This window comes from Phacochoerus africanus, chromosome 9, assembly GCF_016906955.1.
Source record: "Phacochoerus africanus isolate WHEZ1 chromosome 9, ROS_Pafr_v1, whole genome shotgun sequence".
In the NCBI taxonomy this organism is placed as follows: Eukaryota; Metazoa; Chordata; class Mammalia; order Artiodactyla; family Suidae; genus Phacochoerus; species Phacochoerus africanus.
The window spans coordinates 112,203,359-112,275,447 of NC_062552.1; the positions used below are offsets into that span (position 1 = coordinate 112,203,359).

The 72,089-nt window shown below is 41.7% G+C and overlaps 1 long non-coding RNA gene across 1 annotated transcript; it reads right to left on the reverse strand.

Annotated features, from left to right (window-relative positions):
* Nucleotides 1–9,411: 9,411 nt before the first annotated feature.
* On the reverse strand, nt 9,412–46,473 carry LOC125136017 (uncharacterized). Its single transcript, XR_007137091.1, has 6 exons — nt 46,179–46,473; nt 36,317–36,402; nt 21,054–21,141; nt 19,609–19,719; nt 11,449–11,864; nt 9,412–9,908 (listed from the first exon to the last, which is right to left on the reverse strand). It is a non-coding gene; the product is annotated as an uncharacterized LOC125136017 (long non-coding RNA).
* Nucleotides 46,474–72,089: the final 25,616 nt, after the last annotated feature.

A 72,089-nucleotide genomic window follows, 5' to 3' on the forward strand; every position in this document is an offset into this window, starting at 1 on the left:
TCATAAAATTGCTGACTGGGATCCATCCTTAATTGCAAAGGAATTTGCAGCATGCCTGTAACATGGTCAGGTCCCTGTGATTGTTGGCTGGAGTCAGAGCCAAGACATAGCGATGTTCAAGGGAGTCTCTGACGTTGACTCCACTCCTGGAAAGAATCTTGATTTTCCCCTTTGCTGGCCATATGATGTTGAAAGTAACAAAATCTGCCCCAGTCTCAGTTTTCTCAAGTGTAAAATGCAATGATAACACATTTCTCATAGGGTTCTGGTGAGGATTAATTAAACCCATGCTTCTCCATCATTCTAGCACAAGGCTGACACACACAGAGCCATCAGGCATGGGCTAGCCTCATTATCCCAAAGCAAACATCCTTTACGTCTACAAAGAGATTTTAAGCTCCTCTTTATTTAACTTCAACATAAATCAGGAAGGCAGATATTTTTATTATCACAATTTCTTAGAAACGAAAACTGAGAGTGGGAGCAACTAAGAGCCTTCGGGCATCATTCAGTGACGACAATTCCTCTGAGACCTTGTTCAACTGCTCTCTTAGTTCCCCAGCATGTTGATTTCTTCCCAGGATGATGAGAAATATTCAGAACAACTGAAGCACATCATTTTGGAAAATCTAGGTATTTATTCAGGATGATAGGCTGAGAAATAATACGCTCTAAAACACTAGATTAGGGGCAATGTGGCAAAGATGGTGTGGATCATAAGAGTCTTTTCAACCCTTACGTTTCTCACACACACACACACCCCACCTGGCAAAGGTAGCTCTTTATCGTTGTATGTCATTTAGCACTGACTACATGACGACGTCTGATAATCTACTGAGCCTTTTACATGTACCATCTTGTTTAGTCCTTATAGCATACTGTGATCTAGGAACTGTTTTTAGTCCCTCCTTCAAAACGAAGATGTGAGGCTTAGGAGCTTTGTCTGAGGTCACAAGTGGGAATCCAGAAACAGCACCTAGTCGTGCTCTCCCCAGAATGCTCTTCCCACACAGCCGATTAATTTATTCAGTTCATCCAACACAAGTTTATTGAGCATTTACTATGTTGTAGCATCATACCTGCCATTGCGGGTGCAGAGGGGAATGGAAGAAGCAGTGCCCTGACTGCCATAGAGGCTATCCTGTCATGCATGCATTCTCTACAGGGCAAATATCACCCCCTATGGGTTGAAATTTAGTTCTTGAGGCAAAAAAAAAAAAAAAAACCTCACTCTTTTTATGTACACAGTAGAGATATACATAGAGTACATAAAGAGATAGATAGCATACTTGTGGTGGCAGGTGATTAGGCAAAAAAAATGTCCACAAAGGCTCCTTAGAGGGTGTTGATAAAAACCAGGTTGAGAAATACTGTGCTAATGTCAGCTATATCTATTAAACAAATAATTACACAAATATGACTTTGAACTGTCACATATATTATGAAAGAAAAGGAAAGGATGTTATAAAAGTGAATTTTTTAAAAATGGAGATCTCATTGAATTCAGAAGGTCAGGGAAAACATTTCTGGATAAAGGATGTCTAAGCTGAAACCTGAAAGATAAGGAATTTCCCAGGGTCAGAGAAACACATGTGAAGGTGTTGGGGTGTGTATTCCTCAGAGTTCCCTGGAGAAACAGAACCAGATTAACCAGATATACATAAACACACACACACACACACACACACACACGCACACACACACGCACACGCACACACACACACACAGAGGGAGGGAATTTAAGGAATTGTTTAAACAATTCCATGTGATAGTGGAGGCTTGGTGAATCCAAACTCTGCAGTGCATGCCAGCAGGCTACATACCCAGGGAAGAGTTAATGTTGCAGCTCAAGTCTGAAGTCAGCCTGATGGCAGAATTTCTCTTGCTCAGGGGAGATCAGACTTTGTTCTCGCTAAGGCCTTCAGCTGATTAGTCAAGGCCCACCCACATCATGAAAGGTAATCTCCTTTACTCACTCAATTACTAATATGATTTAAATGTTAATCTCAATGGAAAAAAAAATATCCAAACAGGAACATCCAGAATAATATTTGACCAAATATCTAGGCTCCATGCCACAGTCGAGTTGACACAAAAAATTAACCACTACTGGAGTTCCCGTCGTGGCTCAGTGGTTAATTAATCCAACTAGGAACCATGAGGTTGCGGGTTCGATCCCTGGCCTTGCTCAGTGGGTTAAGGATCTGGCATTGCCCTGAGCTCTGATGTAGGTTGCAGACGCCTCTCGGATCCTGCGTGGCTGTGGCTCTGGCGTAGGCCGGCGGCTACAGCTCCAGCTCCGATTCGATCCCTAACCTGGGAACCTCCATATGCCACGGGGCAAAAAGACCAAAAAAAAAAAAAAAAAATTAACCACTACATTCAGTCTCGGTATGTTGAAAAATAGAGGGAAAATAATTTGGTCGAAGGAGAAGCTAGACGGAACATGGTACAGCAAAATGATGTAAAGGCAGTAGAGGAAGATTGAGTAGGGCCCTGAAGGCATAATGAGAGGTAGAACCATATCCTAAGAATGATGGAAAACCACTGCCGGATTGCCAGGGGGGTGAAGTGAGCTGCTTCGCTTTGTTGTCACTACACCTGTTGTTAAGAACCATTCATGTTGGATGACAAGTGTAGATGTGAGAGAGTAGGCAGCATCTGTGATGCTCTGGACTAGAGTAAAGGGGAGAGAAATACTTGGATTCCATGTATATTTGGGGAAAGCTTTGTTAAGATTTGTTGATCGAATAGCAACAACAACAACAACAACAAAACAACAACAACAAAAAAAAAGGAGTTCCCGTCGTGGCGCAGTGGTTAACGAATCCGACTAGGAACCATGAGGTTGCGGGTTCGGTCCCTGCCCTTGCTCAGTGGGTTAACGATCCGGCGTCGCCGTGAGCTGTGGTGTAGGTTGCAGACGCGGCTCGGATCCCGCGTTGCTGTGGCTCTGGCGTAGGCAGGTGGCTACAGCTCTGATTCAACCCCTAGCCTGGGAACCTCCATATGCCGCCGGAGCGGCCCAAGAAATAACAACAACAACAACAACAACAAAAAGATTTGTTGATCGATTGGATGTGTGAATGAGGAAGGAAGAATCAAAGTTTATCCTCATATTCCTGGAGTTCTTCAATAATTCCTGGAATATCCCTCTCTCAGCAAAGCTTTCCCTGACTCCACCAACACCTGGTTTATGCATCTATTGCAATATGTGTTTATGTTTTTATATATCTTTCTCAGGTCTGTCTTCCCAACTGGTCTATTGCTGCCTCAGCTTATTTACCTGTGTATAATTGATTAGCAGAGGTACAGATTCTCATTAACTGCCAAATGAATATGTGACAGTGGAAAGCAGATAGAATTAGGGATCCTAATTTCTTCTTTAACCTTTACCAGGGACCTAGCAATCATATGACTTTTAAAGCTTGCCATCACAGAGTTGCAGTTTCTTCTTTTGTTGGAAAATTAATTATTGTTCTGTGTCCCTTTTGTGGCTGCTGCATCACATAAAATAATGCACGTGAAATGTACAAAATAAGTACCACTCTGTAGAAAAAAATCAACATTTCATCATTTTAAAATTAAAGTGACAACTTGATGGATACACCACAATCTTTAACTGCCACATATTACGTGGATAAGCCATCAATTTCACACTTTACAAAGAGTATCCTTTACTGTGTTTAAAAGTCATTGAGGAAAATGAGCATCAGAGGCACTGGGATTTTCAAAGAAATGAAATGCACATAAAGATAAAAAGGAAGAAAAACCAACAAATACGGTATAACATTGCTGTTCACTAGGATCCATTCTGTTTCTGTCCAAATCAGGAAAGACAATCTAAGAACACTAAAATGCAGACACTTTTGTTCCTCCCAATATTATGTCCTCAAGGTTTTTTGTCTTGTTTGATTTAGATTACATATCATCAAATGGTCAAAAATATACGTATTTCTACTTTGAATTTTGAAAGTAGAAAGATCAAATAATCTTCAGAAAGAAAGAGACCAATGGAGTTCCCATCATGGTGAAGCAGAAAGGAATCTGACTAGGAACCATGAGGTTGCAGGTTTGATCCCTGCCCTCACTCAGTGGGTTAAGGATTCGGGTTGCAGTGAGCTGTGGTGTAGGTCACAGCATGACTTGGATCTGGCGTTGCTGTGGCTGTGGCATAGGCTGGCAGCAATAGCTCTGGGAACCTCACCCCTGCTGAGGGTGGGGCCCTAACGAGAAAAAAGACAAAAAAAAAAAGAGAAAGAAGAGACCAATAGCAGAGTCATAATTAACATTTCTAATTTTCTATCTTAGAATTTGACCATGAACATTATGTTGACCATTAAAAAACTAAAAAAAAAAACTAAAAAAAAAAAATACAATTGCCTCTAAGGCGCCCTATTTGAAAGTTAGATCACAAAAATGATTTATAAGAATTGAACATTGGGGATGAAATATAATATCATTTTATTTCTTCACATCTCTGCTCTTATTGATTAATAAGAATCATCTAAAGTGAATATTTCTACACATTTCCATTCTAACCAGGGCATGTATTCTGGATAACAATTTTATACCTATATCCTCTATATGGTTGTGTAACCCCTATGATTTAACATTTACTTAAAAGTAAGCAATAAAGTACTTTATACCATCATAGGCTAAAGAAAATCAATAGGTAATCCCCAAAGGAGAATATCTATTCTACTCCCTGAAAGCAATATATTGCCTATAAAATGTATTTATGTTAGAAATCTAAAACTTGAGATGATTCTGTTTCTTCAAAGCTTTATGTAAACTAAATGTTATCAAATTCTTATATTTCCCAACACACAATCCTGCACACATACAGATGCACATACAAACATCCTGTACATAAAGGGAAAAATCACCTAAACTATCACATAAGAAAAGTAATTTGTTTTTTCAGGGCTGTTCCCACGGCATATGGAGGTCCCCAGGCTAGGGGTCAAATCAGAAACGTAGCCACAGGCCTACCGCACAGCCACAGCAATGCTGGATCCGAGCTGCCTCTGCGACCTACACCACAGCTCACAGCAACACCGGATCTTTAACCCACTGAGCAAGGCCAGGGATGGAACCTGCATCCTCTGGGATGCTAGTCAGATTCGTTCCACTGAGCCACGACAGGAACTCCGAGAAAGATCACTTTTCAGCCCTCAGGATGTGTATTATTACCACAACATAGGCTTAGGATTTGTTAAAATAGTTCTGAATTCACCACGTAAGCAAGTTGCATTCATGATCAGTCTTCAGAATGGTTCTCAGAATTTAAAACTTTCCTAGAAATAAAATGATTTACAGATTTCTTTGTTGCCCAAATCACTCTGTTTTTGCACAATTCAATCATACAATCAATTGGGTCATTCCATCAGTGGATGACTCCAACAGTATTTTTATACCTGCCAACCAGCGAATTGAAGAAAGCAGCTGCAAGTACAGATATAAGATAAAGACTATCAGGAGTTCCTGCCTTGGTGAGGTGGAAACGAACCAGACTAGGAACCATGAGGTTGAGGGTTCAACCCCTGGCCTCACTCAGAAGGTTAAGGATCTAGTGTTGCCCTGAGCTGTGGTATAGGTCGAAGATGTGGCTCGGATCCTGTGTTGCTATGCCTGTAGCATAGCCCAGCAGCTATAGCTCCAAATGGACCCCTAGCCTAGGAACCTCCATATGCGGCCCTAAAAAGCACACACACACACAAAAGATAAAGACTAACAAATTTCCCTATCCTTGTTGTTCCTCTAAGATATAGCCCATATTTTTTCTGACATTGCTTTTTTTTTTTTTTTTTTTTTTTTTTTGCGCTTCACCAGAGGCATATGGTAGTTCTCCAACCAGGGATCAGATCTGAGCCACAGCTGCAAACTAAGCCGCAGTCATGGAAGCACTGGATACTTAACCCACTGCACCACAGTGGGAACTCCTAGCATGGCTATTTTTATACATTTAACAAAGAGAAGTCCAAATTATTATTATTATTAGCTTTTTAGGGCTGCACCTGTGGCATATGGAAGTTCCCAGGCTAGGGGTCGAATCGGATCTACAGATGCTAGCCTACACCACAGCCATAGCAGTGCAGGATCCGAGCCATGTCTGTAACCTACACCACATCTCACGGCAATGCCAGGTCCTTAACCCTCTGATCAAGGCCAGGGATCGAACCTGCATCCTCGTGGATACTAGTCCGATTCGTTTCCACTGATTCACGAAAGAAGCTTCCCCAAATAATTTTTGATCTCTTCAGATGTGGCACTCAGAATCCCTCAAGAACCTAGGGGGAAAATGTTTGACATCCGGTTGAAATGAACAATAATCCAGCTATCATTTGCTGACAAAACCTAGAGGCTCACAACAGCCAATTTTTCAAAGGCCAAGGACATATTCTCCTCAAATTCCATTTCCTTGACAAACTGTATTGCTATTAAAAATATGCGTGTGAGCAAAGAGCTAGTGATTTACTAACTGTGGCCTTTATAGCTAATCTTAAAAGCAAAGCTCTGTAGCTTTCTACACACCCAGCAGAAATTCTACCTTGTACCAAACAAGAGTCATACCCCAAATGATGACCAAAATGCAGCACACAAAAATATGTATTACACATATATGTATATATTATATATTTTTTAAAAAAATACTCTAAGCACTCTTGAAGGAAGTTTTAAAAACTCAAAGTGTTTTAGAAACAAGATGCTTGATCAGCTCCTTATCAACTATCACTTCATTTCACTTCTGGAATCACCGTGTTTGAGTAGGTCTGGAGACAGTAATTGATTTAAAAAACTTGAATGCCATTATCAACTCACGGTTTTACTTCCAATTTTAGCTTACGAAGAGAGAATCAACTTCCACTGAGCAGTAAAATTAATTAATCTTTCTATAGTCTCCTTAAGTACAATTACAGCACTAATACGGAAGAAAAATTTTTCTGATCATTTCCTACAGCAGAGTTTTAAAACTGCCTATAATAGGTTTTTTTTTTTTTTTAAGTCCTAGTACTACCTAGGAAATTTTGAAATTTATGGGGATTTTTGGTGAGGAGAGGGGAGTCAATATTACTGTTTCCTGGGGAGTTCCCGTCGTGGCGCAGTGGTTAATGAATCCGACTAGGAACCATGAGGTGGCGGGTTCGGTCCCTGCCCTTGCTCAGTGGGTTAACGATCCGGCGTTGCCGTGAGCTGTGGTGTAGGTTGCAGACGCGGCTTGGATCCCGAGTTGCTGTGGCTCTGGCGTAGGCCGGTGGCTACAGCTCCGATTCGACCCCTAGCCTGGGAACCTCCATATGCCGCGGGAGCGGCCCAAGAAATAGCAACAACAACAAAGACAAAAGACAAAAAAAAAAAAAATTACTGTTTCCTTATTTGCAAAACTTTATTTATTTTCCTTAGTAACTTGGAAAGCCAGTCAACAATACCAAAAAATACAAATATTAATAACAGGCATATGTCATTTAACTGTGCTTTGTGGATATTGGTTTCTTTATGGATCAAAAGTTTGTGGCAACTGTGTGTGAAGCAAGTCCAATGGCACGGTTTTTTCAACAGCATTTGCTTATCTCATGTTTCTGCATCACATTGTAATTTTTGCAATACTCCAAACTTTTTCATTATTGTTATATTATGTTATGTTATAATATGATATATTCTATTATTATATGTTATAATGATCTAGGACCAGTAATCCTAATGTTACTATTACAAAGAGATAAGAAGACTCAGGTGAAGGTGAGCCTGTTTTAGCAACGCAGAATTTTGAAGTATGTCCATTGTTATTTTAGCCATCATGCATCGTATACTTAATAGACTACACTAAGGTAAACATACAATTTTATACGTACTGGGAAACTGAAAAAATTGTATGACTTACTTTGCTGTGATATTTGCTTTATTGTGCCAGTCTAGAGCCACACCTACACATCTCTAAGATCTGTATATGGTTATCGAAGTCATATTCGGTAGGTCAACAAAACTAGAGAGCCCTGTGGCCTGGTAGATTGGCCTCTCATTCTGCATGAACTTTGTAACCAGCTGTTTAATACCAAACCACAATGCAAAAGGGAAATGTGAAAACTAAAATAGGTCGTTGTCTAACTCTGTAAACAGGTGAAAATATACATTGTGTATTGTGTTTCATATGTTTTACTTCTAGCTCTCTCTATATATATTTGTGTTCACGTGCACAGACACACCGAAATATTCTGGATATAGTTTTATTCATGCATTCATTTCATGCATATCTTTTGAATGTGTGTTAAATGTTAACACACGTGTCAATAAGTTATTGCCAAGAATGTGAAAAATACACAAAATGTTGTGATTTAAAACAACAATCATTGACTACTGTATCTTGTGAGTCTACAGATCACTGCGGGGGAAGGGTCTACTGAACTAGGCTGGGTCAACCCCCTTGCTCCTGCATCTGTGGCCCGGTTGCCTCACTTGAGCTTCCGAGGATAAACCGGAGGCTTGTGGCAACCACAGAGGTACAGGAAGGAGACCAGAATGATACAAAGGCCCTTTGAGGTCTATGCTCAGAACTGGCAGAGGCACTCCATTGGCCAAAGCAAGTCACATGGCATTGGGAAACTGCGTCTACCTCTTTACTGCAAAAGCACAGGACAAAGGTGTGGATACAGAGACCAATCAAGAATTAAGGCCATCAAACACAACACCCGATAGTCTTTTAGATGTAAATGTCTTCAATAGTGACCTAACAAAGCATAATGATAGCCTGGAGGGAACAAAACCTTAAAATTTTTCATTAACTGGGATCTGGCGTTGCTATGGCTGTGGTGTAGACCGGCAGCTGTAGTTTCAATTAGATCCCTAGCCTGGGAACCTCCATATGCCGTGGGTGCAGCCCTAAAAAGCAAAAAAAAAAAAAAAAAAAATTGTTTTTCATTAAAAGTATAATTATCAAAAGACAGTTCCTGGGAGTTCCTATTGTGGCTCAGCAGTAATGAACCCAACTAGCATCCATGAGGACAAACGTTTGATCCTTGGCCTCACTCAGTGGGTTAAGGATTCGGCAATGCCGTGATCTATGGTGTAGGTCACAGACGCGGCTCAGATCCCATGTTGCTGTGGCTGTGGTGTAGGCTGGCAGCTGCAGCTCTGATTCAACCACTAAGCTGGGAACATCCATATGCCGCAGGTAAGGCCTTAAAAAGGAAAAATAAAAAAAATTTTAAAAAGACACAATTTCTGATCTAACATAAAGTTAATGAAGTCAGCCTGATGGCAAATTCTTTCTTGCTTAGGGAAGGTCAGACTTTGTTTTTTTAAGGCCTTCAACAGATTAGACGAGGCCCACCCACATTATGAAAGGTAATCACCTGTGCTTACAAGTAGTGAGTGAGTTTCTCTTGGGGTAAAACATAAGGAGAGAAAGAAATTGTTCCCCTTTCTTGCCCTAGCCAAAGCACTTCCCTCACCTCTTACTAATTGTTTAATCCACTTAGGGTGATAGAAATATTTGCTAAACTTCTATCACTGCTGTTTTCTCTAGATTTGCAAATAATAATAATAATAATCTGATCCCACACAGAGAATTCTCATAGAGTGACTGCAAAGATATTTATGCATTTTAGGAATTTGACAGCAGAAATAACAGAATGTAAATCCAAATTTTTCTAGCGCAAACCCCACAACCCTCTGAGTTCACATTCCTTTCCTTCTGCTTAGGCTGAGCTCCTGGGGGAAAGCCCCTGGGGCCCTCCAGTCCCTGACGTCTTTGCTGTGGCTCTCAAACTACCAGATGCCACCCGGGACACCACATTTGGCTCCTGCCATAGAGCTTTGCTTTGTGCCAACTCGATTTCAAATGAGCCATGAACTATTATTACATCCTCTAGAAGCAGAAGAACTTTGGTGGTGCAGCAGCTGAAGTCCTAGAAGAAACAGCAGAAGAGGGAATTCCCATGGTGGCTCAGCTGAAACGAATCTGACTAGCATCCATGAGGACACAGGTTCGATCCCTGGCCCTGCTCAGTCGGTTAAGGATCTGGCATTGCTTTGCGCTGTGGCGTAGGTCACAGACGAGACTCGGATACCTCGTATGCCATGTGGTGTAGACCAGCAGCTACAGCTTTGATTCAACCCCTCGCCTGCGAACCTCCATATGCCTTGGGTTAAAAAAAAAAAAAAAAAAAAAAAGAAGAGAAAGAAAGAAAGAAAAGAAACAGCAGAAAAGGTTGTAATGGATTCAGGGCTGTGTTTATACCTCGGAAAAAAACTGTCATTTTGTGTTTGGGGAATGGTTCCAGAATGCTCCAGATTACAAAGGCTGAGTATTAAGGTGTTGCAGAGTGAGAGGACGTCATCAGAATGAGCAGGATCATTTCTGACCAGAGTGAAAAGAAGACGTGATCAATGGATTCAACCCTCTGGGTCAAAATGTTTAGTGACAATTGACTGTTCAATTGTGAGTCTGCCAAGAGTGGGTTTTCTGTCTGGTATTTCTTCGCATTTTTCCAGCCTTGTGTGTTTGGTGTGTGTTTTACTATCTGATTATAAAGATGCATGTGACAGTTCATTCACAGTGGAAAAGATTTACCAGCTGGCCCTAGCTATCAAATGCAAATATGAAAATTCAGCACAGCACATTTCTGATATTATAATTGGCATGTGTGGAAAGTAAATTCTCACCAAAGTTATCATCTGCGGTGCCAACAGAAGCTGATATAATACTTAGAAGACTTTTAATAGAGTTTCTGAGACCCAGATCACGAAAAAGCAAGCATGCCATGCAATCCACTCCATGAATTTCCCTTGGCAGTGCCAGGCTTCTAAAGAAAAAGATTCTGGGCTGTTTTTCAGTGGAGTTCATTCAGAATTTGAAGGAGAAGCTCTTATAGGCAACAGCATGGGCTAATAGTTCCTCAGTTGAAAGGCAGAACTCACTAGGTAGAAAGAAGTAATGGGACTCTTATAAATGCAGGCAAGGCACTAAGCAGTGGCGCAGCAGAGAAAGCTCTCTAAGGCACAAACATGGGTTGAATGACTCCTTCTGCGTTTGGCTGGAGAAAAGGGTGCAAGACAAATCTTCATGATAATGTAGGCCTCAGAATAAGGAAATGAGAAAATACAAAGAAAAAAAAGAAAGGGTCTCTACTCAATGACTGTTCAGATGGCAATAATTTCCCTCTCAGAATGGTGAAATCAATGTTATTTCTAAAGAAAAAAATCTCAGTTGGTTGGTCTATGAATTCATATAATCTCAAGACTAAATGTCATTATTCTTCTGGCATAATGTCCCTCCACCCCCAAAGAGGGCCATTGTACTAATTCCCAGGCCCCCGTGACTATACTGCCTCGTGGTAAAGGGACTTTGTAGTAGATGGGGTTGGGGTTCAGTACCTTGAAATGGAAAGCTCATCCTGGATTATCCAGGAGGGCCTAATCTCATCACGCTCATATCAGAGGACTCACCTTTACAGCAGAAAACTTTTGTGCCTGAGAGAGACTGGGATGAGGAGAAAATGGTCTGACAGATGCCATGTTGCTGGCCTTGAGGATCGCTTCTGTGCATTCGGGCAGCCGTAACAAACTACCCCAGACTGCATGGTTTAAACACCAGAATTTTTTTTCTCAGCTTCTGGAGGCTGGACCACCAAGATCAAGGACTTGGGCAGGTCTGATTTCTCACAAGGTCTCTCTTCTTGAGTTGGTGCCAGCTGCTTCCTGTCTGTGTCCTCACATAGCCTTTCTCTGTGCACACCAACCCTGATGTCTTATAAAGGACACCCCTTCTCATAAGGACATCCGTCATGTGGGACTTCTTGAGATTCTTCCGGGCATTTAGTGAAGATGTATTGTGCATTGAACCTTCCCTTTGGTTTTCACACCTGCGTATTGATTTTGGGAAAAAAAAGTCTTTTTGATTCTTCTTGATATTTGTAGCTAGACGGACCTCCCAAATGAAACATTTAACAAAATCTTCCGAGCTTTTGAAGAGTGCTAAAGTTAGGCTGTTCTCTTCTTCCCCACAGGCATTCACCTCCTGTTTACCTTTTTCTGGCTGGATTTCATTTGTTAAACAATTCCAAACCTATCGAATGATTCTGCAGCTATTCCCTTCTGCAGCAATTCTAACTCCTAGTTCAACTTGTTACCTGAAGAACAAGCAGAAAGACTGGAAGGGGGCCAATTCAGTTTAGGTAATTTCTCTGAGCTTTGTTTCAGCACATCACTAGCCATGCCATTTGAATCTCATTAACTTTACACCAATATGCTAATGACTCTGCTGCTGTATTTTTTTAAGCCACAAAAGTAATTCACACATGCTGCTACTGGCCAGTGAGAGAAACGTGATAGGCAATGGGGGAAAATGAAAGCTTCTCAAGAGCAAAATCTTATCTGCATATGTTGTCAGAATGCAGCCGATGGACTCTGTCCCCCACTCCAGATGTTTTGAAAATAACTTTTTTTCCCCAAATGTGTTCTCCATGCACTCTTCTTCCTGATTTGGTTGGAACGATGGGCTGCAGATTATAAAAATGAAGGATGCCTCCCTTTTTCCATTCTCTCACCAGATGAACTGGCCAAACACGACAGTTTTGAGAAATTCATATATTTATTGTTCAGATAAAAAAGGTGATCTTCTTGTCAAAATTATTATTTTTTGCAAAAGGAATCCCTTCCAAGATGAGATCATTGTCTGTATTTATCTTAATCAGTCCTCTACCTTAGTAGGTAAATCTGATAGTATATTACACATAATGACAGGATTCCCTACCCATAAGGTGTCCTTATACTCCAGAAGGCCTGGGAAAGTAAATATGTGGGATGTATAGTACCTCAGGGATCCTAGAGGCCAAGTGTGACAGCGGACTCCAAGGGCATCATTCATTTTATTAAAAAGTCTCACTGCCCTCAGCACACAATGAACTCTATCCTCCTGCCTGGACATAGGATTAAGGTGTCTCTTTCTCCCCAAATTAATCTTTCTAACCCTCAAATGCCTTCAAATAGTCTATTCCTCACCTTTTCCGTTCATGGTTTTGCACGAGAGAAAGGAAGAAAGAAGAAAGGAAGAAAGGGAGAGAGGGAAGGAAGGAAGGAAAGCAAGCAAGCAATTAAGAAAAGAAAGAGAGAGGGAGAAAGAGAAAGAGGGAGGAAGGGAAGGGTCAGGTAGGGAGGGACGCAAGGGAGGAAGACAGGAAGAAAACACTCTTTTTAAAATTCTACCCCAAACCTCCCGATGTATGCTTCCATGATTCTAATAAACTTTATTCTCAAGTATTATCAATAGCAAATACAACAGTTTTTGTGTAGCAAATGCTTCTCCCTTCATAGAGATAGCAGTCAAATGCCCACAGGACCAGCTAGGGTACCCGCATGAGGGCAGCAGATCTTAAGAAAACCCCAGGTCCCATCTAAAGCCACTGAGGTCCTCAGTCCCACCCTCTGCTGCTAGATGAGCCCCGGAACCAAGTATACAAAAGTAAATATTGACTTTTATAGGAAAATCCTTCTTTCCTCTGGACCTCTGTTTTAAAATTTCCTGTAAGCCACGTACTTACCACAAAACACCTATGGTCTAAACGCAGTGCTCATGTGAGTCTTTTGCTATTAAGTATGATTTCTTATTATCTCTCCTCACCCAAGTGAATGGTATTCCCTCCTTCTCCTGAATTCTCATAGCCCTTTGTAGCTCTCTTTCTGTGTTTCTCATATTTCTCTTGCAGTAAAAGTATCCTCTGCCACTTCACCCCCCATATCATTAGGGAAGCACTCAGCCAGTTGCAGCATAAGCATCAAGGATATTGATGATACATCAAAATGGACAATCTATTGTAGGTATCCAGTTTGGGTTATTTGAACAACTGAAAGATAGCCTCAGGAACCCAGTTTCTTCCTATCCTGGGGACTTCTCTGAGGGCGAGGTCATCTCTGGGGAGCAAGTAAATGTAGTCTTTCCAGTCATCAAATCTAAAAATGAAAATATATTTCATTCCTGTGCCTCTTGATATCAATGAAAAAAAATCTTCCCCGGAAGCCTCTGCTGCCAACTTCCTTTTATGTCTCTTTCGTCAGCATTGAATCACGTGACTCCCCACAAAACAAAGACTGGTTGCCACAATGGATTTAGACTAAATGGGATTTCACCCGAACCATGTGATAGAGGATGAACCATCAGAATCAAAAATGAGGTCTCTTCCAATAAAGACAAGTAGTATCTTCTTGGTCTTTAACCCACAGCATTGGTGATAATCCTCCCAGACTGTAAATTTCTTGGGAATGAGGATTACATTCCTGAGAGCACCAGCCCAAGACAGAGTAGGTAAGGCTGGACGTAAAGCTGTAGGAATAGACTATGAATTAAGGCACTGCTAATGCACTTTAGTACAGAACTTGACATCTCATAAGGACTGAATAAATATTTGATTGACTGAACAGATTTGAGAAATCCCTTAACAGAGGTATATCCAAGGCACTATGAGAAAAGAAAGGAGTAACTTTGCCTGGGAGGATCAGATACGTCTTTAGCACAGAGGTAATAGATCAAGAGCAACTGTTATGCTTTCACTAAGTGCAAACTATTTGTCTTTATTGAGTGAGTCTATTATTCTTCCACCACCACTGCCAGGTGGAATGACTAAGCTACACACCAAGCCTACTGCGGGTCACGGACGGAATTTACTATTCTTCCTCAGCTCTTCATTAGGCTGAAACAATTGGAACAGATCTCTTTGTATAAAAATAACTTGATTGTGACTAACAAGAAAGCAAAGCCACTTCCCATCTCTGTTCCAAATATTAAGGTCTTGAGGCCCTTGCACTGTTACAAAAGGGTAAACCAGTAAGTCAGTGATATTCTTAACATTTCCTAAATACCTGTCCTGCACATCTCTGAGCAGTAACATCTTTGCAGTGAGAGCAGAGATTTCTCATTCCTCGCCTCAAGTTTCCCTACACTCGCCATTTCTCTCACTGATTGATACGAATAAAGATTGCCATTCCACCTCAGCCTTGCATTTTTTTCTTCTGAATGATACCAGGATTGGGTAATCAGATCAATTTATTGTTAATCTGGAAGAATTTTCTTTCCAATGGGACTTGTCAGCCACATGCACGTCCTTTGAAATCACTGTAATTGGCCCAGCAGAGGTAAAATATAGAACAGCACCTGCCTGCTCAGACAATCAATGACAAACCAGAAGAAGCACTCAGACTGTGACGGATAGAAGGAGAGTGCTGAAGACTTCCTAGGAAAGTGCTAACTAATGAAAACATCCTGTGAAACAACATATGGATAACCATTAAGGATGAAAGCAGTATCATGTAAAGTAAAACCAAAGGCCTGACCATTGGACCTTACTGGGCACCTAGCTGGCAGCCCGTACTGATTGCCATCCCTGTGAGGGAGGACATTTTGGACCTTCCAGCTATCCCAGGGCACCAGTTGGTGGTACTTGCCCCAAGGAAGTGCCTGGTCAACCCACAGAACCATGAGAAATAAGATAGTCTTGTTTTAAGCCAATATGTTTTGGGGTCATTTGTTACACAGTAGTAGGTGGCTAAAACATAGAGATCCTATGAGAGGAACCCTGAGGGCCATGAGAAGCTGATATCAAGACAGAAACTGGTCCTGAGAGTTGCCTTGGTTTCCAAAGACCTTCCTTTTCGGCTTCCAAAATTTGTTTATCCTCACAATAAACCCCCTTTTTGCTCATGATGGCTTCTGTTTCTTATGACAACTAATTAACCAACATCAGGGAGAGACAGGGAGAAACAGGGCTCAGGCCAAAAAGTCCAGCTCTGAGTACTGGTTCTAATCCCTAGGACTGTGAGAATGAAGCAGATTTTAGACTGGAAGGACCCTGCATCCTGGGTAAAAGCTGGAAGGAAAGCTCAGGGATAGGAAAGAAGCCCAGGAGGCAGAAGGCAAGGCAAGACAGATGATGCCAAACCCAGTAAGTAGGCAGGTGCCCACACAATCCCCCCCAAAGTGATGAGACCTGGAAAGCAGGCTTGAGGCTGTATATGGAGATGAAGTGAGCCAGTATTAGTGAGGAAGGCAGACAGGTAGCTCCCAAGGCAGACAAGGATGGACACTGCCTCTGCTCACCACAAGGAATATAGCTGGAGAGAGGATAGTGGCTCCAGAGGGGCAATGCAACCTTCTGTCTGTCAGCACCAAGACCCACACCCCACCTTGCCCAGCCCCAGCCTCTCTATAGGGAATTATGTGTGCATGACAAGTTTGAGTAGTGAGCGCAGACTGGGAGGCAGAAAATGAAAGGAACGTGGAAGAACTGACACTTCCCAGAGTCACCCTTTGCAGCCTTGGCTTTCTTTATGACTGTGTGTTACAATTTTATGTGACAGGATAGAGCAGGTTTTAGCAGGTTAGTGGTCAAGTACAATAAGGAGGAGGAGGAGGTAGCCTAAGCAGGCATGGATTTGACAGAAGCATCAACTGCTGGCCTTCCTTCGCCCATCTGATGGTTATTGGTGTTTTTTTCTTTGCTTGTTTTATAATGATTTTTATTTTTTCAGTTATAGCTGGTTATCATATTTGCAGAGCAACTTGACAGGAAGCAAAGATCCACGTAGGATGATGGGGCTGTTGGCAGCTAAAGACAACTCTAACTCAGGGCGAGAATTTAAGGATAGGGCTTATAGTGATAATGATGAGCCAGGTTATACTGCAGTAACAAATTTTAAAAGTCCTCGACTTACAATAAAAAGGTTTACTTCTCTCTCTCTCTCTCTCTTTTTGTTTTCTATGTGTGGGTATGGGTGTGGGTGTTGGGGGGGGGGGTGTTTTAGGGCTGCACTCTAAAGTTCCCAGGCGAGGGGTCAGATCAGAGCTACAGCCACCAGCCAACACCACAGACACAGCCACATGTGATCCAAGCTGTGTCTGCAATCCGCACCAGAGCTCACGGCAACACTGGATCCGCAACCCACTGAGTGAGGCCAAGAATCAAACCTGCATCTTCACGATACCAGTCGGATTCGTTTCTGCTGTTCCACAACAGGAACTCCTGGAAAGGATTACTTCTTACACCAACTCTGTCCTGGTCATCAATGGATCTCTGCTCATCACAGTCACTCAAGGACTTAAGCCCTGGGAAGATCCATGCTGCTGTGGGCTCCATGATCACAGAGAGAGGAAAATGGCATCTGCATGTTAGGAGCTCTGCCTAGCAGTGAGGTGCCGCTTTTGCTTACACTGTGCTGGCCAAAGTAAATCACACAGCCACACATATACTCAGTAAGATAGACTGAGAGCATTCACCTAACGTGGGTGAAGAATAAAAGCCTGCACTGGGGTCTAAGCTATAAGCAAGGACCAAGGCAAAGTCCAGACATCTGGAAGCTAAGGTGCTGAGCATCTTGCCAAGTGAAGGATTTGAGCACAAGGAGGAGTCAGACGCACATGGCTGAGACTATGGGACCAGGGTCACAGGGAACAGGTGAAAACAAGTTCACGAAGCAAGTAATAAAGATAAATAATAGTGATAACGGTAATAGCAACTGTCATCCACTGAATCCCCCTTTTCTAGAGCCAGACCCTTCGCATCCTTTGCATAGATTATTTTATCCTCATCATACATCATTCTATCCTCATAAGAATTAAATGGGCCTAGTCTGTCTGCTGCTATATTTCAGAGGAGAGACTGTACGGAAAGATTATATCCCTTGAGCTGGGTCATAATTGTAGAAAATGCAGAGCCAGGATTTGAACCTAGCTCTGGTTCCCTCCAAAGCCCGTGGTATTTCTTCGCTTTCCATAGCACAACCCTCCCTCTCTCGGTAAAACTACAAAGTAAGCCCAACAAGAATAAACTTGTAACCTGACCTACAAGTCAGTGGTATTAAGTCTACAGAGGGAGCTCCCTTTGTGGCTCAGCGGGATAAGAATTCCACTAGTATCCATGAGGATGCAGGCTCGATCCCTGAGCTTGCTTGGTGGGTTAAAGGATCCGCTGTTGCCGTGAGCTGCAGTATAGGTAGCAGACAGGGCTCAGATCTGATGTGGCTGTGGCTGTGGTGTAGACTGGTAGCTGCAGCTCTGATTCAAGTCCTAGCCTGGGAACTTCCATAGGCTGTGGGTGCAGCCTTAAAAAAAAGATTTAAAAAATTATTCAATCTACAGAGATATTAAAATCAGCAGCTTGAGTGTATTGTGAATCTATGATATGGTGGAGGGAGGGGGGCGGGAGGGCACAGAGGAGCAGGTAATAATCAGATTTCATCTTCCACATGAAACCTGACCACCCAGTCTTTACACACATATTGAGACCCTAATGCAGCAGAAATCAGCACCTAAAGAGTTACTTGTTGCAAGTCAGGGTCAAACTCTTCTCTTTCACGCCTTATGGAGAGTCCAGTGAGCCTTATAAGGAAAACAAATCCCCAAGTCAAATTGCACTGCTGAGGAGCAGCTGTGAAGGCTTCTGTCACACACAGATTACCACACTCACTGACTCCACAGATGAGCTGAAGGGATTTCACTTTGCTCGTCTATTTAAGATTCTCTCCAAGCATCACGTCTGCTGAACTGAGCACCCATAATAAAGGCAGTCACTGTTCTTCATCTCCATGGCTGCTTCTATTTGTTCACTTAATATAAGCCACTTGCCGGGTAGAGTTTAAATTAAAATGGTATTTATCATTAGGCATTAAAAATGCTCCCAACTACGAGACATAGTTGTTAAACCTGGAAGACCAGCTAAAGAAATAAGGCATCTCGGAGCACACACACATCCCCTGGGCACACGCCCCAGACTTCCTCAGAGCACATCTAAATTGCATCGCTTTTTATGGTATAATACAGATCACATCGTGGGAAGAAGACTTTGGTCAGCTCTTGAGAGAGAGCTCTCTGGAAAATCAAGGGGCTCTCACAAAATGGATCATCTCACTGAATGATCCAGAAACATTCAGGAACGTTAAACAAGCAATTATAGAGTTTCAGATATTCGTCTCAGCAGTAGGAAAATAAGGTCATTGAGACATCATGCCTGATTTCAGGGACTCTACCTTGGGGGTTGTAGATACACAAATACTGTCCCTGGCACGGGAACAATACAAGGAGCCAGATAAATGCTATAGAAACACCCATGTGTGTGTGTTGGGGGTGGGGGAAGTTACTTTTTCTCTGTAAAACTCCTAAGCCAAATTAACATGACTGCTTTCAAATAAAATAGGGCGGGTTTTTGATGACCTATATGATTCCAAATAACCACATGGCTACTTTCAATGAATGAAGAAATATCCTGATTGTCATGCAGATTGTGTGGCTATGTTGGATGTGCTCTTTATTTTTTTTTTAACTTTTAAATTTTTTTTTTTTGCTTTTTAGGGCCTCACCCACAGCATATGGAGATTCTCAGGCTAGGGCTTGAGCTGGAGCCACAGCTGCCAGCCTACACCACAGCCACAGCAATACCAGATCCAAGGCGCATCTGCAACCTACACAGGAGGTGCTTACAGCAACACCAAATCTTTAACCCACTGAGTGAGGCCAGGGATCGAATCGGAATCCTCATGGTTCCTAGTCGGGTGCGTTAACCACTGAGCCACGAAAGGAACTCCTGGATGTGCTCTTTATTTTTATTTTTTTAATTTTTTTACCTTAGGACTCTGGTGGAAGGAGGAATCCAAAAAAGCTCTACCCCTGGTAGGTGAGGCAGGAATGCTTGCTGGTCCACACACTGCAGCCAGAGAACATGCAAGGCCATAGACCTGAGAGCCAGGAATGGAGCATTTAATAGTGAGGTTTCCTAAGAGTATCAGAGAACCAACCCTCACCCCACAATCCATTCTCAACTCTACAATGTCAAGTCAAAGTCATAGGAGAATATAGCTGAGAGAGGTATAAGAGCGTTCTCTTCAAGACAGAGCACAAAGGAAACCCAAAACCAAAGGAATGTGGAAATTGAGAAAATGACCTCTACCGAACCCTATGCCCTTCACACAAATTTCAGTAGAAGAATATGGTGCCTGTGGTGAACTCAAGGTAACTATAGTAACAACAAACATCAAACACAACTCAATTCCTAACTAGATTAATTCACCTTCTCTCCAGCTTTTAAGACCTAAAAGGAGAACAGGCATGTTGGTTTCTAAACATTAAAAAAATACATCTTCCTCACTAACTACTCTGCTACATAAGATATCTGCCTTCCAACCACAACAAAAAATTATGACACATACTAAAAGCAAAGACAAAACACTATGAAGAGACAAAGCAATCATTGGAACCAGATTTCAATGTAATAAACATACTGGAACTATTGGACAGGGCATTTGAATAACTGTTATTAGGATACTAAAGACTGGAGTCCTGTTGTGGTACAGTGGTTAACGAATCTGACTAGGAACCATGAGGTTGCAGGTTCAATCCCTGGCCTTGCTCAGTGGGTTAGGGATCCGGCGTTGCCATGAGCTGTGGTGTAGGTTGCAGACACAGCTCAGATACCGAGTTGCCGTGGCTCTGGCGTAGGCCAGTGGCTACAGCTGCAATTAGACTCCTAGCTTGGGAACCTCCACATGCTGCAGGAGCGGCCCTAGAAAAGGCAAAAAGACAAAAAAAAAAAAAAAGATACTAAAGACCTTAAGGCAAAAAGTGGACATAAGTTCAGAGAGGTAACTTTGGCAGAAAGGTGGTATTTATAATGAATCAAAAGTAAATGCTAGAATTGAAAAACACTATAAATGGAGAATGCCTTCAATGGGTTCCTCAGTAGACTGAACATGGTCAGGGAAAGAAACACTAAACTTGGAGCTGGAGATTATCCAAAATGAAATACAAAAGGTAGGAAGAGTGAAGAAAATAAAGAAGGGTTCTTACGAACTATAGGAAAATATCAAATGGTCTAAGATATATATGACTTAAAGAAGAAATGAGATTTTGATGGGGAAAAAATATTTTGCCATGGTTTTTTATCAAAATGAATGACAGATACCAAATCCAAGAAGCTCAGAGAATATGAAGCAGGAAAAAAATCAAGGCATCTCATATTCAAATTGTTATAAACCAAAAATATAAGGGCCTCCAAATGAAAGAGATATATTACCTATAGAAGAAGATGAACAAAAGTCACAGGAATCTTCTCATCAGAAATCATGCAGGCAGAAGGACAATGGACTGACATCTTTGAAGTTCTAAAAGGAAAAAAAAATCAACATAGAATTCTTGGTAAATCAGGGACTATCCCAGACATGAAATTATTTTTCAGTAACTCCATTTACATACTTACCTAAGTGAAAAAGAAATTAAATGAAATTTTGCCTTTTTCTTAGGTACAAAATTGTGGCTACCTTGGCTTTTCAAAAAAGACAGAAAATCACCATAGTGAACAACAACAATAAAAACACAAGAAGGGGACCATTTTGAAACTTCAGGGCAAATATATTCTTGTAAGAAAAATTTCCTCTGAGGAAAAAAGAAAAATTCTCAGAGAGAAAAATTCAGATTCATTTTCCGAATGAATTTCAAGAGAAAGTTGCTTGGTTGAACTTAGTTGAAACGGGGACAAGATCTGGCTCTTGAAAGACACAGCTAGCAAAATTCAAAATGCTTTGGGAGCCGTGAATAGTAGATTTATGGTGTAGCAAACCGAATGTATAATTTACAATATCAACTCAAGAAATCCTCCAAGAACATAAACACAAAGAAAAAAGACAATGAGGAAAAAAATGAAGAGAATGATAAAGGATAAATCCATGAGATTAAAAAATGTCAAATTGGAATTCCAGAAAAAAGAAAACTAAAGATATACAATAAACAAATAATGTTATAGTATTTACTTTATAAAAGAAGATATTTTCAGATTTAAAGATCCCACTGGGATCAAGCGAAATAAAAATAAATAAATAAATAATGTGCATATGCATCAGTACACAGTTCATATTTTTTTTTAATTTCTAAGGAAAAAATATTTATAAACAGCCAGGGACACAGGTAAAAAGGAGAAAAGAAACAAAAACAAAGGGACAAAAACATTACGGATAAAGGGACAAAAACATTCTCTGACGTCAAAATTGTAGTGAAACTGAATATCCTTACACTGGAGTTTAAAAACTGGTGATCCCCGGTTACATTCAGGCAGAAAATCTATTTTGTGCAAAAATACCAAGATTTTTGAGAATTTAAAAGTTTTATCACAATAAACCTAAACTCCCCATTACAACCCTGGCAAAATGCGGACTGAAAAATTTTAAAGAGTCATCTATAAATTACATTTAATTTTCTTCTTCATCACTGTGTCAGTGATCAATCATGTTTTCAGGCATCCAAAGAGAATGCAGCCATCCACAGAAGAAACTGTGGGGATGGTTTACTAAATCCTGGATTTGGAGCCTAACACTGATTTCCGTCCAAACCTGCCTGCTCCATGCCTACCAGTTACGCGATTTCAGGCAAACCACTTGTATGTTTGGGGACTTTGGTTTCTTCTAGTACAATATGAGCATAAGAATTTGTTCTGTGGCCCATGTCATCCCCCCCTCCATTCTTATTAGGATGCCTTAAGAAAACTGACAACATTTGCAAAAAAGTGACAAGAGATTAGAAGGACAATTTCTAATGAAATATAAGGGTTAATAATAACAAAAAACAAATATTAAAAGGAGTCACAAGATAGTCTACCTAACACTAATACATGGAGACACACTGGATTATCTCAGGTTCTCATAAACTTGATCAATAAATGTTAATATACTCATCACATGCATAAAAATAATCTTGGCTCTGCAGAGATTTTATTTATTTATATGTATTTATTTTTCTTTTTTTGGGGGGGGGGCTTTTTAGGACCACACCCATGACATGTGGATGTTCCCAGGCTAGAGTATGAATCAGAGCTGCAGCTGCCATCCTATGCCACACCCAGAGCAACACAGGATTCGAGCTGCTTCTGTGACCTACACCACAGCTTACAGCAATGCCGGATCCTTTAACCCACTAAGGGATTGAACCCGCATCCTTATGGATCCTAGTTGGGTTTGTTAATCACTGAGCTACAAAGGGAACTCGTCTGCAGAGATTTTTAAAAAATGATTGGCATGACGTGCTTTACACGTTCTTAGAATTCCCAATGGAAACTAAAATATGCATCCCTGAATAGAAAATATACAGAGATATTTGTGAAATATGTAAATGAAAAGACTGAAAAATAAGTGCTATAGAGATTTAGAAGAAGATACTCTCCAATCCAAAGCAGCTGAAAAAGAAGTAAGGCTTTAGGAGTTCCGTTGGTGGCACAGTGGGTTAGGCATCCAGTGCTGCCACATCTGCTGCATGGTTCACAGCTGCAGCTCAGATTTGATCCCTGGCCTGGGAACTTCCATATGCCACAGGTGAGCCCAAAAAAAAAGGGGGGGAAAAAAGTAGGGCTCTAGTTGGATCCTAAAAGATGGATAAGTGAGGCAGAGACTGACTAAAAGTCTGCCATGACCCCTTCCTCCTCCTTCTGCAAAAAGAGAGATGATATTTGTCAGCCTCTTGTGCAGCTAGATGTGGCCGAGTGATTATGTTCACTGAGATGCAGGCAGAAGTGATGTGCTCCACACCTGCTCTACAAAGGATCCTGCAATCACCCCATGTTCTGCATCTTCCTTCTCTGGAAACTCAAGAGTCCAGTGAAGAACTATGAGGTCCGTGGGGACAGAAAAGTCACGGAATGGAAGGAATGGCCCCCAAGTGACCGCATAGGGATATTGCCCCTCGGCTTCACCCACAATGGCCCTTAGGTAAAAAATAAGCTCATTTTGTTAAGCCCCTGAGGTTTGGGGTTGTTTTTGGGAAGATGCCCACTCTGAATAATAAAATACTCTTTGGTGGAATAGGGCAAAAAGGAAAACAGGAATCACTGGAGCCTAGAATTATTCCACACCTGTGTTTCTCAAGTATTAATCTTTCATATGAATATTCATGGGATTTTAATAAAATGCAGATTCCAACTTAGATAATATGGAGAAGAACCTGAGATTCTACACTAACAAGCTTCAGGGTGATGCTGTTTGTGCTGGTCCCTTCTGAGAAGCAAAGAGTTCCAGAAAAAGAAATTGCAAGAACAACCCTCCCTCTTGAGTAAGACACTTTGGGACCACATGTGGGTGTGTGCTTCATTTTGGATCAGAACTCTATATATTTTGGTTCTGTCATCACTGAAGCAAATGTCCAAGAAGGTTTCTTGAATGGCAACATGTACCCGCTAATTAAACGGAAGTGGACACAGAAAGTCTCTTTAAAAAAAAAAAAAAAAAAAAACAGAATCATGGAGCTCCCTTTGTGGCACAGTGGTTAACGAATCCGACCTGGAAACATGAGGTTGCAGGTTCCTTCCCTGGCCTTGCTCAGTGGGTTGAGGATCCAGCATTGCCCTGAGCTGTGGTGTGGGTTGCAGACTCGGCTTGGATCCTGCATTGCTGTGGCTCTGGTGTAGGCTGGCGGCTACAGCTCTGATTAGACCCCTAGCCTGGGAACCTCCATATGCCATGAAAGCAGCTCAAGAAAGGCAAAAAGACAAAAAAAAAAAAAAAAAAAAAAGAAAAAAAAAACAGAATCATGATCAGAATTAAATGCCACTATTCACTGTCTTTTATAGTAATATATATTTTTTTGGCCACACCCGAAGCATATGGAAGTTCCCAGGCTAGGGGTCAAATTGGAATGGCAGCTGTCGGTCTACACCACAGCCATAGGAACCCCAGATCTGAGCCACGTCTGTGACTCACACCACAACTCACAGCAACGCCTGATCCCAGACCCACTGAACAAGACCAGGGATTGAACCTGCCTCCTCATGGATCCTAGTCAGATTCGTTTCCACTGCACCACAATGGGAACTCCTAACAGAACATTTAAGGACCTTCGTTTTATAGCATCCCAACCGAATAAACCCCTGAATTAAAGCACATAACATAAAATCAGCAAAACTTGGAATTAGTTCATCTTTAGGATAGAAAAAATTCAAGTTCAAAGAGATCAAAGTGTTTTCCATTATTAAGTTACTTTGACGAAGGATGGAGTAAGAACACACACACCACAATAAATGTTCAGAGCAACAAAGAAATGAAGTTCCCTTTTACACAACTTTCTATCATGGCTTTTCTATTTCTACTTAATCATGACATCTTTTCCTAAACGAGTAGGGGCAAAAAGTAAAAATATAAAGAAAAAGAGAAAATCTCCATCCCAGTCATTTCTAGGCAACAGGGTAACCGTTTTAAATTTGCATTGTAATTACTTGTAAAAGGAAATTTAATTCATTTGCCTCTCATAACTCATTTTTCAGATATAATTAAAATGACCCCAGGAAGCAGGTTAAAATAGTAGAGTTGATTTGTGCAGAGTATATTCTAGACCTTTCAGTGTTCAGTTCTTATGAATTCTCATTTTTGAGAATCAGAAAAAAAATGTTCCTGCCATTTCTTCTAAATAAGCTTGGTTTTCTTTTGCTTTTTCTCCCCCCTCCCCCCGAAGTAAGGGTTGAAAGCCTATGGTGCTTGTGGATGGGGGTCCTTTTAACTCTTACTTTACTATTTCAAGGGCAGGAGAATTGGCTGAGGATCTACGCCATCTCCACACACTTGAAAGTCGCCGGTGGAATGCTTGAATTCTACATTTAATTCCTGCTTCCTAGGGAATTATGTATTCCCTTCAGAAATTTAACCTGATCACAATTTCCACCTTGTCAATGAGTTTAGCAGATAATTTTTCAGAGCTGGCATTGGTCAAGCACATGTACAAGTGCTGAAATTCTAGAACATGGAAAAAAGGGACAAGACAGCAGAAAAGGGAGTCTGGGAATAAATCTCTGAGGTTACCTGAGCAGCTCCTTATTTTCATCTAGGTCACTTCTTAATGAATCCATATCCTGGAGGTGGGGCTGATCATGAGCAAGTTGGGACACATGGAGTTGATAGGCTGGTAAACCTGCAATTTCTCACAGGGTCACCGTGGACAGGAATATCTCAAAACTGTACAGGGAGCTTCAGAAATCTCTGAAAATGATGGCACCTTATCTCCAAGGTAGTAACACAGATAAAGCGGAGGTTCACTGTTTATATCAGCAGAGCTTAGAAATGTCCCCATGGAACTCCCATTGTGGTTCAGCAGGGTAAGAAAACAAGACAGAGTCTGTGAGGATATGCATTTGATTGGTCCCTGGCCTCGCTCCATGGATGAAGGATCTAGGGTTGCCACAAGCTACAGTGTAGGTTGTAGATGCAGCTCCAATCAGATGTCGCCACGTCTGTGGGGTAGGCCAGCAGCTGCAGGTCCAATTTGACCCCTAACCCAGGAACTTCCATATGCCACAAGTACAGCCATGGGGAAAAAAAAAAAAAAAAAAAGTGTATTGAAGGAAAGAAGGAAGGAAGGAAGGGAGGAAGGAGGAAGGAAGAAAAGAAAAAAAAGAAAAGAGAAAAAAAATGTCCCCATGACTGGAGCCCAAAATCACCCTAATATTCCCCTATGATTTTTCAGATGTTCCTAAAATTATCTGGTTCCCAGGAGCCTGCATATCTTTTGTCACAAAGGTCTTTCAAAGAAAACACTCCAAGGGAAATATTAAATGGAAGACAGAGTCAGTAATAATTCGCTAAGTTTAGCCCAAGGCCACAGAAGAAGAGCCCTCCTTTCTCCTGAGGGTTGACAACGCAATGAGTCAAGCCAGGTACAGTACAACTCACCTAAGTCCCCTGGATCTTGCCAGAAGGAACACCACCCTCAACTCCAGCCAGGTCAAGGTCCCTAAAAGAATCTCTATTCCAAAGAACACCATAATGGTGTAAGTTTGGTAACCATTGCCCCATTCTCTTAGCTAATCACAATTTACCTAAAAAGGCTTTAAAGGAATCTCTATTCCAAAGAACACCATAATGGTGTAAGTTTGGTAACCATTGCCCCATTCTCTTAGCTAATCACAATTTACCTAAAAAGGCTTTAAAAGAATCTCTATTCCAAAGAACACCATAATGGTGTAAGCTTGGTAACCATTGCCCCATTCTCTTAGCTAATCACAATTTACCTAAAAAGGCTTTAAAAGAATCTCTATTCCAAAGAACACCATAATGGTGTAAGTTTGGTAACCATTGCCCCATTCTCTTAGCTAATCACAATTTACCTAAAAAGGCTTTTTCTGCTCTAGCCACTGCCTAAGAGGAAGTGATACAACCTAAAACATTTAAATGACTCCTCTTTGGTTTTAGAAAAATAGACATTTGTTTAGAAAAAAATTTCCTATGGCATACAGGACTTTTCCCAAACCCCCAGCATCCTCTACTCTCGAAATATTGAAATGCTTGAATTTTCATAAACTTGCCCTATTTCTTCTATAAAACATCTGTAACCCTTTTAGATGGGCCCATTTTCTCATTCATCAACCAGTGAACATATGCTAAAAACATATTGAGCATGTTAATATCCAATAAATTACTCATTACTGAATATTTAAAGCATGAGAATTCAAAGCCAAGTAAGACCTTCTATTGGCAAACATCCATTGTAGGACTATGTGCCAGGCACAGCCTCTGCCTCTGAAGGGCTTAAGAGTTGTCAACATCCTCCAGCAAAAGACCACCAGGAACAGACTCATAAAAATAGGGTTTATTAACATTTGCCACAGGCAACCAATACACACACCCTGAGACCCAGGGAGTGTCTAGTTAAAGGGCATTAGAAAGAACTGAGCATTGGATGTGCTTGTGTTAGGTTTTGGGGGAGGGATCAAGGAAGCAGGGCTTTGTTTTGATTGGATCTTGTCAAAAAGTAAAGGTAATTCTATCATTCAGTATCTCATTTTTTGGTGTATTAATAATTCTTTTCTAGAAAACAGGAGAAACAAAGCAAAGCTAAAGCTATATTTGGTTTCAAAAAAAAAGCAGGGGTCCCTCACATTAGTCAAGGTTGGGGGATATTTGGTCATTTTCACAGGTTGGACAATGTTCTTATTAGTGTCTGTCTATAGACGTAATCACAGTGGCCTCGTTCTTGTCTGGATCTATCATAGCCGTAGTGACCCTGATTGATTAGTTGCTGTTTGTTTGTTTTTTTGTTCATCGTTTTGTTTGTTTTGTTTTGTTTGTTTTCAGGACTACAGGTGTGGAATAAGGAATTTCCCAGGCTAGGAATGGGAGCTACAGCTGCCGGCCTACACCACAGCCACAGCAACACCGGATCCAAGATGCATCTGTGACCTACCCCACAGTTCACGGCAACACCAGATCCTTTCACCCACTGAGTGAGGCCAGGGATCAAACCCACATCTTCATGGATACTAGTTGGGTTTTGTTTCCACTGAGCCACAACAGGAATTCTTTAAAAAAAAAAAAAAAAAAAAAAGCCTTGGTATTTTGTGAGGTTCTGTTCAAACTTGCCCCAATGTGGAGTGGTTCTGAAGGAGCATTCCATTGTCAAACACATCATCAGGTCACTCAAGTTTTCCAATGAAAGTTGATGGCAATCGAATGTTTCTCTCTGTCCTTTCCTTAGGTATTAATCTCAAAAGTCCTCTCTAAGCATCTTGCATGCTAATCTATCTCAGAGTCAGCCCCTGGCAAACCTAGCCTGCAATAACATCTCATACATATCTTTATCACTAGTATGGTAAATCTATGGAGTAGTCATCAGTTCCTAGATGCAGACTCCCTAGGACCTACTATAGCACCACATTCATAGTGGTTCCCAACACATTATAAATGAATCAAAGCCCTGGGAAAATGAAAGATGAACATTCACATCAAGCCACATGAGGAGGGAAGGTGGGTATGGGTAGGCAGTAAAAAGGAAGACTTTGGAAAAATCAGCACAGCAGACAGAATAATACCCCCCTAAATATGCCCATGTCCTAATCTCCAGAACCTGTGGAGATTAGGTTACATGGCAAAGCAGAATTGAGTTCGCAGATAAAATAAATTTGCTGGAGTTCTCGTCGTGGCGCAGTGGTTAACGAATCCGACTAGGAACCATGAGGTTGCGGGTTCGGTCCCTGCCCTTGCTCAGTGGGTTAACGATCTGGCGTTGCCTTGAGCTGTGGTGTAGGTTGCAGACGCGGCTCGGATCCCGCGTTGCTGTGGCTCTGGCGTAGGTCGGTGGCTACAGCTCCGATTGGACCCCTAGCCTGGGAACCTCCATATGCCATGGGAGCGGCCCAAGAAATAGCAACAACAACAACAAAAAAATATATATATAAATAAATAAATAAATTTGCTAATTAACAGAGCTTAAATTGGGGAGATTATATTTGATTATCTGAGTTGATTCAATGTAATTACAAGGGTCTTTAAATGCAGAAGAGAAAGGCAGAAGAACAGACAGAGCCAGAAAAAGAGATGTGATCACAGAAACAGAATCAGAAGGATGTCATACTGCTGGCTTTGAGAATGGAGAAAAGGCACTGGAAGTCAAGGAATATGGGTGGCTTTAGAAGCTTTAAGAGGCAAAGAAATGGATCCTCTCCTAGAACCTTCAGAAAGGAATTCGGCCTTCCTACATGATGAAAGGATTTTAGCCCAATGAGACTCGTGTTGGACTTCTGACTTCTAGAACCAAAAAAATAGTAAATTTTGTTGTTTTAAGCCACTAAGTCTGAAGTAATTTGTGATGACAGAAAGAGAAAATGAATAGAAATAGAATAGATAACTACACATATATGGAGCAATTGTTGCTTCAGAGTTTTTACAGACATGGGCTTAAGGGCTGAGGTCTGATGGACGAGACTAATTCGGAAACAGGCTTTGCAAACTCATTGTTCTCACCAAGACTATGTGTTCACCGTCTTGGTGAGAACCTTGATGCTACTTTTTCATAACAAGCACCCTTAGATGTAAACCAAGAATAAGAACGTATGTTCATTTATTTATTTTTTTTTAAGTTTTTTGTTTTTTGTTTTTGTTTTGTTTTTTTTTGTCTTTTTGCTATTTCTTGGGCCACTCCTGTGGCATACGGAGGTTCCCAGGCTAGGGGTCCAATCGGAGCCATAGCCACCAGCCTACGCCAGAGCCACAGCAACGCGGGATCTGAGCCGCGTCTGCAACCTACACCACAGCTCACGGCAACGCCAGATCGTTAACCCACTGAGCAAGGGCAGGGATCGAACCCGCAACCTCATGGTTCCTAGTCGGATTCGTTAACCACTGTGCCACGACGGGAACTCCCGTATGTTCATTTATGATATGAAGGGTTTAGATGGTGATAATGGGGGGAGCTTAAGTCTTTCCCCAAGCTCCACCTTAATGTAACCAATGATTTTATTGCTGGCTGAAGAAGAAGGAGGATTTGATAGATTGTGCGTTAGTAGAAGAGCTTACATATATGTGGTGCTTTGTAATTCATACAAATATCCTCCCATCCGTGCAGACTTGAAGGACAGTACTGGGAAAATAAGATGAAAATTATCAGGTTGCAAATCACAAATCAATATAAAAAAAAAAATAACAATCAGCCTCTTCCCCAAAGGAGATCTACGTTTTGTGGGTGTACATTGCACATTCAAAGGTGGTTGATACCTAGTCGAGGAAGGTGAAGTAGGACATAAGAAGTTGAAAAAAGTTAATCTCGGGGTTTTCTTCTAATTTTGATATTGTATGATCAGAATTATTTTTTTTGGAACTAAGACAACTCTACTATCTTTTTCAGCTCCCATCTGTAATATCCTATGAACCAAAATAAAACATTCATGCATTCCTAAAAGGCAAAAGAGTACTTTTATAGGATTCCAAGAATGGTGCCAGTTAGTTAAAATAAAGCAAAACTCATTTGTAGCCTTTTAATGTTTCCCCAAAGTAGTGTTTATCTTTAACTTTCACATCTAATGTAAACACCAGAAGTCAAATGGTAATAAAGATCCCTTTAACTGGAAGTGTCAGCAAACACTCACTTGCCATAGTTTATTCACTGGAGCCCAGCTTTTTTCTCCTTTTAAATTAGGTGTCCTAGTTACTACTCAGTCTCACTACAAATTATAAAACGTATAAAATGCAATTTATAGTGTCTGTAAATGTAAAAGAGCATCTGGACAACCCTGAAAGAATGTGTGAGGCAACATAGTATAGTGAAAATGCCAGAGCCTTTGAATTTAGAAAACTCGGCTTTGAATTTCAGCTTCTTAGTGTCTGTAACAACAGGAGAGTCAAGTCATCTTCCTCCTCTTAAACTTCTTATCTGAAGAATGGACTTAAAACTTGTTATTCTCATTTTTCCTTCCTAGAGTCTGGAGCCCTAGGAGACCATGGGTATAAGAGTGTTGTAAATGCAAATGTGACTCCTGGTAACCACTCATTGAGTTTCTGTGCAGACTGTAAAGTATTTCTGTGTTAAGTCTCCTCAAGACGAACAAGGCAAGAGCTTCCATTCCATATCAACACCATTCTAAGCACTGAGGATCACTAGTGCTCTGCAGTTTGCAAAATGTGACTGTAATGTTTCAGCTCTGGGTGGAGAAAAGTCTATGCCACTTGTTTCACCAACTGAAAGTTTGCCCGTCAGATATTGAATATCATGAATAGGAACGTGCACACAGAAATGTGAAGGAATATTTCTCTATCAAAGATCTAATGAATTTAAACCTTTAAGCACCTTACAGCTTATAAGATTTGCAATGTAAATGAAAAGAAATGGGAATATTCTAGAAAATATTAAAGCAGAATGAGGGCCAGACACAGTGAGCTGTCAGGTGGTCACTCATAAATGGTGTACTCCTGTATCCACAAGAAAAGGAAAATAAAAAATCCTTTACTTTTTATTTTTTTACTATTCAATGAATTTATTGCATTTATAGTTGTACAATGACCATCACCATCCAATTTTATAGGATTTCCATCCCAAAAGCCCAGCGCATTCCCCCTCCCCCTTTTACTTTTTATTTATTTATTTATTTACTTACTTACTTACTTACTTACTTACTTACTTACTTAACCAAGCTCACAGCATGCAGAAATTCCCAGGCCAGGGATCAAACCTAAGCTACAGCAGTGACAGTGTCAAATCTTTAATGGCTAGGCCACCAGGGAACTGCTTTCAGTTTTGTTTTTTTTTTTTAACCTACAATAGAGATGGATATATTTACCTTGCAAAATCAAATTTTTAAACCTTAAAGCTAAGTCTAAATCCCTTTGAAGGACATCTCAACCTTGACATTTCTCCAGAGGTAGTCACTATTCAATTCTATATACATCATCTAAGACATTATTCTCTGCATCTGCATACATATATCTCACATATCTACTCACAGAAATCATATTGTGAAGAGTTTAAAAAAAATGACATCACACTGAACATATTTATTCTGGACTGTAGACTCTAAGTTCAGATTCAAATATCTTGATTTAATGCATGAGTGACCTTGGGAAATTACCTTTTTTTTTTTTTTTTTTCTTTTAGGGCCATACCTGAAGCATATGGAAGTTCCCAGACTAGGGAATCTGCAGATGCAGGCCACAACCACAGACACAGCCACTCAGGATCTGAGTGTCATCTGTGACCTACACCATAGCTCAAGGCAAACCTGGATCCTTCACCTATTGAGCGAGGCCAGGGATCAAACCCTCATCCCCATGGATACTAGTTGGGTTCATTACCAGACCCACAACAGGAACTCCTACTTAACTTCTTTAATTCATGTTTTCACCTGTAAAATGGAGGGAATAATACAATTTACTTCATGAGATTATGATGAGGATCAAATGAGCTTATTCATGTGAAGAAGTTAGCTCAGTGCCTAGAAGACCACAAGCACCCCATAAATGTTAGCAGCTAGTTTCCCTTTATTCTTTGTCATGTGAGCAGCTTTCAAGATTTGAAATGTCAGTGTTTCTAGGATATCTGGTAGAATATAATAGATATGTTAAATTGTTCAGACAATAGATTTCTCTTCGCTAAAAAATTGTAAAAAAAGAGCCTGCAATCAGAGAATTATGCACAAGCTGGTAACTCATGTTGTGACTCTCTTCTTCACATTGTCTTTAAAAATCCTTCCCTGAAAGCCATCAGGGCATTTGGATCTTTTAAGCCCTAGCTGCTCATTCTCCTTGATTGGTGCCCTGCAATAAATGCTGTACTTTCCTTCACCACAGCACATTGGTCAGTAGACTAACTTTTTTGCACATCAGTAGACTGGACCCAAGGTCAGCTTAGTGACAGATGTGACATAAGCCCTACTAGAATAAGAAAGAGAGGAGGAAAGGCAAAATACTTTTAAAAAGAGAAGATAGCAAGTAGGGCACTCTTGAAGACATGCTATGAAAGAGGATAGAGAAAGAGTTTGGTTGATGAAAGTGAATATAAAGTTAAGAAATACTTTTTTAAGATGGTAAATTCTAGAAGTTGTGTGCTGATGAAAATGACTCTATACAAAAGGAGAAATTATTGATTGAGGTGATAACAGGAAAGAAGATAAAGCAAAGCCCTCGAGAAGGTAAAAGAGGCCAGGATCTCAAGCACAGATAATGGGGTTAGTGTCAGACAGGAACAGTGAGGAACCCAGGGAGACAGAAGTCATCTGGGTACCTATGGAGGTCTGGTGATAGACTGGGAGCTGGGGGAGATGAGGTGGCTGGTCTTGACTCATTGATTCTATTTTCAATATTTATGCCTTGACTCCTGACTGTGTATAAGTTCCACAAGAGGAGGTGCTTCTGGGGAGTCCCCACTGTGGCTCAGTGGACATGAATCCAACTAGCATCCATGAGAATGTGGGTTCGATCCCTGGCCTTACTCAGTGGATTAAGGATCTGGTGTTGCCGTGAGCTGTGGTGTAGGCCACACACACAGCTCAGATTCTGTGTTGCTATGGCTGTGGTGTAGGGCTGGCAGTGGCAGCTCCCATTCAACCCCTAGCCAGGGAATTTCCACATGCCTCACGTGTTGCCCTAAAAAAAAAGAGAGAGAGAGAGAGAAGGCGCTTCCAATTTTCACATTTTCCTTTATTTTGCTATCTTCAGTCAGAACCTAGCACAGCCACCTACAAAGAGACCCAGTGTGGGGCTATTCCTAGTTGAAATTTCTAACATGCTTCTTTGAAGACCTGATCTGCCTCATGTTCCACAGCATAGGGGGTGGTTTCAGAGTCCTGTGCTAATTCCCCAAATTTTCACTGGTAATAGCCCAAGGATAGAACTCTGTACTGCTCAAACCTTTAAGCCTAGAAGAACTTCCTGCAGTCATAGAGCAAAACCTTCTTGAATGATGAATAAACAAATAGCATTAAGAGAAAAAAAAAGATATTCAGTCATATACACATACATAATATGATCTTAATTAAATATATATGCTTGGGAAAATGAATTAAAGGAAGGATGAAGAGTAAAACGTTCAAAATTGTTAATTCCAGTAGTGGAAGAGATGATATTGAAATACAATTTCTTTTTTCTTCTTAAGCATTCTGTGCTTTCAAGTTTTCCTCCTTGAGCAGATATCACTCTTAAAAACAAAAAATATTAAATAGATATAATTTTAAATGCAAAGCTGTACCTTTGCTTACCTCAAACACTTTCTTTAGGTCCGTTTAGCACTTCTCAATACTTTCTCTTACATGTGTCAACTTTAAAAATATGCATGACCTAAAAGTTGAGAGTTAAGCTTTATTTGGGGCAAAATGAGGACTATGGCCTGGAAGACAGCATTAGGGTAGCTCTGAAAAACTGCTCCAAAGAGGTGGGAGAGAGGGAAGATCAGTATGGACGTGATTTTGGTGAAGGGGGAGGTACATGCAACCAAGCACACGTTTTTACAGAGAGTCACTGCTAGTGTTGTATCCTTCTAGTCACAAGGAGCAGGTGTCACCGTGAAGGATTCGAGTGCTTTTCTAGGTACAAGGAGATGCAAGAATTGGGCTCAAAAATCTTCTCCTGAAAATATGCATCTGAGGACCTGTTCCTCCAGTTTCCCCAGGGCACACAGTGCCTCACTCCTGATCTCTACCTTGAGCTCCTTTCAGGGGGTGTAGAGGGCCAGCAGCTGTGTGGCTCAAGATTCAATCCATGTAGAGGCAGATGGCAAGTGCCAGCCTCCAGTCCACATATGTTAATTCCACTTTTTCTTTTCTTTTTGCTTTTTAAGGCCACACCCACAGCATATGGAGGTCCCCAGGCTAGGGGTCTACTCAGAGCTATAGCTGCTGACTTACACCACAGCCACAGCAATGTGGCAACACCACCACAGCTCATGACAACACTGGATCCTCAACCCACTGAGCAAGGCCAGGGATCAAACCCACCTCCTCATGAATCCTAGTCAGGTTCTTTAACCGCTGAGCCAGGAAAGGAACTCAATTCCACACTTTTTTAATTTAAATTTTATTGGACTATTGTTGACTTACAATGTTGTGTTAGCCTTAGGTGTACAGAAAAGTGAATCAGTTATAGACATACATATATCTATTTCTTTTCAGGTTATTTTCCCATGTGGATGATTACGCAGTATTGAGTAGATTTCCCTGTGCTGTACAGTAGATCCTTGTTTCTTATCCATTTTATATACAGCAGAGTGTATATGCTATTCTTATCCTCCTAATTTATTCCAACACACACACACAGTTTCCCCTTCGGAAATCATGAAACAATCCCACATTTATAGCTGCATTTCATCCCCTAGGTTCCAGTCTGCAGTCTTCAGGACTGACTCTACCAGCCCAAATAATCAAGAGGCTCTGTCCTGGGTTTAGGAAAGCATGGGAGAATACATTTGTAGGTACAAAACAAGCTTTGTTTTTCCACACAGCTCCTAAATTTTTACCCAAAGACAAACAGTTGGGTTTCTCTCTTCCCTATTATATTAAATTGCAAAAATTGATCTAGTAAACTATCTTAGGGAGCATGTTCAGTTTGGTTACAAAACCAAAGTAATATAATATATAGGGGAACTACATGAATATCAAAAGTCTCAACTCTAGAGAAGAAGATATGAAATTTCATATATCATCTATCCTGGGAGATTTTTCTCACAGTGCAGAGTTACCTTGCAACCAAGAGAAGAGTAGAAAGGAGAAATTAATTAAAAAATTAATCCATACCTTTTCTATGCATTAAGGTTGAGTTGAAAATGCTATTTCAAACTCACTAAAATTCATTTTAATGGAATATATTGTTACTAATATGCATTTTTGTTTCCTATTTTCACACACGTGTAGTGTCAACCAAGAAATGCAGAAGCCTGCAGAGAAGAAAGGAGTTTACTGGGGGTTTTAGAACTGCAATTTTGAAGACATATTTTCAGGTAAAACAAAAGAGTGTTCTGAAGAGGAAATAGAGTCAGGGGTCTATAAAAGAAAAGCCACAAGATTGTTAAAGTTGCCTGGCAGGAACTTTATGCACAAAAGGAGATATGTGTCCTTACCAGAGAAGCCGTCCCAGGTTTACTTTGGGATGAGGGTCCAATAAGGATCTGGAGCTCCTGGAACCTTGGCCAGATGTTCAGGATGCCTGTGTTGAGACAAAAAGTGGTCAAAGGTCAGAGTCCATCCAGTCTGAGATGTACCTAAGTCGAATTCCTCAGTGGACTCTTTTTTTTTTTTTTTTTTTTACTTTTTAGGGCCATACCCGTGACATATGGAGGTTCTCAGGCCAGGGGTCGAATTGGAGCTATAGCTCTGGCCTACGCCAGAGCCACCGCAATGCCAGATCCGAGTCACGTTTGTAACCTACACCACAGCTCACGGCAATGCCGGATCCTTAACCCACTGAGCAAGGCCAGGGATCCAACCTGCAACCTCATGGTTCCTAGTCAGATTCGTTAACCACTGAGCCATGACGGGAAGCCCCCAAACTCCATTCTGATTTTCCTTCCAGAATAGTGCCTGTGGTTTTATGCTTTATTTCTGTCTTAAAACATGGGTTCGCCTTTGGTATTTATACTTTAAATTAACAACCCAAAAGACAAAATTGAACTATTTGGCAGCACTAATAGAAACATCCCTTTAACACACACACACACACTTGCAAACTTGTGCTGGTCATTGATCTCAATGACAGGAGTATTTTGACAGCAAAACCCACATCATTGAATGGCTATATCACTGGTCATTCCTGATCTGAGAAAATAAGTAAGAGAAATTTTTATTTCCTTCCTACTATTTTCTACAGATAGAGGCCATAAAGTCTGCTAATCTCCCTTTCTCAGAATGCCTCCCATTTCGAATAATCCTTCCAGAAGCAGATTGTTTTAAGTGAAATACAAAGCCTACAGAAAATTCCAGAACAAAAGAGCTAATGATGAGAACTCTTGAGTACAAAGCAATAAATCTCTACACTCTGGCTACAGGTCTGATGCCTCCTTCAAAAGAGGCACCAACAGCTGGGGTCTCCTTATTTAGAATCATGTTTATAAATGGTTGTATCTAATTTTAATTGTCATGCATTCACAGCAATCTGTCAGCCCTTAACCAGGTTAGACACCCTCACAGCTGGAGAGGAACCTCAATTCACCAGAGAACCCAAAAAAGGAGCAAGCAGAAATAAAAAAGAAAAAGAAAAACCTTCCCCCCCCCCCCCCCCCCCGGTCTCTAACATATTGTGTCCAGAAACACAGCTGGAGGAAGCACAGCTGTTGGCCTCCTCCTGCTCTGATAACAGCAGGCACCTTCATGACCTCCACTGAGCATCTCTCAGGGAAGTGTTGAAGAATAAAAATTTTCCTCCTCCCCATCTGGGTTCTTCTGACTGGTCCAAGAATTACATTGACAAGAAAGAGATGAATAGGAGAAAATCAAACCAAAGTTGAATAACATATCTCTATGGAAGAGAGCCAAGAAAACGAACTCACCAAAAAGGATGAAGCCACCACTTTAATACCATCTGCAGCTGAAGATAAAAGATGTGTGAAGGAGGAGACCACTTACAGGAGGGAACTGGAAAAAGCACAGTCAACAAGACTAAGGTTGCGTGGAGGAAGAATGTTGCCTGCCATCAGGCAACAAATGATGCTGCAGCCATCAAGCCCTCAGCCTGGGAAGCCACCCCCAACTGCTTACTCTAAGGGGACTCAGGATGGAGAAAAACAGGATACTGGCCCTAGTTAGTTAAGATACCTATTAAAGGAATGATTTCAAGGAGCCCAGACTCTTGCATATTCCCATACAGACAAAAACTCTTAATGTATTCACTTGAGATGTCTGGTTTTCCTTAATTAACAGTAATTTTTTCATGTTTTGATTACCTGGTCTTTGTTGCAAAAACTCCTATATGCCCTGGCTTCTTCTCCCTCACTGCTTTGGAGCAGCTCCTCAGAGCTATCTGAGAGGCTGTTTCTGGGCTTGAAGTCCTCAGAAAGTCCACCAAAGAAAACATCATTCTTAACTTTCAGGTTGTATGATTTTTTTCAGCTTACAGTTGTTATGCATATTTAAATCCTTGTCTTCTCCACTGATGAGAGTTTCTAAGGATAAGACCTAATGCCTACCTAATGCCTGCCTCCCCCTGTTAGGGAATTGATGACTAAACCACCCACCTTGGTCAGGCACAATAATGGCTGCTTGTATGGGATGACTTTTAAAAAAAATGCACAACCTGAAAGTTGAAAGTTCAGTTTTATTTGGGGTGATATTAGGACTTAAGCCCAGGAGACAGCATCTCCATTAGCCCCAAGGTGGGGAGCTAGAATATAGGAGTTTTCCAACAAGAGGAAGGTAGTAGGAACAAAGATTTATAGATAACCAGATACACAGAAGAAGATGTGAAGGTCTGGGCTTACTGGCAGCATTCCTTTGCTATGCTCCTCAGCTGTGGGCCAGTCTTCTTTGTTTCTTTCCTGAGTTCCCTCAGGGCTCAATGACCCACCCTTGAGAGTGGCTGCTCTCACAGATGACCCTGACATCTTTTGTTTTGTCCACTAAAGGGGGACTCTCAAAATCTAAGTCATAAAGGAAAAGGGGGAGGTGCAGGCAGCCATGCACACATTTTATAGAAGTTTCCTGCTGGTCTTGTGAAGGTTACAACTAGTCACAGACACCAGTCATCGTGAAGGATTTTAGTGTTTTTCTAGATATGAGAAGATGCAAGAATTGGGCTCATAAAATCTTCTCCTAAAATTACAAGAGCTCTTCTTCCAGTTTTTCCAGTGCACAGAGTGCCCCGCTTCTGGTCTCCACTCTGAGACCTGCCCAGGAGGTGCTGCAGGTCAGCAGCTGCAATGGCTCATGTTTTACTCCACATAGAGGCTGATGGCAAGTGCCAACCTCCGGTTCACACATGTGTTGTCTCCCAGCAGGAGGCCCTGATAAGGAACATGGCCCGCCCTGAAGACAAATCAGGAGGCTGTGGCAGGGGCCAGTAGGAGGGAGGAGACAGCCAACCTCTCAGGATCCTTGCGGCTGGAATCCATCTTGGCTGAGAGGTGCATGTGCCACAAAGAAGGACCCTGGGCCAGACCAAGTGCAGGCCAAGCAAGATGATCAGCCAGAGACAACCCAGAAACTAACCCCACTCCCATAAAACCCGTAGACTGCAAGCCATGTGGCAGGGCTGTTCTCCTGGGTTCCCTTACCCTGCTGCTCTCCACCTGGGCATCCCTTCCCAATACAGCCTCTTGCTCTGTCAGCATGTGTGTCTCCTCGGACAATTAACTTCTGAGTGTAGGACAAGAGCCCATGCTTGGGCCCTGGAAGTGGTCCCCCTTCCTGCAACACCTCTGCTTGTAATTTACAAAATTGTGTCCTGTCTTTGTAATTCTACATTTTCCCTCAGCTGCATTTTCCTCGAAGTCTACTTCTAATAATGCTCAACTCCAGCATTGTCTGGGTGCTCCATGAGAGTCTGAATGTGCCTACTTTCTCCCATTCTTGTTGCCAAATTTAGCCTCTGCCCACCAGTGCCCAATAGAAACATGGAAACAGTGTTGGGCAAAGGAGAAAGGAATATATTTTATTGCTTTGCCAGGCAAATGAGGCCACAACAGGCCACAAAGACTGTGTGCTCCTTTGTGAGAGAACAGGAAGGAGAGTTTGGGAATGGAAAATAGGGCCACAGATAAGGATCAGGCTAGATGCAGGCTTGCATTCTTTTTCAAAGCTGGTGTTTAGTTGGTGCTGAGACTGGTTCTGGTAGCCCTTAAGAGTATCACACCCTTGATCTTTCTGGAATGAGGAATATGTCATCCAGTAGTTAACATCTTCCATTTTGGGGGGATTTCAGTTCTGCAGAAGAACTCATATATTGTTATGCGTATCTCTCAAGGAGAAATCAGGATCCAACCCCAAGGCTGCACTATTTTTTCTTGATTACTCCTCTCTGATCTCTGCATCCTTTCCCTTCCCTGATAAGCTGCTGAAACTGGCAGCACTAATGGCCTGAACCTAGCCAGAACACAGACTGGTACTTGAACACACGTGCTGGGATTCAAACCCAGCCTAAACCCAGATTGGGACTTAAACCCACAGCATTAAATTAAACTCACTCCGTGTCTGGACTCACTGAGGTTCAAGTTCTTCAAGCCTCTGCACAGAAAGAATTCAGCAAGAGACAAAGTGATAGGCAAGAAATAGATTTATTAAGATAGGACACTTGTGAGAGATGCCAGCAGGCAGGCAAGGAGGCTCTGCCCTGAGGCTCTGGTGGGCTACAGTTTTTTTCCCCTAAGGGGACTGGGGGTTGGAAGAGCCCACCTATTCCTCTTTCTTGGAGCAGTAGCTCCTCCTTAGTATTTGGTAATGTGTGTATTCAAATCAGCAGAAGGGCGGTCCTCAAACTCCTGCCCTTGGTCTGAATCTGAATGCAGGCTCCACCCCACCCCCCACCCAATGACCAGAGGCATATTTCCTGCCTCCCCTAGTCGAGCAAGCCTGCCTCTTTCTGATGCTCCTCTGGAGCAGTTGTTAACCTACAGTGATCTCCCAACGTCCCCTGGGTTTCCCTCTCTGTCTATGATCCTTTGTTGGGATCTGATCCCAACTACTTCTACAACTACCTGTGCCTACTCCATCCCTAGCACAACTGTTTGGCCCTCCCTTTAACTCAGGGCAAATCATGGAGGCGGAAGCCTCTTCCCTTTTGGCAAGAAATGGAGGGTATAAGGAAGGCTTCTGTGCCCAGAAATCTGTGATCTGAGGTTTGTCACTTGCCATCAGCCTCTACATGGATAAAAAACATGAGCCATCGCAGCTGCTGACCCAGGGCACCTCCTGAGCAGATCTCAGAGTGGATACCAAGAGTGAGGCACTCTGTGCTCTGGGAAAACTGGAAGAACAGGTCTTTGGACAGGTAGATATTTTTAGAAGATTTTATGAGCCCAATTCTTGCATCTCCTCATATCTAGAAAAACACTGAAATCCTTCATGTTGACTCATCACCAGGAGTGACCTTCACAAGACCAGCAGCAAACTTTCGGGAAATGTGTGCATGTCTGCATGTACCTCCCCCTTCACCTTTATCTCTGAAATACTGCCTCCTGGGTTGCAGTTAAGTGGACAGAACAAAAGATGTCAAGGTCATCTGTGAGAATAGCCCCTGCCAAGGGTGGGCCAATGGGCCCTGAAGGAATTCAGGAAAGAAACAAAGAAGCCTGGCTCAGAGCTGAGGTGCATATCAAAGGAGTGATTCCAGTAAGCCCAGACCCTTACAGCTTCCTGTAGAAACTGGTTTTCTGTAAATCTTTTTCCATAAATCTGGTTTTCTGTAAACCTTTTTTTTTTTTTTCTACTGCCTTCTCTTTGTTGCAAAAACTCCGGCCTCACCTCCTTGGAGGGGTTTCTCAGTGTTAGCTGAGGTGCTGTCTTACAGTCCTAATTTCACCCCAAATAAAACTTAACTCTCAACTTTCAGGTTTTGCTTTTTTTTTTTTTTTTTTAAATCTGTGACCATAATAGAGCTAGTGCCCTATGGGGCCCCTAGGCACACAAGCCTTTTTGTGTCCTCCATTTCTTGTTTTTAGGGAATAAGTCTCAGCCTCCAGGACCTTCCTTGAGCTCCAAAGGGCAGTTACTAATCAGAGAAGGGAGGGGATGCAGAGACCAGGGAGGAGCAGGCAAGAGACAATAGCACAACTTTGGGGCAGGGTCCCAGTTCCTCTTCAAGAAAAATATACAACGATATCTTTGAGCCTTTCTCTTGAAGTAAAACCCCCAGCAAATCAGAAGAACTACTCGATGAAGTACCTTTCATTCTAGGAAGAAGGAGGACCACCAGAACCAGCCCTGGGACCAACAAATACCAGTTTGAGAAACAGGCAAGTTTCCCTCTACCCTCATTCTTATGTGTGGCCCTATTTTCCACTTTACAAACTATAAAACCACCTCCTAATCTCTCCAAGGGAGGCAGAGTCTTTAAGGCCTTAGCCTGCTCTGGCCCCCTTTGCCTGGCAAAGCAACAAAGCTATCATTTTCTCCTTCACCCAAAACTCTGTCTCTGCATTTCTATTGAGCAATGGCAGGTGGAGGCTGAGTTTCAGCAACAAGCTGACAAGTCTCAGAGGGCTCTCCTCTGTTTCATTCCCACCCAGCAAAACCTCATATGACACAGAGAGCATGGGACTGGGCTTGGCAAGGTATGAGATTCAAGGAAGATTCAAGTGGAACATACAAATAGTATTAAGAAGAAATTTAAACTTCTACTGAAGTATCAAAGAGTAAAAAACAAGGTTCTGCTTTTGTGATGCAGGTAGACATTTCTCAAATACCCTCTCTGCATCTCTCCCCGCCAAACCTTCCTAGCATCTGCTTGACAGTTTCTCCCCTAGAAATGCATTTTTCCAGACTTGGTTTGTTGCCATTCCTAATGTGGCTAAATCTAGTCCTTCTCAGTCACTTTTAATGCTGCAGCTTTAGACATCTACCTGTCTACCTTGCTCAGCCAAAAGTAGTCAGGGCCAGACATGTGACAGTGCATCAAAGCATCAAGAAAGCATCAAGAAGCAGAAGGATGGGAGATTTGAATAGTTCTGCGTGGATAGCAGGTAGTGTCATCTCTGGCACAGACAGATAAGTGGGGCTCAGCTAATTTGAACTGGTCCAAATTTCTCTGAATATCCTTTTCTCCTTTCCTTCTTTCCTCCCATCTACTGCTCTCATTTCCTTCCTCTTTTTCTGTCTCCCTCCTCCTCTCTCTCCATCTCTTTCTTCCCAATCCCTAACTCATGTATCATCAAATACTCCTGCTGGAAGACACTTTAACACTTTCTGGTGCAACTCCTCATTTCACTCAAGATCAGCTTGAAGTTTAAGGAGGCTGCTTGTCCAAGGTCCCCACAGTTATCTCTGGCAGAGCAGAGACAAACCTGGGCTGGCTCTCACCATTCTGTGCTCACTGCCTTCTCTTAGACCACATTGCCTGGAAGAAAGAAATGGCAAGAAAACAGGTTCATGTCAGGAGCTGCTTATCATTTTCAGTTCTCAGGGATGATATGGGATTTGTATACATTCAGCCATTTATCCTAAACCTTCTATGACTTTATTACTCAACAATGAAAATTAAGGAGAGTGATGACCCTTTGGTACTCTAAATTTGCAAGGACAAAGCCAAGATCCACTTATGGCTCCTATAAGGCCCTTGTTTTTTAAAAGGGTCTATACTTTTCTGCTTAAATTTCTGTACACTAGTAAAGTCAACATATCACCATGTTCTTTCTGTAAGTATTCTGTTTTGTCGAGGGGGTTTGAGGTAATGATGCTGCCATCACTTTAGGAGATAGGTCTCCCTACAAGTCACTGCCCACTTTTACAAAGAAGCCCCCTTGCTCTGAGCCACTTCTACGGCACTGGTCACCAAGCATCCAACATCCCGCAGTATTAGGACCTCAAGCAGGATGGGACCAGACCTAACCACAGCCCCAGCTCCCTTCTCCTCCCCGCACACACAAGAAAATCTCCACGGACATGACCTGCAGGATCAGAAATAATGCATCCTTATCAAAGTAACCTTAATTCTCTGCAGCCGCCAGTGCCCAAGTTCTTCCACTTGAGGATCTACCGTGTCCCGGAAGGCGTGGCCACGTTGAAATCAAAGCGTGAACATCAGACATTGATGCCTTTAAAAAGCTTTAAGAGAATTAATTTTGGAAGAAGGGAGGAATGAGTCAAAGAGTCTGGAGATGAGAAGTGTATGTGAATTACTAAAAATTGATCCTTGAGTGATCCTCAGTTTTTACCTCAGGACAAGGTTCAGGATCTCCTAGTGTGACAGACACCTTGGTTCCCCTTTCTGAGTGACTTAGTGCTGTCAAGCCCACTGCAGGCTGGAATCTCAGGCCATACTGGCAGCAGAAAGAGGGGGTCCAGGCCCATAAACAGCTACAGGGAGGCAGGGCTGGGCTATAGGGTTAATTGCACTAAAGCAGTTCCCTCCTCCACCATCTGCAACACGGGAGGGCTGGGTCACTTTCCTACCCCGAGCACTAGGGGGCGCAACTCTCCCTTGTGTGCCTCAATTTCCTCACTGTAAAATAGGGACATCATGATAAAAACTACCATGAAGTGTTATTGAGAAGATGAGCTATGGCCCAGAGTAAGTGCTATAAAAACACGGGTAATTATTTCTATGATAATCTGACCTCAATTATTCACAGCTCTGCTATGTGGTTCCCTGAACAGAGCTTTCATCTGCAAGCTTGTGAGGCCCTTAAAAGAATTTCCAGATATTTATTGATTTGTTTATTTATTATTTTGTGGGATTTTAAAAATTTTTACCTTATACAATTTTTTAAAGGTTACTTTCCATAGATGTTATTACAAAATATTGGCTATATTCCCTATGTTGTACAATACATCCTTGAGCCTATTTCATACCCCACAGTTTATACCTTCCTCTCCCCACCTTCATCTTGCTCCCCCGCCACCCCTCCCACCACTGGTAACCACTAATTTGTCCTCTATATCTGTGAGTCTGCTTCTTCCCGATAAACAAGTGAAGTCTTAGTCTCTTCCTCTCCCTTACCTTTTTATTTTTCTCTATCTTTTTAAACAACTTAACTGAAATGATTTCCTATTTCTTCAATGCTTTGGTTCCTTAAAAATGGCCATCTCTAAAGTTCCTGTTGCAGCTCAGTGGTAATGAACCTGACTAGTATCCATGGGGATGAGCGTTAGGTCCCTGGCTTTGCTCAGTGGGTTAGGGATCCAGCATTGCCATGATCTGTGGTGTAGGTAGCAGACCCAGCTCTGATCTGGTGTTGCTGTGGTGTAGGCTGGCAGCTGTAGCTCTGATTCGATCCCTGGCCTGGGAGGGAATTTCCATGTGCTGCACCTGCAGCCCTAAAAAAAAAAAAAAAAGTCCATCTCTACACATGAATGGCCTTCTCTACCCTCTCAATATCAACATCCTGGGCAAACCCTTTAAAATTGCCACAGGAAGACTGCACTTGCAGGTCCTATGGAATTTGTTGCAAGAGGACGGTCAAAAGAAGAGAGCCAAGGTCTAAGAAACGAGGCTCACGTCCCTGAGGCTCTTGGTCCAAATCCATGCACCATCATGGATGATTGAAACTGATACCCAGAGAGGCTTCATGTTGGTACAAGAAATAGCAGCATACTCATTCAATAGAATACCCGGATAGCCGTTAACAACATGCTGTGAAGTAAAATGGGTTGACAAATTAGTTGATTCCTATTAATATTTTAAAGAATCTGCCCATGGTAGGTAAATATAATATAAACAAATATTTAAGTAGAAAAGCACCAGATTCATCAAAATAGGAACATGGCTCCATCCAGATCATGGAAGCACCATAACATTTATGCACTTCCTAGATTTTTTGTATCAAGAATTCTGAAGGAATTCCCATCGTGGCACAGTGGAAAAGAATCCAACTAGGAACCATGAGGTTGCGGGTTGGATCCCTGGCCTCACTCAGTGGGTTAAGGATTCTGTTTTGCCTGAGCTGTAGTGTAGGTTGCAGACACAGCTTGGATCTGATGTTGCTATGGCTGTGGTGTAGGCTGGCAGCTGTAGCTCTGATTCGACCCCTAGCCTGGGAACTTCCATATGCCATGAATGAGGCCCTAAAAAGCCAAAAAAAAAAAAAAAGAATTCTGAAAATATTTTTTTTAAAAACTTACCACAATGCAGCCTCTCCTCTCACTCTACTGAACCACACATGTGCCCGCAGATACACACACACACACACACACACACACACAGTGAGTGAGATACCACCAAATTGAGGGCATATTCCATGTTCAATTTCTTCTGCCCATTGAGGATGGGTCCAGCCTCCCTGAGATCTACAATAACTGAAGAAAGCAGGATCCAATCAGGCAAAATAAAGTCTAACTCACCAAATCACAGGAAGTTCCCAGGGGGTCCCCTTCCATTCTCCCTGGATAAATCTGCAGGTTGTCACTCAGCACAGTGTTGAGTCATCAGTGCAAAACATCAGGTTCTCCCAAGGCAGTGTTTATGGCTAGTTCTAAGCCACCAAAGTTTAAATTTGTAACTCCACTTTAAATTCTAAGAAATAGGAGCTGGTCTTCAAATTTTTTCATCAAAGAGATTCAAATCTGGTCCCTCCCTGCAAATCTGAGACCAGAAGCCCAGTCTGGGCCAGGCTCCTTGAGAAGTGAAGCAGTCAGGCACCTGTTAGAGGGGAATATGAGACAGTAGGTTCATAAAGGCATCTGAACAAATGAAAAGAAAGGATCTTGGGGCATCAGTCACATGACTTGAAGGCTTTTGCTTTAAGTGGGACATGGGCTAGTTGAGAGCATCAGCTGTGCAGTCAGTCTGTGATTTGACTTCCCCAGATCTCCAATTACTGGCGATGTGGCCTCTGGTAAATGTGTTCATTATGTAAAAGGAGACCATAGTTGGAGTTCCCTGGTGGCTCAGTGGGTTAAGGATCCAGCATTGTCACTGCAGTGGCTGGGGTCACTGCTGTGGTGTGGGTTTTATCCTTGGCTCAGTAACTTCCACATACCCCAGGTATGGCCAAAAAATAAATTAATTAAAAAATTTAGTGGTAACTATCTCATTAAGATTGTTGAGATTATAAAAGAAAACATGCTAGGAGTTCCCATCGTGGCACAGTGGTTAACGAATCCGACTAGGAACCATGAGGTTGCAGGTTCAATCTCTGGCCTTGCTCAGTGGGTTAAGGATTTGGTGTTGCCGTGAGCTGTGGTGTAGGTTGCAGACACGGCTTGGATCCCGCGTTGCTGTGGCTCTGGTGTAGGCCAGCGGCTACAGCACAGATTAGACCCCTAGCCTGGGAACCTCCATATGCCGAGGGAGCGGCCTTAGAAAAGGCAATGATGAAAAAAACAAACAAACAAACAAAAAACATGTTATATAAAATGCTTAGGAATTTCCCCTTGTGGCTCAGAGGTAATAAGCCCAACAAGTATCCATGAGGATGTGGTTTGATTCCTTGCCTCACTCAGTGTGTTAAGGATCCAGCTTTGCCTAGCTATGGTGTAGGTCACAGACTCTCCTCAGATCACATGTTGCTGTGGCTGCAGCATAGGCCAGCAGCTGCAGCTCAGATTCAAAGCCTAGTCTGGGAACTTCCATATGCCACAGGTGCGGCCCTTTAAAAAAAATAGAAAAAAAAAAAAGTGCTTAGTACCAAGGATGTACTATATAGCACAGAGAAATATATTCACTATCTTGTAATAACCTAAAATGGAAAAAGTCTATACATATAAACACATATATAAAGTGTGTGTGTGTATATATATATATATATATAATGAAATCACTTTGTTGTACATCTGAAAAGTAATAAATCAATTGTATCTCAATTAAAATAATAAAAAAATAAAATAAAAATTTTAAAGTGCTTAATACCGCACCTGGCAGAATCAGTGATCTGCATTAGTTCCTGTTATCCCCGTTCTAAACTTGTATTCCTGTCACTTTAAGAACGGCACTGAGGAGTTCCTGTCGTGGCTCAGTGGTTAACGAATCCTGACCAGGAACCATGAGGTTGCGGGTTCGGTCCCTGGCCTTGCTCAGTGGGTTAAGGATCCGGCGTTGCCGTGAGCTGTGGTGTAGGTTGCAGATGCAGCTTGGATCCCATGTTGCTGTGGCTCTGGTGTAGGCCCTCGGCTACAGCTCCTATTAGACCCCTAGCCTGGGAACCTCCTGTAGGAGCAGCCCTAAGAATGGCAAAAAGACAAAATAAACAAACAAACAAATAAATAAATAAATAAATAAGAATGGCACTGAATGAAGTATCTCATTAGGCATTGTATAGAATATACAAAAGGGGGTAAGATTTGGTTTCAACCTAAAGAATATCATGATCGAGCTAGGTTTTTTCTCCTCTCTTTTTCTATTTCTCTGTCTCCCTTTCTGTGTGTATGTAAGTATATATACACTATATATATAATAATACAATATATATAATGTATATACGTATATGTGTGTGTGTTTGTGTGTGTATATATAACACTATGTATACAACTAACATGTTGAAAAACAAAATATGATACACAATTGTAAAACATTAGAGAAGCAAGCAGATAGAAAAAGCTCTGGGAAACAAGTAGCAGTAAAATTCTCCTTCAGAAGCTAAAGAATTAGTGGTATTTCTCTGGTCCTGCTTGACCACTGTCTCTCCTCTCATCTTCTCAGAGCCAAGCTTTGCTCATATGTGCGTCAAGCAATGAAATGACAAAACAAAGGGGAAAAACTTTATCAAATACGGTTTCCCACCCTCCATGTTCCTGCCCAAGGCAATGTGTAAGTACTGCCCACAAAAGCAAAGAAGCAAACCCGAAATACAAGATACATCCAAGTAGAGTTTGGGGGAACAAGAGAAAGACCTGGACAGAACAGTCAATGCTCGGGGAATAAATAAATGTTTTTAGATGAGGGAAGTGACCTATGCAAAACAGTGTCTACAAGGACAACAACAGGAAAAAAAAAAGTAGGTATAACAGTAAGGGAAGCCATCTTGGAAAGACTTACCTCTAGGAAAGAAAAGAATTACATCAGAAATAATACTTCATAGTCTCAAGGAATTAAAGGAACATGTCCTTGCTAAATTCAGATGAAAGGGGAAATAACAATACCATTTTCAGCAGAAAACAAAATGTAATTAAAACAAAGTAGCAGGAGTTCCCGTCGTGGCGCAGTGGTTAACGAATCCGACTAGGAACCATGAGGTTGCGGGTTCGGTCCCTGCCCTTGCTCAGTGGGTTAACGATCCGGCGTTGCCGTGAGCTGTGGTGTAGGTTGCAGACGCAGCTCGGATCCCGCGTTGCTGTGGCTCTGGCGTAGGCTGGTGGCTACAGCTCCGATTCAACCCCTAGCCTGGGAACCTCCATATGCCGCGGGAGCGGCCCAAGAAATAGCAACAACAACAAAAAAGATAAAAAGACAAAAAAAAAAGTAGCAGCAGCAAAAATTGAAAGAGCACTGCAGAAAAAAAAAAATGGCACAGGCTTTAAAAAATCATGGACAATAGAAAATGGAAAAATTCAAAGTGCTCAGAAGAGGGTCCTCTCAAGGACTCACTGCAGGGATCCAATCTATAGCTATTTGGTTCTGAAAAGAAAGAGAGCAGAAGAGCCAGTACACACGAAATATTCAAAGGCATAATGGAAGACAATGTTCCTGAACTGAAGTCACTTATGAATGTAGATTTAAAAGGATCATCGTGCAAAACATGTATAAACATAAAGAGTATACCTTCATTCTTGAATAAGTTACTGAATTTCAAAAGCAGCCCGATTTTTTTTTAAACAAAGGTAGATGCCAAAAAGCAATGGAGCTAGTCTACCAAATTCTGAAAGAATAAAGAGACGTATGATTCAAGAACTTTCCCCAACTCAAGTTTCATTCATTTTTTTTTCTTTGTCTTTTTCTAGGGCCCCCAGCCATAGCATATGGATGTTCCCAGGCTAGCGATCTAATTGAAGCTGTAGCTGCCAGCCTACACTACCTCAATGAGGGACCCGAGCTGTGTCTGTGACCTACACCACAGCTCACGGCAACACCGGATCCTTAACCCACTGAGTGAAGCCAGGGACTGAACCTGCATCCTCATGGATAATAGCTGGGTTCGTTACCACTGAGCCAAGACAGGAACTCCCAGGTTTCATTCTTTACAACAAAAACCAAGAGAGGTTTTCAAATATGCAGGCAAGCATAATTAATATATGCCTATCTTTAAAATAACATGACGACATAACCCTGCTAATCAAGATGAAAATCAAAATAAATAATCACAGAGGTACAAATTTCTCTATGAGAAAACTGAAAAGACGTTGGAAACATTTCAGCAGAAAATTGAATCTAGATAGCTATTTTGACTACAGTTATAAGACCAAATGTAAATATCTTAATTCTTAAAAATAAACATTTTATTATGGTTTTATGTTATAGTATTATGTTATAGTTTATTATAGCTTTTTTAGTTAATTAATGTATTCGCTATACTATTATAGTTTATTAAGGTTTCATTATAGTTCATTATAAGTACCATTTTAATTATAATAAACTATGATAAAAAAAAAAACCTTGAGTCTATTAATACAGAATAGAAGGTAGAAGGCAGCCGCCAGTCTGCCAGTCTGTTGTAGGTCTATGAAAGTGAACTGATTTCCTCATCTTTCATGGGAGTCACTCGTCACCAATAATTTCAGAAATTGAAATACAGCTTAAGCATTTTAGTTAGATATTTAAATCATTAACATGAAGAGCAAAAAAGCTGTGTTTAAAATTACTAGGAGGAAAAAAAATGACTAAAAATTAAACTCCAGCTAAATGTAAAAAGGAATATAATCATCAAAGAAGCAAATATGAGTTGTCTCAGGATTTCCCTGTTTAAAGATGATTGAGGAGGAGGAGGAGAAGATAAGTCCTCTAATGCCACGACCGAAAATTATCAAATGATGTTTCAAATATCAAATCAAGTAGTAGTGATTAAGTATACTATTTAGTAATATAGAAGTGAATATAAGAAAAAGTAACCAATAGGACTAAAAGGCGTTATACCTCATAAGTGAAAATGGAGGGAGAATGGGTGCAGAGAGACTAGGGACTCGTTTCCATTGCTACTGTTTCTTTTATTTTTATTTTATTTTTATTTTTTTTTTGGTCTTTTTGCCATTTCTAGGGCTGCTCCTGCGGCATATGGAGGTTCCAGCCTACACCAGAGCCATAGCAGCATGGGACCTGAGCCGCGTCTGCGACCTACACCACAGCTCACAGCAACGCCAGATCCTTAACCCACTGAGCAAGACCAGGGATTGAACCTGCAACCTCACAGTTCCTAGTCGGATTCGTTAACCGCTAAGCCACGATGGGAACTCCATGTTTCTTTTTATTTTAAATAAACTTTTTTAGAACTATTGAATGTTGCGACTATATTACTTAGATATTTTTTTCTTTAACTTAAAGTGGAGAAAACAAATATATGCAGGTAAATTCAAATTTAGAAAAGAAAGGTGCCATAGTAATTACATCTAATAAAACTGAATTCAATGTGGAGAACCTTGGAGTTCTCCAGTGGCTTAGTAGGGTTAAGGATCCAGTGTTGTCATTGCTGTGGCTTGGGTCACTGCTTTGGTATAGGTTCCATTCTTGGCCCAGGAACTTCTGCATGCTGTGGGCACAGCCTATATATATGTAAAGAACATCAATGGACACAAAGGCACAATTTTTCAAAAGGGAAAAGAGAGGGAAAAAAAGATTTGAAAATTTTTTGTCAGATGAACAAGACAACAAAGAAACTAGCCCTACCAGGCAGGTGTACATAGTACAAACAAGGCGGGTCTGGTGCTCAAATACACATCCAGCGGAGTCCACAGAGCCAGTCCTCACCAGTGACATCTTAAATCATTGGGACAGTGATGGACTTTTTAAATCAATGATGCTGGAAAAATTAACGTTGTCACTTAGAAAAAGATCCAGGAGTTCCTGTCGTGTCTCAGTGGAAACGAATCTGACTAGCATCCATAAGGTTTGTTCCCTGGCTTCACTCAGTAGGTTAAGGATCCAGCATTGCCATGAGCTGTGGCATAGACTGCAGATATGGCTCGGGTCCCGCGTTGCTGTGGCTGTGGTGTAGGCCAGCAGCTGCAGTTCTGATTCGACCCCTAGCCTGGAAACCTCCATATACCACAGGTACAGCCCTCAAAAGACAAAACAAAAACAAAAACAAAAAAACTAAAGAAAAAGATCCATATCTCACACCATGCAGAATGAGCTCCAAATAGAGGAATGGCTCAGGGATCTAAATGCTGGAGAGAGGAGGAGAAGTTGCAGAGAAAAAAAAATAGCGAATTCTCTTTTAACCTCAATATAGTGAAAAGCTTTCTAACTATGACTCGGAATTCACAGACAATAAAAGGAATCCTGAAAAATGTGACTGCATTTTTTAAAAATTTTTGCATGGAGAAAGACATCGTGAAAAACAAAGTAAAAAGTCAATTGAGCCACTGGAAGAGAATGTTTGGAGACCATAGTGTAAATAAGACTGATATACTTCTAGGAACAAACAAAGTCTTAAAAGCAGAGAGACAAAAGACCAAAATCCCAATAGAAAAATGGGAAAAAGACACCAAGAGACAATTTACAAAAAAAAAAAAAATTTTAAAATGGTACTTAAAATCATTAAAAATGTTAAAATTCACTCCTAATGAGGGAAACGCAAATTAAAACAACACCGAGATGATATCTCTCACCTCTTAGATTGACAAAAAGTAACACATATGATAACACATTCTGTTGGTAAAGCTGTGAGGAAATTGGCAGGCTCAGACACTGCTGATGAAGATACCAACTGGCACCAATCTCTGGAAGGGAACCTGGCCATCTCGAACAAAACCATATGGATTTACCTTTGGACTCAGCTAACCCACTTCTAGGGACTTACGCTGCAAATAGGTCTCCATCAGTACAAAAATACATATTCAGAAAGCTACTTATTACAGAATTATTTCTCATACGTAAATTGTTGGAAACACTCTAAATAACCACCCCTTGGATAGTGTTTGAATAAACCATTGTACCCTCCCATATTGGACTACTTTGCAACAAGACTTACGAGCTGATAGAAAGTGATATTTATAATATCAAATCAAATATAATATCAATGGGAAAAAGAAGAGCGCAAAGTACAGGCGGCCGTCCATACCTATGGGTTCCACATTCATGGATTCAACCAACCACAATGGAAAAAAGTATTTTTTAATTCCACAAAGTTTTACAAAGCAAAACTTGAATTTGCTGCCCCAGCAGCTGTTCACCTGGCATTTACTTTGTATTTAAAATTGTTTCCATAGCATTTACATTGTATTAGGTATTATAAGGAATCTAGAGATATAAAGTGTACAGGAGGATGTATGTAGGTTATAAGCAAATACTGTGCCCTTTTCTATAAGGGACTTGAGTATCCATGGATCTGGGGGGTCTATGGGGAAGAGGGGGTCCTGGAACCAGTCCACCACGGATAGGAAGAGATGATTCTTCTATCTGTAGTAGATTGCTTTTCTAGTAACAAAGCATATAAAAATATAAATGTATCCAGGCCTCTCTGGAGAAGTACATATAAGAAGAAGAATAGCCTCCAAACTAACAAGTTGAGTGCCAACAGAGTGTGGGTGGGAATGCATTAGAAAAGTGGGCGATTGGAGATGAGGTAAACATTTCTTTGGTTTACTTTTTCAATAGCTAATAGCCTTAAAACCATGGTTATGTTTCACATAACCAATAAATAAACAAAAATTTAAAACCATTCAGAATGTAGAAGAACCAAAATGGAATAGCAACAAATGAACCTGCATGTGCTGCAAATGAGTAACATAACTAACTCGCCCCCCAATGAAGGATCTAGGGGAGGAAGGCACTCAGCTAAGTGACTTTGAAAAATAGTATTTGACTGCATATTGTAAGCCTAAAGACAAACAGCACCATACATAAAGACTGTATGTTAGTAAGTTTTTCACAGGGGATTGGGTTAGCAATTATAGAAATACCTTATTCCTATACCAGGACTGAGCAAATAAGTAAATATATTGTGAGTATCGGAATCTGATTTTTTATAAAACTAGGTGGGGGCAGAGGGTGAATCTGCTTTTCCACTATCAGAGAAAAGAGTTACAAATAAAGGGGAAAGACTAGAACAAAGCTTATGGAGTTGATTAAAATCAGAAGTATCGGTTTGAACTCAGATTTAGAGAGAGAGAGATCATAATAGTGATGATGATGAAGATAGATGATAGAGAAATAGATGGATAGATAGATAGATAGATGGATGGATGGATGGATGGATGGATGGATAGATAGATAGATAGATAGATAGATGGATGGATGGATGGATGGATGGATGGATGGATGGATGGATGGGTGGGTGGGTGGGTGGATGGATGGATGGATGGATGGATAGATAGATAGATAGATAGATAGATAGATAGATAGATAGATAGATAGATACCCAGGATATAAATACAGATGTGCTGATGTTATATTTTCTACCAGTGCCTACTGAAAGAACCTAGAAATTATGGCACCTGATAGCAATGATCAAACCCAGGATCCAGATTATACTTTCTTTTTTTTTTTTTTTTTGTCTTTTTGCCATTTCTTGGGCCATTCCCGTGGCATATGGAGGTTCCCAGGCTAGGGGTCGAATCGGAGCTGTAGCCACCAGCCTACGCCAGAGCCACAACAAGGCGGGATCCGAGCCGAGTCTGCGACCTACACCACAGCTCACGGCAACGCCGGATCGTTAACCCACTGAGCAAGGCCAGGGACCGAACCCGCAACCTTATGGTTCCTAGTCGGATTCGTTAACCACTGCGCCACGATGGGAACTCCCCAGATTATACTTTCTAAATGCCATTCTTAAATAAAGGAATGAGAGCTCCTTGTGAAATTGGTTGATACCAGGGTTAGGGCAAGCAAATAATGATGAACACAGAACATTTTGTGGTGCCAGAACGTAAGGAAATGCTCAAAAAATGATGAAGAGCGTGTACCAAAAAGACCTGAGGGTCAACCAGGAGGACCTGAGCATCCAGATTAAATCATGGTGGTAATGGATTATCACCCAGAGAATAAAAATAAATACCCGTGAGCCTAGACTCAGGTAAAGAAGTAGATGAACAAATAAATGCCCTGCAATAGAATTCCAACTAGCGAATGTAGAAAGTGTGAGGGAGACAGAAAATCTCCCTTAGGCAAATACAGCAATGATATTATAGCCAAGAATCAATAAAATTAGTGGGTGAGAGTGTGATAAGAAATAGGATCTTTGCATGGTCCCCAATTAACCCCCTCCCATAAATTACTTACTAATTTCAAAGAGAAATCAAGTAACTCGAGAGGAGAAATCTGGCAGAGGCCATGAAAACCAACTGATAGAGTAATAAGTCATCACCACTAACAAGACACGACATCGTGTCCACCCTGACATCGTACACTGAGAAGGGCACATCACTTCTGCGTGTTCTTGCCCCAAATACATAACCTCAATTATCAAGAGGCAACAATGAACGAATACATTCATTCGCTGAAACACTGGAGAATAACTGGTATGTCCTTTTTCAAAGTCTCAAGGTCATAAAAGGAAAAAACAACTGAGAAAAAGTCATAGATTCTAGAAAATGCAGTGTAGGATCCTGGATCAGCAAGGAGGCATTTTTAGAAAAACGGGCAAAATACCAGTAAGGTCTGTAGATAGGTTAATAGCATTTTAACAGTGTTTTTTTTTTTTTTTTCCTATGCTAAGGTTACATAGCTTGTCAACATTACGGAATGCAGGCAAAGGACAGACGGAAACTTTGTTTTATCATTTTGACTTTTCTTAATGTTTAAATTTATTTCTTAAAAAAGGACAAAGGAGGGAGTTCCCGTCGTGGCTCAGTGGTTAACGAATCCAACTAGGAACCATGAGGTGGTGGGTTCGATCCCTGGCCTTGCTCAGTGGGTTAAGGATCTGGCGTTGCCGTGAGCTGTGGTGTAGGTGGCAGACGTGGCTCGGATCCCGTGTTGCTGTGGCCCTGGTGTAGGCCGGTGGCTACAGCTCCTATTTGACCCCTAGCCTGGGAACCTCCATATGCTGTGGGAGCAGCCCTAGAAATGGCAAAAAGACAAAAAAATAAATAAATAAAAAAATAAGGACAAATGAAATGTTTAAAATTATGTCATGCAGTAAAGGAAAAATAGACCTATTTACTCTCTCAATAACAAAGGACTATATTTTACACTATTTAATTTATTATTTATGTTATTAAATACAATCAGAATGACACATGAAGATCATGGGCTTCAGGGCAAGGAGAACAGAATCATACTCACATCTGCCTAGAAACACAACGAAATGCAAAAGATCCAACCACCTGTTTACAAGGTAACCTAAGCACAGGTGTAGTGTAAGGTGATATGTCAAGGGGACCAGCAAGGGACCGAAAATTATTTAAATGTGCCAGTGGTTGGTGTTACTTCTCTTGATTAAGAATGAGTGATTTCAGGAGTTCCTGTTGTGGTGCAGTGGAAACGAATCCAGAATCCAGCTAGTAGCCTTGGAGGTTTTGGGTTCGATCCCTGGCCTCGCTCGGTGGGTCGGGGCTCCCGCATTGCCATGAACTGTCATGTAGGTTGTAGACGTGGTTTGGATCCTGCATTGCTGCGCTTGTGGTGTAGGCTGGTGACTGTAGCTCCGATGTGACCCCTAGCCTGGGAACTTCCATATGCTTCCGGTGCAGCCCTTAAAAAAAAAAAAAGAAACAAATGGAACTATAACTTTTGTTTTACCAGGTGCACCCATGAGCTTCTGATCATGTTTCCACAGCATTGTGCCCTCCAGGAGCTTGAAACAGCAAAGGCCCTCCACCCACATTACTTCCCACCACCACCATCACCACCTTGGCACCTAAGTGAGGAGAAACTGGAGTTCTGTAAAACTTGATTCTCTAATGAGTGAGGGGCAGACAAAACTGAGGAAATAAAGTGAGACAGGTCTCAAAAAGATCAATAAAAATTACAATCTGCCCTGGTGATTGTGAGTTAAGTTTCATTGCCTGACATAACTGCAGTTCAGTTATCTGTTGCCCTCAGGACCAAACGTGATGAGTGAATTCCAAATTATTTCACCTTTTAAATGAAATTTCATTATTTTAATTTTAATACGAAAATTTTCAAATAGAAAAAAATGAATAATTTTTACAGTGCCCGCCACTTAGATTTGACAAATAATATTTTATTACATCCATTTATTATTTATCTCTGATTTATTCCCATCTATCCATTCGTCCATTTTAGTTTTCGATTCATTTCAAGGCAAATAGCAGACATGCATTTTCACATGCATCTCATTAACCAAGAAATTGTAATGGAACCACCCTGCTTTCTGGGTCTACTTGTTACAAAGTAATAGTTTACAGTTTCTGGATTGTATTCTCTCCTCTCTTGACCTTGAGTGGAAAGGAAGCTTGATGTGCAGAGCTGACCATATCAGGAGTCACGAAATCTCAGCGGTGGTCGCCACCTGCTGGGTCAGGCACAACCTTGGAGTTAAGGTGGTGAGAGTCATTCTCCTGTATGAAGCCACTCACCTGCCTTTCTCTTGGATGGGTGGAGAGAACAGGGAAGTAATTACTTTTTCATGAGCATAGACAGGGCTCGGTACATAGCAAGTGTGGAATATGAGATCACATATTGAGAGCATATGGCGGTAAGGGGAGAGCATTTCCTACGTGATAGTCCACTCATCCGTATATGCACATAACTACTTCTGAGAGAGTTTCAGAGCTTACAAAGAACTGTGAAAATATTGAGGGTCACTGGTCTAACACATCCCTCCTTCCAGAAGCTGTGCATTAGTAATCTCAGATTGTGCCACATCCCACCATTGACTTACATTTAGCTTAATTCCACCAAAACCCCAATTTATTTTCCCCACATTACGCTTTTAGTATAGATCATTTTTGTTTATTTGTCTCTCCTCATGATGAGTGAGTAACTGTGTCCATTAAGCTGAGTTGGATGCCTCATTAACCAGAGAAAAAGAGAAAACAGGTAGTGAAAAGTCAATAGTTGGTGATATTTATGACATGCCTCAGAGTGTGGATGAAAGAAAGATGGTTCTGGCTTCATGACTCAAGTCTTAACCCTATGACTCATTATTTGGAAGATGTTAGAGAATTACATCTTCCAGCTACCTTTCTGTGCCGAAAAATCCAGCAGGATGCAATAGGTACAGAAAAGCATCTTGGATTTGCCTCACTGCTACACCTGTTGAGATGCTGGATTCTGGGCTGCTTCCTCCATAGTGTCTAATCTCCCAAGGAATCTGGCAAAATACTGTGGCTATATCAGGAAATCAGTAAGCCCTTATCTTACAGGAACATTCAAACGAAGAGCCAGTTTGGAATTCTGTGTATTACAGTAACATTAACTTCCTTGAGAGCAGATATTTGGGGAATTGAAGGACCCTGAAACTTTTAAATCACATATGCTTTCCCGGGTAAAGTGATGGTTAGGTTTAAATTTCATGAAACCTACTTTTACTTGTGTGATTTCAAACCAGCCTCCCCATTTTCAGGAAGAAATATCACATCACATTTAGGAAGCTGGTTCTTTAAGACTTTAATTCCTTCTCACCTCAGATCAACCATTAACTGACTCGTCTTTGGCAGCCGGATCTCCTTCTCTGTGAAATGCTGTCTGGAGTGACTGCCTGCAGCTGAAGTACCATGGAGAAGCCCACTGTGGACCTCTCCTGAGCTCAGAAGGAAATAGTCCCATGATTGACTATAAAATCTGTCTTGGACCAGGTATTGAAAGAAATCCTAACTGCAAACTCTCTGAAAGAGCCCAGTCATATAGAATGACAATCACTAGTTTTGTAATGGCCATGTTTATTGAGTGACTACTGAATGGCAGTCTCTTTTTGCTTATAGCTCATAATTCTGAGGGGTTTTTGTTTTTGTTTTGTTGTTTGTTTGTTGTTTTAACCCCTGTTTTACTGATGGGGACACTGAGTTCAGACAGGTTTCACAGCTAAAACTCCCTGAATGGTAGTCCTGGAGAGTGCAGTCTGAGTGCTGAGTCTTGACTGGAATATCTTTCCCAGACAAAAACAGAGCCTCTCTCACCACGGGGTAGAGTGGATAGAGGAGTTAACCTTGGTGAATTGTGGTCCCTCCATCAGGAGCTTCCTATGGAAAAGCAGCTTTCTGCTGCCCTCTAGTGGCCACTGTCCACATTGTTGTTCCTGGAATGTAGGAGTCCCTCAGTTGCTTGGCCCTGGGCAGTTGGTGGGATACACAGTATCTATTATTTATCTACATACATACCAAAATAGGATACATAAATTATTTCTTTTGCCTTTCGTATCACTATTAAGCGATTCAATATTGGGGGTTTTGTTTTGCTGTGGTTAGGAACAGCAGGTATTTGAGCAGCTGAAAAGTTTGCCTGGTCCTCATCTTTTTGACTTGAATGACACAGAGGATGGAAAACTTCTTGCCCTTTCATCTTCACTTTCCATTTCCTATTAGTCTAGACTTCAAATTTCACCTTAGTCTATCACTTTTTCTCTTGGTCCACTCACATGCTGATCTGCACACCTGCAATCTCTCAAAATGCTTTTTCAGCAGTAATTCTGGACCGTATCCCACAGTACCACATAATCCCCCTATTCCGATTTAAATACAAAAGAACACAAAAGTGTTTGATAATAATTACTAGCTTTGATCTCTTCCCAAAAGTCCAAAAATTCTGCAACATTAAAGGAACTAAAAGGAACCGAGGAGAACAGAATAGTCACCTACGGTAAATGACAAGAGGTATTAAACTGATGGATGGGTACTGGGAAAGATGGGTCACTTTCAACTGTACTCAAAGAGAGATGGTAAGAAAACATATCATCTATAATTTATTTCTTGCACCTAGATATCTAGTAATTTTTTTCCAACTAATGAGAAATAATAGGTTCCCTGTTAGTAAATATTAACCCATCATTATAATCATTAAAGAAATACATTTCAGCTTTTATAAAGACCTCTGAATATTCAGTACAGCCTTGTTAAAATCCTCTGTTTATCCCCAATATACCTCAGAGGTATTTCTGCCTTTTTCTGAAAGAGGCCCCTCATGTAATTTATCAACCCCTTTCCTTAGAGTTCTTTGAATTCACTTTTGCTTTTCACTGTCTCCCTGGAAACAACAATGCAGTCGCAGTGTAGAACTATTTCAGTAAGAGAGGAAACAAAATAAATTGTCCCACCTTTTCTATGGAGGGAGGGGATAAAGCATAATACAGAGAGGGTGGGATTAGAACTCCCCAATGCTCAGAGAGAATGGTTGAAAGGATTATTTCAGCTGCTCTGTAGCAGTTAGAGCAACTAAGGGAAAAAAATGGCTTTGTAAAGATGATGTAACAGTCAGTAAACAAGCAGTTATACTCAACCCCAAAACCTGACACATAGGTGACAGGTGTGATTTTAAAAGTTCAAGCAAGTTTTCAAGTCCAAACAAAATCTATCTTCTCCCTACATGTTGGTTCTTGAAATTATATCAGAGTATGGCTAAGCCTTTTACAACCTAGGAACCCTTAGTGATAAACCATGCCAAGACCTCTTGTAATATTAGTTATAAGTTCAAATTAAATAAATTACCTAAAACCAATGACCCAGATCTATAATAAAGAAGCCATAATCAGGAGTTCCCGTCGTGGTTCAGTGGTTAACGAATTCAACTAGGAACTATGAGGTTGTGGGTTCAATCCGTGGCCTTGTTCAGTGGGATAAGGATCCGGTGTTTCCATGAGCCATGGTGTAGGTAGCAAATGTGGCTCAGATCCCAAGTTGCTGTGGCTCTGGCTTAGGCTGGAGGCTAAAGCTCTGATTAGACCCCTAGCCTGGGAACCTTCATATGCCATGGGTGCAACCCTAGAAAAGACAAAAAGACATAAAAAAAAAAGTCATAATCAGTATCCGAGACTCTCACTCTATGAGGTTGGTCCTCTCAGAAATAAACTCTGAAGCAGAGATTTATGTAAGCAGGAATTTTATTGAAGGGTATTTCAGGATCACCCCTTGGGTGTGCTGGGGGAGTGGCAGTGAAAAACAAAGATGGCAAAGAGAGAATGTGAACAGCCATGAGGGTGCACGAAGGCCTCCATCCATCTACCCAGGAGCTCTGCGGCTGAGAAGGGTCTTCAGGGTTTTCCTGAATTGAGGTGAAAAGCCTGGATCTCTGTATCCTGACATCAAAAGTCATTGAATAGGACTTCCCACCATGGTGCAATGGGTTAAGAATCTGTCTGCCATGGCTCAGGTTGTTGCAGTGGTGCAAATTCTATCTCCAGCCTGGCCCAGTGTTTTAAAGGACCCAGGGTTGTGGTGTAGGTCACAGCTGTGCCTTGGATTCAATCCCTGGCCCAGGAATTTCCATATGCCATAGATGCCACCATAAAAAAATAAAATAAAATAAGCTTTGGATAAAGACTATGCCTGAGGAAGAGGCATGACTTTGGGAAAGGTAGCTCCCTCAAGCCAGGAAAAATTCCTGGGAGGGACACAGCTGTGATCTGTCCGTGATTAGCACTCCCGGCAGTTGGGGTGACAAGCATCCTCCTCTAAAGAGAGGACCTGGGCCAGGTCCTAGAGCATCTACAAAGCTTGCCAATGATATTAGTATCCCTTTCCCTTGTGGCAGGAAGCAAATGGGGCTCAGGTGGCAGCTCTCCAACTAAAGGCCTCAAACTACCATTATTGTCACCATTCCATCCTCTACAGCCTCACAGCACAAAGGCAGCTCCCTAGCCAAACTCACAGGCCTCCAGAGGGGGAGTTAGGGCTGGAACGGTACCTTACCAAATCCTCTCCCAGTTCTCTAAGCAGAAGAGGAAAGCCCACCTCTCCTTAGTCGATGGCCTTAGCCCATCAATAAATCCCAATGAACGCCATTGATCCAACACCACAGAGGAACTACTGCATTTTACAATAAGCTGCTTTATCTGCTGTGACCACCCCCCCCACACCAGAATTCTTCCCTGGGCTCAGCATTCTGGAAGGAAGAGTGATTTCAGTACAAGGGCTGATTCACTCATCATACAACCTTATGACTGAAATGTTCTAGAAAATTCACTGCAAAAGAAGATGACTATACAACTATAAATATAATAAAATTCACTGAATTTAAAAAAAAAAAAAGAAGAGGAAGGCAACTCTAAAGATTAGGCTCATCATCTCAGAGGGTGCAGTGTGATTTCCTACAGATGCTGAGAAGTGCTCTTAGGTCTCAAATTTCACCTCCACCCTGTGCCCCAAGGCCTTGTCATCAGCTCTGGCTCTTGGCTCTCTCTCTCTCTCGAAGCAGTATTTCTAGAGCTCAGCTTCCAGCTATGCATGGGTTTGGGCTGATGTTTGTAGCCCACCTTATCTCTTTGGTTGTTTTACACATGGCAACTCACAGTAACAACTCAGCTTTCATCTTCCAACTCTGAACCCCTCTCAACCTCCTGGTGCTTATCACTTCATTGGAAACCCTCCCTCTGATTGGCTGACCCAAATTGTGTTTACAATATCCTGCAAGGAGTGTCTCTCCATGTGTGAATAATAAACCAACAGGCAAACTCAGCAGGTTGTTTTGTTGTTGTTGTTTTGTGTGTGTGTGTGTGTGTGAAAATGGGAAATTTGTGAGCCAGTTAATAGGATTTTAACAGCCCAGGCCTTGCTTTGTGTGTCGTGCATTTGTTGAGACGGCACCCCCTCGTTTTGACACTTGGATAAAATTTTCTATTCAGAAAAAATGCAGAAACATTTTTCTCCCACCCTCAGCAGGGAGCAAAAAGTCTGGAACTCTGTTTACACCTGTTCCCAGGGAGCTCTGATGAATCCCTAATTTAAAGTCCAGGAATCAAATTTATTTAGAACTTATCAGTGGTAAGGGGGGGGGGGAAGGCTTTTTCCCTTGAACCATCCCACAGTGATTATTGACCCCATTTTGTTTTTAGTCAGAGGACCTAGGGAAGGAGTCAGAACAATTTGCTTCTTAGTTCAAGTTCAGGCTTTGCCGAGAGAGACAGAAAATCATTACCAGTTGGAGAAAGTTCAGTTATTTATAGAAAATGATTAAAAGTCCTCTACCCTGGTCCTGTGGTCAGCTGTCCACAGTCCCCAAATCACCCTCACAATTTACACTTTTGTCGGCAGAGAGTATTAAACCATCAGAAGGAGCCTTTCACCCTGTCACAGTGGAGGTGAATGGAAAAGCTTGGAGATCAGGCCGACTGTGGAGAAAGACCTTGAGGATGGAGAGGGCACACAGGAGGGACTGGCTGGGGATGCTCCCTACCCTGCCCACCCCAGTGGAAGCTTCATCTTCTCTGGAGGAGAGTGTTAAATGTGGAAGGACCACACTGCGGCCATTCTGACTCTTTTTAAAGAGGGCAGTGGATTCTGGGAATTTCATTTTCCCTGCCTTCGCTTGGTACAGGTAGATTTCTATTTTTCCCAAGTATAATGTTTCAGTAGTGTTGACCTTTGCATCCTCACACGCAAGCCTTCTCATTCCTATTTCCCACCTACAGCATCCTTGGCAATTCAAGTTCTATCCATGCCCAGCTCAAATCTTACCTCTCATGTTTTTTTTTGGACTGGCATGTGGACATTTCCAGACCAGGGATGGAAGCCATGCCACAGCAGTAACCTGAACCACAACAGTAATAACACTGGATCCTTAACCCTATGAACCACCAGGGAACTCCACTCACCTCTTCCTTTACTGCCAAGACTGCCATGACCTTTCCCTCCTCTGATATTTCTGCAGTTTTATATTCAGCATAGAAGTCGATACTTAGTTGCATCCTCAGGTGTATGTTGTTTCTTGTCGTCTGGGTGCCCACGGCTTAGGTGCCTAGCTCTCTGGCATCATGGCCATGACCTAAAGTCTATCTCTGCCTCATCTACTCCTACCTGGTTCTACTGGTTCTCCTCTGCTCCGACCCTCTCCATGCCATTACTCCTGCGACCTCCTGCCTTCTGTTCTCTGCCTTCCTCTGTGTGTGTCTTAGCTTCTGCCATAGCCTACTGCGCTCTTTCCTTTGCATGTTTCATAGGCACACTTGCAAAGGCACGTGTTGGAGCACCCAGCCATTTCCTCACAGAGAGCCTTCTTGGCTACAACTTTCATACCAGCCCCCACCGAGACCACACCAGCCCCTCACTTCACTTGTTTTCATTCCATTTAGCTGAGGCCAGGATGCCAGGTTCTAGGTGTAAAGAACCATTCAGACAGGGGTGAGGGTGCAGAAAGTACTGGGTTCTTCTGAAAGACAAGGTCTCCCAAACCACATCCACAAGCCCCACCCCTTCCATATCCCTTTGATATGGCCAAAAAATGTGTATAGAAATACACATTTTAAAATCTAATTTTTTCTTTTATTTTATTACACTTCTCCTTTCCACAGATAACTCGAGACCTACCTCCATCACTGGTCAAGTTAAATGTCTGTGCATTTTTTTAAGAATGTTAAATCTCAGCATTTCTCAGGCCTATTATTTTTGCCATTCATTTCTGAAACTAGAGTCCTTAACTCATTCAAAATTGTAATTCAGATCTAATTGGTTAGGACAATTTTCTTGGTGAAATATTTTGGTCAAGTGAAGTATGTTTGGTGAAGTCAAAAATTTTTGAGTGCTTGCCTAATTTCTGGAGGGCCTAGTGAAGTGGGTGCCCCAGAGAAGGGGTCAAATAACTGTAGAAATGAATCAAATTCCCCAACAACCTTGTGGAGTCTTAGCACAGGAAAGAACCTAGATGCTGTATGGTTCAGTCTTCAGTTTAGCATCATGCTTGAGAAATGGTCATTCAGGCCAAAAAAGGATAATTCTTATGATAGGAAGATCAACTCTCAGCAGAAAGTATTTCTGTTCACTGAGCCAAAATCCATCTTCCTCTAACTTCCCCTCATTTGTCTTAATTCTAAATAAAGTTCAACATGGAGAAAGTCTAATTTTATTTTCCACATAAAAGTCTGTTAAATATTTAAAGATAGCAGTTGAGCATTTCCCAAGTGCTTTTTCCAGGCTAAATGTACAACATTAGCTGACTCGGAGGTTCTTCCTGGTTTGGTTTGGTTTGAACATAACAAGAGATCATTAATGACAATAACAGTGTCAATGGGAAACCCCTCAATCCTTCCATTCGTTCCTGATGCGACAGATATTTTTTTAATTTTTATTACCCATAGCACCTTTTCTGGGGTACCCTGAAATATTCTAAGAATTAAGTATAAATTTCCATATTCAATGGGTCTGTGTAATAAGTCTACGGCCTCATATTCACACAAAAGAATGAATAAAGTTTGTATTCAGTTGACATCGGCACTGCCTGGCCTTCTCCATCATGTAACACAGTGTGTTCTGTTTTATCTGCCATGTTCACTACTGAATTCTGTGAACCAGCACCTTCATGTTCCTCGCAGCACCAGCTTGATGACTGGTGCTAAAGAGCTGTGAGGCAAAAATATATGCTTCATAAATGACTCACAAGTGATTCTGAACCTTAGCCTTTTGTCACAGGATCCCCTTGTAAGCCTAGGAGTCTCTGCCTGTGACTTTACTTCTAATTAACTTTATCCATATTAAATTCCATCCTATTAGATTTGGTTCATGATGGCAATCTATCCAAATACTTTTTTTCTTTTTTTTTTTTTTTTTTGGTCTTTTTGCCATTTCTTGGGCCACTCCCAAGGCATATGGAGGTTCCTGGGCTAGGGGTCGAATCGGAGCTGTAGCTGCCAGCCTACACCAGAGCCACAGAATCACCAGATCCAAGCCGTGTCTGCAATCTATACCACAGCTCACAGCAACGCTGGATCCTTAACCCACTGAGCAAGGGCAGGAACCGAACCTGCAACCTCATGGTTCCTAGTCGGATTCATTAACCACTGCGCCATGACGGGAACGCCTATCCAAATACTCTTGACTCATGCTACCTAAAGTTTTAGCTCTTCCTTCTAACAGTAGCAGTATTTGGTGATTGTGCCTGATATGTTTCCCATGAAGGCACCGAATTAAATATGAAACAGGATACAGCCAACAACAAAGTTCTCTGAGCTAATACCGGATCCACTCTCTCGCCTACCATAACCCCATAAATGAAGTCTCTGAGTAGTTACTGAACTGATGCAACTCTGTCAGATTTACCATCTAGCCTATATTTCTCCTTTTTCACAGCAGAACGTAAAATGATAATTTGCCAAATGTTTCCCTGAAGGACTATGGGATATATCAGCCATATGCGCTCTCTCTCGCTCTCTCTCTCTCTCTCCCGAGAGCCTTTAAAGCAAGAATTTCTCTATGGAGACCTAAAGATTGTTGCCCCATCTCAAAAGCCCTAAGATAAATCATATCCATATAGAACTTCATATCTTACAGGGTAGGTTTCCAAGCACCACCTTACTACTTATTGAATGCATGAAAAATATGAAGGACTCTGCTCAAGGCATGTACAATATCTTTGAAAATGATCTTTAGCACAGACCCATTCATGGGGTCTTCTTATCTGCATTTTAGAGCTAAGGAAACCAAGGCTCAGAAATGCTAAGTAAGCAATAGCAGAGCATTAAACCACACGAAGCTGGCCCTGGTTGTGGCCACCCATCCCTGGACCCCTGCCCACCTCTGAGACCTCATCTCCTGCTCTTCATTCCCTTGCTCCCTACCCTGAAGACTTTTCAACTCTTTTTCTTCATTAAAAATTTTCAAGGGACGCCATGCCTCAATTTCCTTGCGCTTGCTATTTCCTCTGCCTGGAAAGCCTCCCTCCACCTTCACCCCTCATCCTGTTCACATGCTCTACTCCTTAGCTCCCATGTCAACACTCCAGACTTTTCCTGAGAGCCCCATCCAGTTCCCCCACCACTGCATCATAGAACTCTCTGTAAAACAGCACACAAAGCATTGGCCAGCTTCAACTGGTTTTGCTTCCTTATAATGGGTTGTTGATGAATCAAACATGGAGTTATTTTACAGATGCAGCACTGCATGTGTGCAAGACAGCAACCCATACCCACAAGAACGACCTATGAACCAAGAATCTTCAGTCTACAGAACACAAAGAACAGAAATGCTGCCATAGGAGGCTTTTAGGAAGTGGCAAGTCCTTCCATAAGGAAAATCCAGGTTTCAGCTTTCAGTCAGCTTCCAGGTTTGAAATTCTCCCAACTCCTTAAATTTCACCCAGAATCCCAGATAAGAGAGATGGATTTGAGTCCCGTCTCCTGTCTCCTTGCCTAGAGACCTCACAATAAAGCTCATTCTTTTCTCAAAAGGTGGTGCCAAAGTATTGGCTTCTATGCAAGCCCTTTGCTCAGGAACATAGTTTATCTTCTTTGTGCCAGGTATAATCACCTGAATGCATCTCCTGTATGAATTTGCTTGTTCACTGCCTGACTTCACTAGAATGTAGACTTCAGGGGAGCCATGTCATTGATGATATATTATTCACTGCTGGGTCCAGCTCCTGAAAGCTTCCCCTGGCACAATGCAATCAATGCATATTTATAGAATGCACGTCCAAGTTAATGAACTACTAGGCCCATGCTAGACCACACCTCATGGTTCCTTCTCAATAAATATTAATTAAATTGTAAATGTGCATAAGATGATGTAGTTAGTGGGAACTCAAGGTCTTTGATGAAAAAAAAAAACCAAAAAAACCCTGGAGTTCCCACTGTGGCTTAATGGGATCAGAGGCATCTCTGCAGCACCAAGATACAGATTTGAGCCCCAGCCCAGCACAGCTGTAGCGTAGGTCACAACTTCAGCTCAGATCTGATCCCTGACCCACCCCCACCCCCCAGGGTAATTCTCTATGCCTCAGGGTGGAAAAAAATGAAAAAAAAAAAAGAGAGCAAGAGCTCAGGGTCCTTGAAAGAAGAGAATTAGCTACAACAGTGGTGATAAGATACATTACATAAAAACAGACATGTGCAAATCCCACTCCCACCCCAACTCATTCCCCTTTTCCTTTTCTTGCAGTAAAACCAAAATAGTGAGCTGGTCACAGCCCAGCTGTTGCCATAACAACAGACTTTGCAGATGCAAACTTTCAGCCCAGATGAAACCGCAAGATGGAGAAAGAATTGTGTGGCCAAGGCCTATCGGAAATAATTACAATGACAAAGGAAAGAATTAGCCAAGTACATTGGTTTTGAACAACTGCATTCTCTTAGGCAGATAAGAAAACAGAAGATAAAGATGAATCCCATCACATCTAAGAATATATAGCTGTGGTGGAAAGTCACAAGAAGTCAAAAGAAAAAAAAAACAAAAACTTTTTTTTGTTTGTTTGTTTCCATCCTGTAAGGAAATAAGAAGTTAAGAGGCTGATCTGGAAGAAAGAATACACTTCAGAGACTTTGGTCACTTCTCATTCAAGTTGAAACTGAACTGGTCTGGCTTTGCCTGCATTTCACTATGTTTTTACGCAATGGAAGGGATCTTGAAAAATTGTGGGTAAGTCAAATAACTCAAAATCAAATGGGAATTCAAGTGGCCTGGCTGGCTTGGTTTTTAAAGTTTGGAAAAATCCTTCTGTAAAGCAAGCCGTTCCTTTATTACAGGATTAGACCTTCCTTCTTTCATGTGTAGATCTCACAAGTTTTTATGTAATAAATATTCTTTTTTTAAATTTATTTATGTATTTATTTTGTCTTTTTAGGGCTGCACCTGCGGTTTATGGAGGTTGCCAGGCCAGGGGTCGAATGGGAGCTGCAACTGATGGCCTACGCCGCAGCCACAGCAACATCAGATCTGAGCTGCTTCTGTGACATTCACCACAGCTCATAGCAACGCCAGATCCTTAACCCACTGAGCGAGGCCAGGGTTCGAACCCACGTCCTTAGAGATACTAGTTGGTTTCGTTAGGCTGAGCCATGACGGGGACTCCTATGATAAATATTCTTAAAGACACATTCCTCTGGTGATGATCCCACCATTGTTTACTGGTCATTTTCATATGGCATCGTCTTTCTAGGTCTCAGATGGTCCCCGCGAAAATGGCAAAATGCTTGGTTGCTACCCACCAACCTTACCACTTAAAAATCTTTGTTTTCTAAAGTCCTCAGAATTCATTCCTTATAAAGCAGACACACATCAAATACCCAAAGGTTGCCAAGTCAGCTGTTTTCTCTTGTACTTCCTTCCCCTGTATTCCTTCTTCATCACACATAATCTCATGGTTGTGACTCTTGGCATAGGTAGGTATAAATTTTAATTCTGCTATTTAGGGGCTCTGTTGCCTTGCTTCAACCTGAATAATGAAACCACAGCAAAAATCACATTTAAGCTAGATAAAGTCTTCTCTAGGCCTCATCTCAGGATTTTTGGAAAAATGAGATTGTCGAAACCCAAAAAATACATAACCACCTAAGCTATCTTTATTAATAAAGTCTCTTTGGGAGTTCCCATTGTAGCTCAGTGGGTTAAGAACCTAATATAGTGTCCATGAGGATGCGGGTTTGATCCTTAGCCTCCATCAGTGGGTTAAAGATCCCGTGTTGCCACAAGCTGTGGTGCAGATCACAGATGCGGCACAGATGCGGCTCAGGTCCAGTGTTGCTGTGCCTGCAGCACAGACCTCAGCTGCAGATCCCGTTCAACCCCTAGCCTAGGAATTTCCATAGACTGCAGGTGCAGCCAAAAAAAAAAATTAAAGTCTTTGGACAAGACTTCAGTTAAAGAAGGAGCAACTCACACATGGGCGTGTCCACATGGGGACTTGCCTGCTTCTTTGCCTACTTCCAGGAAGGGCCAAGCCTTAGCTTCACAGTAGAAGCTAAGCAGGGTTAGGGTTAGGGTTAGAATTACAAATCCCCATATGTATTTATATCATATTAAGTTGATTTTGCCAGATTCTTCAAAGATTACAGCAGGATGATTCTTACTTTCCTGGAAAACTCAAGGTTTTTGTGTATACATCTCCCACCTCCTAACACCTCTTCTCTTCTTACCTTACCGTACATCCTGCAAGGCACACACTGAAACCCAACATGGTTCCAATCCAGTGGCTCTTTATTTGTTTTAGCAGCATGTTTGGCACTGAGGATGAAAGCGCTACAGAGCAACTGCCTTCAGGGAGCTTACAATCTCTTTGGAAAAAAAGTCAGGCTCAGAAAATAATAAACAGTGGTGGCTTGGAGTGAAGATGTGGTTCAGAAATCCGAATTTCAGAAATGACAGAGTTGAGTACTAGAGAGGCTTAGGGGGTAGAAGACCTGAGATGGATCCAAAGGAATGCAAAGAACGTGGCCTGTCAGAGAGTAATGGAAAATGTATTCTGGTTTGGGAGACTTAGAGAAGACAAGACCCAATTCCTTTCATCATTCTCCCATCTCAGGGTATTGCTGAATATTCTGCAGAATTCTAGTCACTAATAAGTACCACCTCTTTAGTTCAGTCTGGACTTGTCTATGCTTTTGATATTTCACCTTCTCCCAGGTCCCTCTCTGCAGCCCATTTTCCACACTTGCCTTGTAATGATGGTAAAACAAAGCCATGGCCATGTCGTTTCCATGCCCCAAACTCTTTGTTCCTTTTTTTTTTTTTCCTCCACCACACCTGTGGCATATGGAAGTTCTTCTGGGGCCAGGGATCAAACCAGCCATGCACAAAGACAAAGCCAGATCATTAACCCACTGTGCCACAGCAAGAACTGCCCCAAACTCCTCAATGGCTCTGTCGTCATCTTAAAAGAGTTGAACAACTCCAGAAGGTTGATTTACAACCCACTGCAAAGCTTTTCCTTCTTCCTTTTTTTTTTCTTTTTGTTCTTCCTTCCCCTTGCTCTGCTTAGCACCTCTCATGGCAGAGCACAGGAGATACCCACTCTTTCCCTCTCTCTTCCGAAATTCCCAAAGGTTTTCTCAACCTGCCATTCATCCTGGTACCTGCCTCTTCCTCTCGTCTGTCTGCAGCTATAATTTCCCTGCCAGGAATAGGCCTCTTCCCTTCTCAAGATAATTCCAGATGGTCTTCCAGACCTTTCCAAACTGCCTTCTCCAACCATTATCCTGATCTGTACAACCAAAGCAGACCAGAAGACTCAAAATTTCCCTTGGACAATAGGTGAAGAGAAGGCTAGGAAGACACAACATTTTCCCTCTTGTTGATATTATTCAGTGAAATACCCCCAGGATTAGACTTAATTATTACAGATAAGGAGGTGGCCTAAGGCCAAAGTTAAGAAGGAACTTGGGTTTGTCGTCCAATTCTATTTGACCTTAAAGCTCAGAGTTCCAACCCCGATGGCGCGTGGTCTCCTTTTGTGCCTTGCATATGGTAGGTGGGCCAAAAAGGCTTCAGGAAAAAATGCAGGGGCTGTTCTGAGACTTTAGAGCACCACATGCACTCAACAGTTAAGTAGATTTTTCTGCACAACTGTGAGGCTCTCAGCCAAGCCAGGAGGAAGCCCAGGAGCCCTGCCTTTGCAGCTTCCTCTGACAATTTGAACAGCTTTAGAAATGTTTCACTTCAGGAAATTAGAGGCTTAATACCAGCAACACTGACTGTTTCTCTGGAGCTTGTCTCCCTAGAATCCGTAGTAGCTATGTGCAAATTAATCCGTGATTTGCAGGCTACACAAAGCCGAGATAGGGGAAACAGCTGGGCATATTTACGGAAGTTTGTCAGGAATGTACCAGCGTGTTCAGAGGTACCTTTTTCGTTAAGTGTCATTTTGCTGGCAAAGAAAAGGAGGAGGCAAGACAGGTCTCCCCAGACATCTAGAGGATTAATGAAAGCCTGGCAGAAATTTGAAGAGGAATATCTCTTCTTGTTTTAATTTAGGCAGAGATTTACGTGAGAGGGTCTGGGGGAGCCAAAATGCATCAGGCAAGCTCCAATGGGTGGCTTGTCTGAGGATGACAGTGACCTTCAATTTTTAAGAGCCGTGACATCCAGTCTGTGGGGCTGACTTGGAAGACCAGGTCAGCTCCACCTCTGCCTGACCCTTCTCTCTGCTTCCAGCTTCCACCCACATTTAGAGAAAGGATCAGAGAAAATGTGCCAGGAAATCCACCATAGGTTTGAGTCTAATGTTTTGGGACTTGTTTTCTATTTTTTAAATACATATGGCGGCAGCACAGATGAAGAAAAGGAATCAACACACATACTGAGAAAAAGGAACAAACTTTTCTGCCAACACTCATTGACCAACAAGGATAACTGCTTTTGGAGATCCAAAGTCCTATTTTAACCTCCTCTGTTCTCTAAGTTTGATGTATT